Raw genomic sequence first — 72089 nt, forward strand, 5'->3', positions numbered from 1 at the left:
AAGATTTGCACTGGACGAAATCAGAGATGCGCGTAAGCATCTGCGATTTGCTCTTGACATCCTTCACCTGAAACACACATTCTTAAATTGGAGCAAATCTGGAGATGCCAGGAGCATCTAATCTCTGAGATACCTCTGAGCACATCCTTGTAAATTGCATTTGCACATGAGCATCTCAGCGATGCTTCAGGAATCTGCAGATTTGCTCCAGATTTAGTCTTTGTGATACGTGGTATACGGTAGCCAGGACCCCTCGCAAATGCTCATGTGATTCTCTGAAACTCTGCAGTTCAGTTCTTTGAGAATCAGTGTCATCTTTAGGTAAGCTGCAGTGGATGGATCCTCAGATAGTTGGATGCTTTTCATATGCCTATTAGTTTGGAGGACATGGGTAGAATCATTGGTGTGGTTGAGATCAGCATGACCGTGAAGATGGAGTGGTGGGTGTTTCTAAGTTGGGAGCAAGTGGTACTCTTCAGGATTTTCATTTTCTGGCATCATGATTTGAACATTTTCTTTTGAAAATTACAAGAGGATTTTCCTATGTTGGGGTGGCGCATGGCAGATTCTTATGGATTCAGATGTTCTGTCCTCTACATTGATTTTTAAATAATTCACTCAACTCAACGGGTTCCTTGCTTTATCACTTTTTAAATCATGACATCAGAGCAGGCACATTAAGCAATGTGCTATTATTAAACAAGGTGATGCCCATATTGTCTACAAGATCGAGGTTGAACTTTTTTTGACATCATTGGGAACAGTTTCTTCTACAGGGAGATACAACCACATCAGGCTCATGGCGGCTGGTGTAATGCATTCTCTCATTTCACTACTCATGTCATTGCTTTGAAGGTGTCCCAGAAGATTGACTGAATGGCTATCTTGCGAGGTAGGGAAGGGACAGCAGCAGTTGGGTCAGTTAGGAGTGGTTGCGGATTGGAAAGCACAATTTTATTGATTGGAGCAATTTGCAAATGGTCTGTCCACATTTGGATCTTGGATTCTAGATCAATTGTTTTCATGCCAAAGATGAAGATTGAGTACCTAGATTTTTGGTTAAGGTATTTTTTTTCATTTATTATTTATTTATTTATATTTATAAAGCGCACTGCAGCCCTCAGGCATTGAGGCGCTGTGAAGGACATGTATGAAGGCATGATTCAGGATTACAGTAATGCGGCCCCACAAACATACTTAGTGCAGAATGATAAAATACATAGTGAACAGTTAGATTGGGCATTACAAGGAGGCATACAGTGATGGTATCCGCTTATGGCTTTGCCAGGCAGATCTGTTAGACAAAGAGCCTAGTCTTGATGGCTTTCCTGAAGGCTGCATGAGAGTCAATCTGACGCAATTCTGGAGGGAGAGCGTTCCAGTGGGTGGCAGCCATGTTAGGGAAGCTCGAGCCACCAGCGCGCACTTTGTGTGTGATGGGCGCCATTATTCTGTTGGTGTAGGCTGTTGTTGATGGTCTGAAAGTGGTGTGGGGGATAATTCTGTGGGCTAGGTAGGGTGGTGCCAGCCCATGGAAGCATTTGTGTGTCAAGGCCAGTGTTTTGAACACAATCCTTTCCTTGACGGGGAGCGAGTGAGCCTTCCTCCTAATTTCCGAAATGTGGTCGTGTCTGGAATTGCCCGTGGCCGCTCTCAAGGTGTTGTTTTGAGCTATTTGGAGTTTGGCCAGGTGCCTACAAAGAGTGCATTGCAGTAATCAATCCTGGAGCCAAAAATCGCCCTGGCAATAGTGAGACAGTTTTCTTGGGAGAGGAAGGGTCTAGCTGCGTTAAGCAGTTTGGAGTGGTAAACTGACGCAGAGGCGACAGCACTGACCTGCCTGTTCATGGTTAGGTCAGGTTCAATGTACACACCCAGAGTCTTGATGACTTTGGAGACTGCAATAGGGATGTTGTCGATAGTAAAGGAGGAGTATTGCTTGCCCAGTTTAACTTATGTCTTCTTTATTTACCAAAATTGGCCTAGAAGAATCTTCTTTTGATGAGGATTGGACAGTCAAGGTGAAGTTGGGGATCTCCTCGAGCAAGAGCTTTGTAACATGCCAAATGGAGCAAGTTTTAAATAATCAATGAGCGTGTTTTTGAATTGTGGATGTGGATCAGTGATTTCTGTGCAGGTCGGGCACTCTGCATAGGTTTGGCTTTGGACCATATTACATATCAATTATCACATTTCTCAACAGCTCTTTTTTCTCTCAAAACCCCATCAATTGTCCGTCCTAATTCCTAGGATTGCCATACAATGGTGTTCACTGTCACCTCTGTTGTTCTCACTCATTCTAGAGACATTATTCATGAATTCTCGTACTAAACGTGTGCCTTTTGGCATCAGAGCAGGGCCAATAATCATGATGATGTTACAATGCCTAAATTATGTCCTTCTTCATATGATAGACCTAATGATTTGTTTACCACTGATTATTGGGAATATTGAAAACTAATGGAATACATCTGAGCTTAAAATCAACTGGTTGATAGACCTTTTCAAGATGATTATGTTGCCACAAGATGCACACCTTTGACCAAGAAAGACCTGAAAAATATAAGATGCCGCCAACAGTGATGAGCACAGTCCTACATAAGACAAGGAAATGTCATAAGGTTCAGGATCGGTAGGCTGCAACAATAAGAATGTTAAAGGTGTTGTAAAGGTTCAGAAGCAGGACTTTGACACAAAGGTGGCATGTTTGGGGCTAAAGACTTTTATTATGTAGTAAGGCAAGAAAAAAACCTATCTTTCCGTATTCATAAGAGGGGTTTCCTTGCCTCAGATAAAGATCTAAATTGACTGTCAGGATGTCTATTAATGTAAACGTGTCCACAGTCCTGTGTCAAGAAAACCCTACATCTGTCCCGTACAGTATAATCTAAATAATAAAGCAGAACTGTTCTGGTCCCATGAGAATGCCTGCCTTCTACTGGGTTGTGGTCCTGGTCTACACACAATGTTTCCTTGGTGGGCCAGGAGAATTCCCCCATTCTCCTTGCGTTCAGCCTGAAACAGCCAGGGGGAATGACTCCCATCCCCAGGTACCAAAGTTCCAAAACAATATTTATTTTGTACACCAGGAGAATTCCTCCCTTCTCCTGGCATTCAGTCTCACACAGCCTGGGGAAATTACTTCCTTCACCAGGTCACAAAGTTGCGATCAATATTAACTTTCTCAGCGGGCCATGAGAATGCCTCTCTTCGACTGGTGATTGGTCTCAGTCTCAAAAAGACCTGGGGGAAAGACTCCCTTTCCCAGGCCGGTTGGACCTTCCTCTTGGTCCAAGTTACCAGGAGAATGACTTCCTTCTCTTGGTATTTGCAAACCAATCTCTTATAACCAGGGGGAATGACTCCCTTTCCCTGGTCTTCTCCTCATTAAATTTCACACTTACAACACCCAACTCTGTTTGTTATGATGGTCTGCGACCCTGGCTTCTCTCTCCTTCTTTGGTTTCACCAACTTGGTCCACTTCCCTACTAAGTACTCCCATGAGGAAGATGACTCATATCGTTCTCCGAGTTTGGGTCCTCGACCCTTGTTTCTCTTTGTCTTTGGTTTGGCACACTTGTTTTCACTTCTCTGTCAAGTATTGCCACGAGGAAGACTTGTATCACTCTCTTTGTTTGGGTCATCGACCCTTGTTTCTCTTCTTCTTTGGTTTTCCCCACTTGGGTCACTTCCCTGCCAAGAACTGCCATGAGGAAGATGACTCATATGACTCTCTTAATTTGGGTCCCCAACCTTAGTTTCTCTCCCCCTCTCTTTATGTCGCCTCATACAATGGTGCGCTACTGGTACCTTAAGATACACTCACTTATCACAGACATCTATTTGGAAAGGAGTCTTCACTGTTGACAGGAAGTGGTTAATATGAGCACTGATTAGCCACTGTGATGAACGCCCGTTTGGGACCTCCAGGCAGTTTGATAGATCACTGTGTGGATACGCTACTGATTTGAGCAGGCATTTCACACTAGCAGGAACTGTAGTAGCACTTGGAGGTAAGGAGAGAGTTGTCAGGTTGTAACAAATCATTTAAGTTAGTGGCTGACTGGGAGGATAGCTCAGCAGTAACATGCTACATGCTCGCCTTGGAAGCAAAACGACGCAGTGCCGCACAGGTTCGATCACTGAGTCCCCGCTTAGAAACTTCTGGGTATTATGCGCGTTAATTTATAGAAGTTTGTCTATATTATTATTTTCCAGTGTTGTAACAGCGGTTTTGACACGCTGATCACTGGGTAACAGAGAAATCCATTTGAAGGGCGCTCCCTTCGCGAGAGAGCGATTTATTGAAGTCAGACTTTACATTCTGCACTTGGAGGCTTATTAAACACCACTTGCACCATCCTCACCAGGTGAGATAATATGGCATCTATGTAGTCGATTGCATGCACAGCTGTATCAGATCCGTAAGGTTAATGGGTGACAAAATGGTCTAACTCGTTATTTTCCTTTTTCTTTTCTTTTCTCCTTATGCGCATCCAATTATCTGCAACAATGCATCACTATATGCTGTACAAATGTTTTGTTGGTCGCTTTTTATAATGACTTTTCATCATGGGGTCAACTTCATTTAAATATGACTTTTGACGTGGTAATGTATTCTTGCACACACTGTATTCCTGTCACTGCCAGACAAATGATGATTGTTTGATATTTGTTGGATTTCCATCCTGTTGCTTGACATATATTTAACTTGTTCTGTGGTCTCCTATATGACATACACAGCTATTTGCCCTGACAATGGACAATATGTCTGAAATGCATTGGCATTCTAGCACATTGCCATAGGCCGCTGGAAACCGGTCATCCTGGTTTTATGATAATACAGAGTGGTTTTGCCTCAAACATTGTTTCGTGTTTTTCTCATGCAATTAAATAATCTAAGTAAAGTCACAATTACATTTTAACTGAATGTTGTTCTAGCCAATAGTCTAGACAAAGGGTGTGCAGCCCTCACCGCTGGCTTTTCTAGCCAAGGTCCACAGTTTTTTCACCATCCAGTGATTTGTCACAGTGTTCATAGACACGGTTGTACAACTTGAACTGAAATTGTTCTTGCTGGGGATTTTGTGCAAGCATCTAGAAGGTAACAGCAGTTAGAAGCCTGAGCGAATGTTCTGCCATGTAAATGGTGATCATTATGGTACTGATATATGCTCAGAAGATCAGCTGCAAAACCATTGTATGACTGGGGAAGCAAATGATCAGGGTATGTATGCCTCAGCAATATGTTTCACTAGGCAACAATTACTTATACTCTTTACATGGATGTTTACATTGTGTGTGGATGAGCGAATATCCTTATGCTATCCTGATACTAATGTAATATTGACAATTTAAACATGTTTAGGAGAACCAAAATAGAATTCTGCTTGTGATATGTGGTATGCATGTTCACTTCAGTACCCATGTTTTCCACTGAGACTTTGTTAATCATGGTGATGACCTCTTACATCAAATAACCCTGGACAAATTATTTAAACACTCTAGTTTCAAGGTATTACAATAGTAGAATATCTCCAAAGAGAGCAAGACTGATGATTTAGAAGGAACACGTTTGATATATATCATACTCCAGAAAATAGGGGGAAAACAGATACATTATGCCACAGCTGTAAACAAAGCTCTCCAGATATAGTGTATTTAATAATTATGTGCAAATAGGTATGCCCCTTCGGGATGTCGAACTGGCTGATCATTGAAGAAATGGCAGGGAACAATTGAACAAATTGCTTCCCGGACATATTTCTAAGTACCCTAATTCTAGAAAAAAGAAGCTTAGAAATGTTACATTTGCTGATGCTTACAATTGCAGGACTGATTGCATCCAGAAAATGGATCTAAAATCTAACCAATGGGTAAAAGAAGTGTGAAAAATATATTCTACAGTGAAGCGAGTGTTTACAGGCACAGTGCATGTGACATAAATTTACTGAGATATGTGAGGCATGTCAATGATATTGAAAAGATCAGGGAACCAAGGACATTTTAATAGTCCTTCCTTTTGTGCAGGATATTACTAGAGCTAAATGGTATTTCAGGATGTGACACAATGCCAAAAGTTGAAGTTACCACTCATATTTTAATGATGGTCCATTTCTGAACTTTTGATCTATACATGTACACATGTATTCATCTTATAATTATCTTCTGGTGAGTACCCTGGCAACCCTGAGAGGTGTCCTGCATACTGCAGCACGACTCGTCAAAGGATTCCGCAAGACCACTTCACCTCATCAAACTGTACTGGCACCTGCTGCAAGCCTGTATCAGCTTCAAATCCTACAAGGCTTTCACCCTGAAGTCCCCAAACTACCTCTCTGAGAAACTCAGCATATCCGGAGGCCTAGGGTCCAACAGAAGTATTGACATGTGTAGACTTGAATTCTGCTGGTGCAGAAAGCAAAGAACCAAAAGATAGGCAATTTCTGTCTACACCCCAATACTCCTTCCTAACACGTAGGTCCACACACCCTTTGCTCTCCAACCTACCTGACCCTAGGTGATTTTCTCCCCACTGTTATCTCTCTGGATGCTTGTAGATTGCTAGCTGCCAAAATCCCACCATCCTCCTCCAGTGTTGTTATTTCCCCGCTCCCTTGTTTCTCTCCTTCCCTCATTCTGTTTGTCACCCATGATTTTAAAGTGCTCCATCGCTTCCCACAGCTACATCTGGGCAAAGAAATACTGGAATAATATTAATAAATGTTTTTTTCTTCTAATTTGTTCTGTCTTTTACAACTTCTGTCATGATTTGTGTATTATCATGAGTGTTTTGTTATGAATAAATAATCAAATGAAAAAGAGACTTTCTTTTGGGAAGACAGCGTGGCCCGTTAATGTACCAACATGCCTGTTTCAACGATCTGCGTAACACATGCAGACTCCAGGTTAACCTTTAATCCTTCTAAAGATAGTAAAACGAAGATCATTGATAAGATTAATGTAAACAATGATCGATAAAAGCACCAATGGATAGTATTATAGGCCTACCAGGAATTGAACCTGAAAATGGCAAGTCCCACATTCATACTGAACAAAGAAAAACCTATATTTTGATCAGGGCAGCTCGATTAATTTGTGATGGATTTTGAGAGCTTTCTATTCTGACCTGTCTGAGGTCCATTCTTATACCCAACACTCAGAAGCCTTAACCTTAGAATCCGAATCCAAAATTAGCTTTGCAATGCTTGTTTCTATTGGCAACATCTTGTATTGAATACATTGTTCCAATAGAATGTATGCTCATATTGTTCTTTGCAGAAAGGCTAATGATTGCATCTATTTATTTGTTAAAGTATTGATATAAGGGGGACCTACCCCAGAACCTATCCCGGTGGTGAACAAATTACTTTACACATAACACAGTTTCCAGTGGATGTTTAGTAGAAACAATGAGGACGGGTGGTAGAATGGGACCTAAGTGTGATGTATAGGGTAGAGGAGAGGGTCTAATGGGAATGCATGGAGCTCCCTATCAGCAGCACCTTTGGTAAATAAGTTGGTACCAGTTCGTAAAGACATGGAACTGACATAGGTGAGCGAAGGCATTGGGTGCACTCATGCCACTATATAGTGTTGATTTTATATTGTTTACTTGTGTGCTAGTTTTGTATATAGCGCAAGTGTGCAGCAAAACAATGTTATAGCCACTGGTGGGGGTAGTGGGGATACATTAGTGCAGGTCAATTGTTGGCAGTGGTGTAGTCGACAGGGTGTGGCATTGCCTCAGGAGCTCAACTGTGTTCAGAGCTGTTCTGTCAGCTGGTGAAGGTGAATATTTGCTTGTTTGGGGTGCAAAAACTGTGCGAAACACTTTAGTGGAATTGCAAATCCTTTACATGTTATGCATCACCACAAGCTGCATGTGTGTCTCAAAACATGGCTGCTAAGATGTGTAGCTTTATTACACAAGCTCTTCTGATGTATGCCTGAGTCTTGTAAGTATTGAAAACCCATTGCTCAGGATCGCAGTTGCATTTCATGTCTGGCATAATCAACAAGGCATCGTTTTTAGACACCCATCCAATTGCATTCTAGTACTTATAAGCCTGTATTTATAAATAGTATTGGAATGTAAAATGACTTGGGTTAACAATACCAGGATTTACAAAATATAACTTTAAAGTTCTCTTTCAGCTTATTTTTATGAAACAAGAGTGTGACTGAAGTAGTTGGTTGAGAAAACTGGACACAAAACTGGGCAATGGTTCCTCTCCCTTACTATCTTTGGAATGTTCACACTCAGCAGTTTGTTTGAATGACGATTCCTGATGTGTGACAGAAGAAAAACATTGATCTTTATGTGTATATATGTAATTTCTGCCTTTCTTCCTTGCAGTCACTAGAAATAAGTGCTACTCAGTTGGGTAATAACACAAAATCTATTCTGTACAATTCATTCAAGATAGCATTTAACGGATCAAACTTTGGTGTGGCCTGGGGGAGCAAACAAAAAGAAAATAAACTTCATAAAATGAATATGTCTCCCTTATTTTATGGGGAGCTATGTCCTACCATACCCGTGTGTATGGATGCAGGCCCAACCCATGGTGAAAGTCTGACTACACCACTATTAGTTGGAGATATTAGGAACATACCCTAAAGTCGAGGTGTGCAGGAGTGGATGGAGGTTGAGGGTAGAGTGAGCCAGCAACATTCAACACTAGCCCAAGGGCTGCAGCCATGAACCTCTTCTAGCCACTAAGGCAGAAGTGCTGAGAGAAAATCCAAAGGAGCGCCACTGAACCCAGCAGATGTCCATTAGGTGGATGAGTAACATCCTTTCTGAGGTGGTCCTAAGAGATTCATGGGTCTGGCCTAGGGGGCAAAGGGCACCAAGGGCTGTCAGCTCAAGAAGACACTGGGAGATTTAGAATCCCCAGGACTCCAGCATTGGGTGGCACGGGAGATCGGCATGAGAGGCCTGTTCAGCAGTACCCACATTCATGTAGGGTCAGAGAAATAAAGAAAGGTAAGGCTCATTTGAGTAAGCATTCTGTAAGAATAGGGTCTCAGATGTTTAAAGATTTACTGTGGATGGAAAAATGTTTCAAAGTGAAGAGACACACATTATAAAGAGTGTTCTTCCCCTAGATTCCTTGGGGGTACATAGGAGGATTTTGTTAGATGATCTCAGGCTCCTTGGGGGGTTTCACTGGGCAGTTCTTTAGAGAGACATCTTTGGCTTTAGTGCCAGATGACTACATGAATGGTGCAGAGAAGCTTGAATATGATTCTCCATTCAAGAGGGAGCCAGTGGATGCTTTTCAGGCCAGGTGAGATGTAAGCATTACTCTTGATGTGCAAGTTCATCCGGCCCTTCCTTTTCAGTGGACACTGAAGATGTTGTATTGAATGATTGCTTCCTTGCACTGAGAGTTTGTAACCTTCTGCAACACTGTCATAACATAAACAAATATGCTCATTGAGGTGGTTTCAGGGTTGCAATCTAGGCCATCCCAAGTGAACTAACCCACATCAACAGGTCATAAGATGGAAGGTGGAGCACACACGATTGGTACGGGAACCCCTCATGCTGCATCACACTGTGGTGCAGAGGATGTGGTAGTTGTTACCAAACCGGACAGCCCTGATGGAAATGTATGTTGCACTAACAGTCACTTGTCAGACCACTGAAAAGTGCAATATACATTCAAATGTACATTGCACTAACATTCACGGGACAGTCAGTAAAGCCTGACCGTCCTAATAGGATCCAAGTACCTGGGAAATTACCTCACTGTTCCTCAGCTTGTCGCAGTCCATTTGCACCAGGTTGTTAGACTCCCGAAGGATTGCAAAATCTGACCACCCTGACACGACAAACCATACTTAGTAATACCAGTAAGGTGTTGTGGTACTGACGCACCTCAGGAAGTGCTCTCTGAGGGAAACGCACCAGGAACAAAATCACTATCTCATCCACACAGACATCCGTAAGCACCATAAGGACGGGCAAACGCCACATGCTGCGCTTTACAAATGCCACCCTGCATAATAACGAAGCATATTGAGCCCCATCTGTAATAGAACGCAAATGGAAATTAAGCTTGCCAATTATTTATCGAAAGCCATTTATTGCTATGACCTGATAATCAACATACACACAGTGTAAAACATGTGAATAATTAACCAGTGAAAAGAGTGGACCTCTTGTAAGGCCTTGATGCCATTCTGTTAAAATAGTTCTAAAAACCGAAATACGTTTCTCAGAGGCAGCAAATATCACAAATCAACTTACTTCATCTGTAAGGGCAGAGAACGGGTTAATAACACATTTCTGTCTTTGGGGAAACACTGGTTTAAAAATATCTTTAGCATCTGTGTTCTGCAAATACTCATCAAAATGCATGCAAGAGCTGCCATCCCTGGGCCTGTTTCTTTGTTCCATGATAAAATATAGCCTACTTTTTCAAACACATTTACACGCGCGCATTTCCTTTCCTCGATACGAAGGGGGTAATTCACAGAATTCAGCGCACAAGTGGCGCACGCGGCTGGCGCACAGTGTGCGCGTGCGAATCCCTGCGCCAGCCCCGTGCGCTAAAATCCATTTCCGCGCACAGCGTATTCATGGATTCCAGCCACCAAAAGCAGCCGTGGCGCACAGTGGCGCAGCGACCCTGCAGCAGCGCCAGTTACGCCCCCAAGAACGCCTCTCGCGCAGGGAAAAGCCATCAATATACCCAATCCAGCGCAAAGGGCTGCGCTAACCCTGTACCAGCACGGCAAGCGGGCTACGTGTATCACTGGGGTGCGCGGGAAGTACCTCACGCGATTGGCCCCGTGCGAGCAGGGTACGCGTATTTCAGGGGTGCGCGGGAAGTTCCACACGCGATTTCCGCAGGGTACGCGTATCTCAGGGGTGCGCGGGAAGTGCCACACGCGATATCAGCAGGGTACGTGTATTTCAGGGGTGCGCGGGAAGTTCCACACGCGATTGGGCCCGTGCGAGCAGGGTACACGTATCTCAGGGGTGCGCGGGAAGTGCCACACGCAATTTCAGCAGGGTACGTGTATTTCAGGGGTGCGCGGGAATTTCCACACGCGATTCCATCAGGGTACGTGTATTCCAGGGGTGCGCGGGAAGTTCCACACGCGATTGGGCCCGTGCAAGCAGGGTACGTGCATTTCAGGGGTGCGTGGGAAGTTTCACATGCGATTTCCGCAGGGTACGCGTATCTCAGGGGTGCGCGGGAAGTGTCACATGCGATTTCAGCAGGGTACGCGTATTTCAGGGGTGCGCGGGAAGTTCCACACGCGATTTCCGCAGGGTACGCGTATCTCAGGGGTGCGCGGGAAGTGCCACACGCGATTTCAGCAGGGTACGTGTATTTCAGGGGTGCACGGGAAGTTCCACACGCGATTGGGCCCGTGCGAGCAGGGTACGCGTATCTCAGGGGTGCGCGGGAAGTGCGACACGCGATTTCAGCAGGGTACGTGTATTTCAGGGGTGCGCGGGAATTTCCACACGCGTTTCCATCAGGGTAATTGTATTCCAGGCGTGCGCGGGAAGTTCCACACGCGATTGGGCCCGTGCGAGCAGGGTACGCGTATTTCAGGGGTGCGCGGGAAGTTCCACACGCGATTCCATCAGGGTACGTGTATTACAGGGGTGCGCGGGGAGCACCACACGTGAATTGCATGTGTGGGTCCTCCCAGGTGTTCCCTCTACACCCTCCACGGCCCAAGCAGGTGGCTCACACCACAGGGGCCTACCCTGCACATGTCCTGCAGGCACACCATCCACCATGGCCATGACCCCCAGCCAAACCACATGTCAACTTGCACTACTGCGCACCAACGCCTGTCCCCCTGCACCCGCAGTCACCAGGGGCACCCTCCACCAGGCCCCCACCCATGTCTCCCAGCACCCCCACCCCCCAGCAGTGCAGGGGCACCCACCACCAGGCCCCCACCCATGTCTCCCACCACCCCCACTCCCCAGCCACCAGGAGCACCCACCACCAGGCCCCCACCCATGTCACCCAGCACCCCCACCCCCCAGCCACCAGGGGCAGCCTCCACCAGGCCCCCACCCATGTCCAACTCATGTCTCCCAACACCCCCACCCACCAGCACTGTGGGGCACCTGCCAGCAGGCCCCCACCCATGTCCAACTCATGTTCCCCACCACCCGCATCCCCCCAGCAGTGCAGGGGCACCTGACAGCAGGCCCTCACCCATGTCCAACTCATGTTCACCACCACCCCCACCACCCAGCACTGTGGGGCAGCCTCCACCAGGCCCCCACCCATGTCTCCCACCACCCCCACCCCCCAGCAGTGCAGGGGCAGCCTCCACCAGGCCCCCACCCATGTCTCCCAGCACCCCCACCCCCCCAGTCACCAGGGGCAGCCTCAACCAGGCCCCCACCAATGTCTCCCACCACCCCCACCCCCAGTCACCAGGGGCAGCCTCCACCAGGCCCCCACCCATGTCTCCCACCACCCCCACCCCCCAGCCACCAGGGGCAGCCTCCACCAGGCCCCCACCCATGTCTCCCAGCACCCCCACCCCCCAGCCACCAGGGGCACCCACCACCAGGCCCCCACCCATATCTCCCACCACCCCAACCCCCCCAGCAGTGCAGGGGCACCTGACAGCAGGCCCCCACCCCTGTCCAACTCATGTTCACCCCCACCCCCACCCCCCAGCACAGTGGGGCAGCCTCCACCAGGCCCCCGCCCATGTCTCCCACCACCCCACCCCCCCAGTCACCAGGGGCAGCCTCCACCAGGCCCCCACCCATGTCTCCCACCACCCCCACCCCCCCAGTCACCAGGGGCAACCTCCACCAGCCCCCACCCATGTCTCCCACCACCCCCACCCCCCCAGTCACCAGGGGCAGCCTCCACCAGGCCCCCACCCATGTCTCACAGCACTCCCACCCCCCAGCCACCAGGGGCAGCATCGACCAGGCCCCCACCCATGTCTCCCAGCACCCCCACCCCCCAGCAGTGCAGGGGCAGCTTCCACCAGGCCCCCACGCATGTCCAACTCATGTCTCCCAGCACCCCCACCCCCCAGCACTGTGGGGCACCTGCCAGCAGGCCCCCACCCATGTCCAACTCATGTTCCCCACTACCCCCACCCCTCAGCACTGTGGGGCACCTGCCAGCAGGCCCCCACCCATGTCCAACTCATGTTCCCCACCACCCCCACCCCCCAGCACTGTGGGGCACCTGCCAGCAGGCCCCCACCCATGTCCAACTCATGTTCCCCACCACCCCCACCCCTCAGCACTGTGGGGCACCTGCCAGCAGGCCCCCACCCATGTCCAACTCATGTTCCCCACCACCCCCACCCCCCAGCACTGTGGGGCACCTGCCAGCAGGCCCCCACCCATGTCCAACTCATGTTCCCCACCACCCCCACCCCCCAGCACTGTGGGGCACCTGCCAGCAGGCCCCCGCCCATGTCCAACTCATGTTCCACACCACCCCCACCCCCAGCACTGTGGGGGACCCACCACCAGGCCCCCACCCATGTCTCCCACCACCCCCACCCCCCAGCAGTGCAGGGGCAGCCTCCACCATGCCCCCACCCATGTCTCCCACCACCCCCACCCCCCCCAGCAGTGCAGGGGCACCTGACAGCAGGCCCCCACCCATGTCCAACTCATGTTCACCACCACCCCACCCCCCAGCACTGTGGGGCACCCTCCTCCAGGCCCCCACCCATGTCTCCCACCACCCCCACCCCCCCCAGTCACCAGGGGCAGCCTCCACCAGTCCCCCACCCATGTCTCCCAGCACCCCCACCCCCGAGCCACCAGGGGCAGCCTCCACCAGGCCCCCACCCATGTCTCCCAGCACCCCCACCCCCCAGCAGTGCAGGGGCAGCCTCCACCAGGCCCCCACCCATGTCTCCCAGCACCCCCACCCCCCCATTCACCAGGGGCAGCCTCCACCAGGCCCCCACCCATGTCTACCACCACCCCCACCCCCCCAGCCACCAGGGGCAGCCTCCACCAAGCCGCCACCCATGTCTCCCACCACCCCCACCCCCCAGCCACCAGGGGCAGCCTCCATCAGGCCCCCACCCATGTCTCCCAGCACCCCCACCCCCGTGCCACCAGGGGCACCCATCACCAGGCCCCCACCCATGTCTCCCACCACCCCCACCCCCCCAGCAATGCAGGGGCACCTGACAGCAGGCCCCCACCCATATCCAACTCATGTTCACCACCACCCCCACCCCCCAGCACTGTGGGGCAGCCTCCACCAGGCCCCCACCCATGTCTCCCACCGCCCCCACCCCCCCAGTCACCGGGGCAGCCTCCACCAGGCCCCCACCCATGTCTCCCACCAACCCCACCCCCCCAGTCACCAGGGCCAGCCTCCACCAGGCCCCCACCCATGTCTCCCACCACCCCCACCCCCCAGTCACCAGGGGCAGCCTCCACCAGGCCCCCACCCATGTCTCCCAGCACCCCCACCCCCCAGCCACCAGGGGCAGCCTCCACCTGGCCCCCACCCATGTCTCCCAGCACCCCCACACCCCAGCAGTGCAGGGGCAGCCTCCACCAGTCCCCCACCCATGTCCAACTCATGTCTCCCAGCACCCCCACCCCCCAGCACTGTGGGGCACCTGCCAGCAGGCCCCCACCCATGTCCAACTCATATTCCCCACCACCCCCACCCCCCAGCACTGTGGGGCACCTGCCAGCAGGCCCCCACCCATGTCCAACTCATGTTCCCCACCACCCCCACCCCCCAGCACTGTGGGGCACCTGCCAGCAGGCCCCCACCCATGTCCAACTCATGTTCCCCACCACCCCCACCCCCCAGCACTGTGGGGCACCTGCCAGCAGGCCCCCACCCATGTCCAACTCATGTTCCACACCACCCCACCCCCCAGCAGTGTGGGGCACCTGCCAGCAGGCCCCTACCCATGTCCAACTCATGTTCCCGACCACCCCCACCCCCCAGCACTGTGGGGCACCCGCCAACAGGCCCCCACCCATGTCTCCCATCACCCCCTCCCCCCAGCAGTGCAGGGGCAGCCTCCACCAGGCCCCCACCCATGTCTTCCACCACCCCCACCCCCCCAGTCACCAGGGGCAGCCTCCACCAGGCCCCCTCCCATGTCTCCCAGCACCCCCACCCCCCAGCCACCAGGGGCAGCCTCCACCAGGCCCCCACCCATGTCTCCCAGCATCCCCATCCCCCAGCAGTGCAGGGGCAGCCTCCACCAGGCCCCCACCCATGTCTCCCACCACCCCACCCCCCCAGTCACCAGGGGCAGCCTCCACCAGGCGCCCACCCATGTCTCCCAGCACCCCCACCCCCCAGCCACCAGGGGCAGCCTCCACCAGGCCCCCACCCATGTCTCCCAGCACCCCCACCCCCCAGCAGTGCAGGGGCAGCCTCCACCAGGCCCCCACCCATGTCCAACTCATGTCTCCCAGCACCCCCACCCCCTAGCACTGTGGGGCACCTGCCAGCAGGCCCCCACCCATGTCCAACTCATGTTCCCCAGCACCCCCACCCCCCAGCACTGTGGGGCACCCACCACCAGGCCCCCACCCATGTTCCCCACCACCCCCACCCCCCAGCACTGTGGGGCACCCGCCAACAGGCCCCCACCCATGTCTCCCATCACCCCCTCCCCCCAGCAGTGCAGGGGCAGCCTCCACCAGGCCCCCACCCATGTCTTCCACCACCCCCACCCCCCCAGTCACCAGGGGCAGCCTCCACCAGGCCCCCTCCCATGTCTCCCAGCACCCCCACCCCCCAGCCACCAGGGGCAGCCTCCACCAGGCCCCCACCCATGTCTCCCAGCATCCCCATCCCCCAGCAGTGCAGGGGCAGCCTCCACCAGGCCCCCACCCATGTCTCCCAGCACCCCCACTACCCCGGTCACCAGGGGCAGCCTCCACCAGGCCCCCACCCATGTCTCCCAGCACCCCCACCCCCCAGTCACCAGGGGCAGCCTCCACCAGGCGCCCACCCATGTCTCCCAGCACCCCCACCCACCAGCCACCAGGGGCAGCCTCCACCAGGCCCCCACCCATGTCTCCCAGCACCCCCACCCCCCAGCAGTGCAGGGGCAGCCTCCACCAGGCCCCCACCCATGTCCAACTCATGTCTCCCAGCACCCCCACCCCCTAGCACTGTGGGGCACCTGCCAGCAGGCCCCCACCCATGTCCAACTCATGTTCCCCAGCACCCCCACCCCCCAGCACTGTGGGGCACCCACCACCAGGCCCCCACCCATGTCTCCCACCACCCCCACCCCCCAGCAGTGCAGGGGCAGCCTCCACCAGGCCCCCACCCATGTCTCCCAGCACCCCCACCCCCCAGCCACCAGGGGCAGCCTCCACCAGGCCCCCACCCATGTCTCCCACCACCTCCACCCCCCAGCCACCAGGGGCAGCCTCCACCAGGCCCCCACCCATGTCTCCCTCCACCCCCACCCCCCCAGTCACCAGGGGCAGCCTCCACCAGGCCCCCACCCATGTCTCCCACCACCTCCACCCCCCAGCCACCAGGGGCAGCCTCCACCAGGCCCCCACCCATGTCTCCCACCACCCCACCCCCCAGCAGTGCAGGGGCAGCCTCCACCAGGCCCCCACCCATGTCTCCCAGCACCCCCACCCCCCAGCCACCAGGGGCAGCCTCCACCAGGCCCCCACCCATGTCTCCCACCACCCCCACCCCCCAGCCACCAGGGGCAGCCTCCACCAGGCCCCCACCCATGTCTCCCAGCACCCCCACCCCCCAGCCACCAGGAGCAGCCTCCACCAGGCCCCCGCCCATGTCTCCCAGCACCCCCACCCCCCAGCAGTGCAGGGGCAGCCTCCACCAGGCCCCCGCCCATGTCCAACTCATGTCTCCCAGCACCCCCACCCCCCAGCACTGTGGGGCACCTGCCAGCAGGCCCCCACCCATGTCCAACTCATGTTCCCCACCACCTCCACCCCCCAGCACTGTGGGGCACCTGCCAGCAGGCCCCCACCCATGTCCAACTCATGTTCCCCAGCACCCCCACCCCCCAGCACTGTGGGGCACCCACCACCAGGCCCCCACCCATGTCTCCCACCACCCCCACCCCCCCAGCAGTGCAGGGGCACCTGACAGCAGGCCCCCACCCATGTGCAGCTCATGTTCCCCAGCCAACATGTCATCACAATCTAGATCCCTGGTCCCTATGGTCAGCCTCCAAATGCAAAACACCCACCCGAGTATTGCATCCACCCACTCATAATTTGCAATTACATCACAGAACACCAATTGCAAGTTCCGATACAAACACATTTCCCTCACATACACCCAATGGGTGTCAGTGAATCTCAAAACACATATCATGAAATGCATGAAACCAATGAGATACCACATATTGAAGTTCACAAAAAAAAATATGTATTAAAGGAAACATAAATAGAATAAAAAATGAAGAAACAGAAATGTGAATGTACAAAAATTAAAAGAAGCATGTCCGTGAAAAAAAGCAAAACCAAAAATAAAATTCCAAAGTAATGTTGTCCAAAGTCAATGTCCACAAAACAAAATCCAATGGGGAATAAAAAAGAAAGCCATTGCTCCATGGTTAAAAAGTTAAAAAAAATACAATCCAACAGTGAACTATGTACATATGAACAAGCCAGGGACCATCATCCCAACAAAAGAAAGGAAACCTATCTAACTACACTAACTAACAAAATAAAATATATACAAAAATGTGGCCAATGTCCGAAAGGTCCAAATAAAAACAAAACAAAAATGAAACCTAACACTACCTACATAACTATGTACAAGGGCAGCGGGCTAGTTTCACGGCTCACTTGTGGATGTCCCGGGCCAGGGCATCATCGAACTCCTGCTCAATGTCCCGGAGGCGGTCCTCCTCCATGGCCCCTAGGGTCCGCAGGGCCGTCGCCGTGTCCACCTCAAAACCCCTGCGGATTGCCTCGAGGCACTCGGCCCGCCTCACGGCCCTCCGCATGGAGTTCTCCGCCCTGACCATTGTGAGCCGTGCCTCTTCCGCCCGCTGCCGCTCTGCATCTATGGCGTGGCCCAACCGCTGCCACACGGAAGACACTCTCTGTCCTCGGTCCTCCTGCCCTCTGGCCGATGCCTGCCCCTCCGATGTTGAAGGCCCCGAGCCTTCATGGCTCCCACCACGTTGCTGCTGCTGCTGTGCCTCTGCCCGTGCACTGCCTCCTGCTGCCTGCACATCCTCCGCCGGCTGGGGTGCAGTCGTAGATGTGGCCACCCCTGCTGGACGTCCGACTCCCGACTGTGGCAGGGATGCCTCCTCCACCAGCCTGGCCGCACCGTCAGAGGCAGCTCCACAGGGCACCCAGGTGACTGATGGGTGGGAAGATGGCACAGAGGACGACTGGCGCGTAGGGGGTCCAGTTGAGGAGGGGGTCGTAGCAAGCCCCATCAGACGGAGGAATCCCGCCTGGGTGACCTGTCCCAGCAGGCTGACGTGGTCAACGAGCCATTCGAGATGACGTGCAGTCTCTTCATGAAAAGACTGCAGGTCACCTCGCATGGCCCGTTCACGCAACGCCACACCAGCCAGGACAGGCTCAACCCGGACCTGGATAGCCACGTCTGCAGGCAGAGGAAGGCCAGTTGACGTGAGCTCATCCCCTGCCTGAAAACGGGTCTGGACGTAGGCATCCCTGCTGTGCAAGATGATGCAGGGACAGGATCAGGGACAGGATTGCACACAGGCACCTCCGCGGCGGCCTGTGCTGCCTCCTGTCCCTGGTCCTGCACTGCACCACTAGCACCAGTGGGATCCCCACCTCCAGACCCCGTCTCTGGTGCTTGCACGGCCTCCTCCTCCACCAAACCCCCCACCAACCTGGATGACTCCGTGCCATCTTCCCCTGTTGGGCCCTGTGGGGTCCCAGCTGCCCCTTCTGCTGCCGAGGAGTCCAACTCCAACCTCTGCCTCTTGGACCTCCCCCCGGCAGCTGCAGCCTGGGACGCGGCACCGGACTCCTCACTCCCCGACGAGATCACAACATGGGAGGGGAGCCGGGCCTTGCGTCTCCGGCTGGCGGTGGAATCCCCGCCGCTGTGCTCCACAGCACCTTCTCCGCCCTCTTCATCAGTTGACGCTGCAGACAGGGAGAAACAAAACACAGGCATCTGGGCACTGTACAATGGCCACATACACACATGACAGTTGTACATGAGTGGCATTGGCAAACCTCAGACATGTCATCACAATCCCCAACACACATGTCATTACGACTCGCACACATGAGCCATACCACAGCCATATCGCAACTGCCACCACCATCCATACACATACAACAGCATGAGCAGCCAAAGGTGAGCCAGACATCACATGCAACACAGGAAGTGCACCACACATGTACACACACCACCACACTTGCATGCATGTGTACACCTCTGCCAAGTGTCGCAGTGTTCAGACGGGCATCCATGTCACATCTGCCAATCAGGCTTCCACATACCGCTGTCACATGCATCCATGTTGCATCACTGTTGCACCCTTGTCAAATACAAACACATGCACATGTACACAGTGCTGATACATGCAGCCAAAAACAACATACATGCGTGACATCACGGACATGTCTACTTACATACACATTCATCCAAACATGTGTGCCCACACAACTGCATTTGGCATGCACGCCTACACACACAAGCACCATCCATGTCTCACACATTCCAGCCCTCGCATGTGTCAGCCCCACGGCCCTGTACACCCCCACCCATACTCGACCCCATACAAACAGATGTGCAACCTGCACACTACTGAATAATCACCACACGCACTGCTCACAATCAGGATGCATGTACACTCACCGCTCGACTCCAGACGGGTCTGCCTCTCAAGGACCTAGACGTGGAGCGCTGGGGATATGCGTTCCAGGACCCTTATCTGTTCTTCCGACAAGTGGCCCCGGCGCCCCTTGGCATCTGCTGCCTTCAAGAGGCGCCGGGCCTTGTTCAGGGTCCTGGACCTGAAGTCCTCCCAGCGCTTCTTGACATGTTGTAAGTCGCGGACTGCCACCCCCTCCGCGTTGATGGCAGTCACGATGTCAGTCCAGATCCGAGTCCGTCCTTCCTTGTCGGCGCGGGAACTTCCGAAGAGGGCATCATACTGCCCCAGGACTTGCTCCACCAGGACACCAACTTCGGTGGCACTGAAGCTGGTGCCCCTCTGCCTCTCTGGCCGGGGGTTGTCAGTGGTCACAGATGGTGTTTGCCCCGACATGACAACCTCAGAGGCAGGAGTGGGTGGGCAACTGGGTCCTGGGGCTGGGCTGTGGAGCGATGGAATCCCAGTCGGGAGTCTTCGGTTCCATCAGGGGTGGTCACAGCAACAGCACCCCTGGCTGATGTGCAGGCAGCAAATGGCAGGGCACGTGGGCAGCAGGCAGTCAGGCAGCAGCAGATGGCAGGTGGGAGCGTGCTCGGGGCTCTGGGGGGCAGTAGTTCGGCCTTCTGGGCAGGAGCGTGGTCTTCCGTGTGCTTACGCGTGGCCAGCTTGATACGAAGTGATTTGGCACGTGAAAAATCTGCACGTCAGCGTGTAATTCGAGGAAAGGCCCTTAGCACGTAAGCGCATCTGCACGCATACGCATTTTCATTGGACAGAAGGCCCCTCAAGCGCAAGCGCTCCTGTGACGTGACGCGTACAGACGTGCATGGGCATTTCAGCGCGCGTGAAAAAATGCACGTCCGCGTGTAATACGAGGAAAGGGCCCATGCGCGTAAGCGCGCGTGGAAAACTGCACGTCCGCGTGCAATATGAGGAAAGGGCCCATGCGCGTAAGCGCGCGTGAAAAACTGCACGTCCGCGTGTAATACGAGGAAAGGGCCCATATGCGTAAGTGACGTGACACGTGCGTACGTTTCCCTCAGCACGGGTTAAAGGTGAGCGGGCCCAGCAGTTCGCTGTACATGCCTTTCGTGGAGACCGACGTGTTTTGCTGCTTCCTGTTGTTTCGCGCGCCATCATAACTTCACAGCTCTCAAGGACGTATCTCTTCTTTTGGCGTGGGTATTGGCTACGTGTGTTTTTTCTGCATCGCGCTAGTCAAACGGTGAGTCGCACACGCTCTTTTTCCCACTGCGGGTGCCCCTGTGTATTGCACCCATTTTCGATGTCATAGTAGCCTGCGTGTCCCACACGTACGCGTTATTCCTGTTACTGGGTGCCACCGCGTACTGCGGGAGGTTGAATCCACGCACGTAGGCTGCAGGGTTGCGTGCACGGTTTTACTGCAGTTTTGGGGTGCCTGAGCGTTGCGTGACCCGTCACCACATCACCGGGGTCACATACAGCCTTGCAGGTGCAGGGGGGCTGTTAACATCTTGCTTCCCACCCCCTTCACCCCAATTGCCCAGGTCAATTGTGGTGTACACCTCCCATTGGCACCACTCCATCTGTGCCAGCACTACTACATCTGTGCCATGGTTGGGAGGCCACCAAAGGTGAGGGGCGCCTCAGCTGGGCGTACTCCTCGTGGCGGGTGTGGTCGGGGACGTGGCCGTGGTGACCAGGGGGTAGGGGGACTCCAGGGTGTCCAGGGCAGCCACAGAGGGGGAAGAGGCAGGGGTGCGCCACTTGTGCACAATGTTGTGCCATGTGTCGGTGCAGCCATGCCACCACCCCCTGTGGTTCTGGGGGATGCAGCTCCTGCATCCGGCACTGGCACCCATATGACCCGGCAGTCCGTTCCATCGACTGCCAGGGGCCCAAGGGTAGTGGTAGCTGCAGGTGCAGCTGTGGACACCGCCACCCAGGCTCAGGGTCTGCCAGCGCAGGCTGCGTTGGCACTTGAAGAGCCCTTGGTAGATCTCCAACAGGCCAGGGGGGAAACCATAGGGGCAGGCCGGGCTGCTCAGACCAAGACACGTGTCCCTGGGGCAGTCATGTCATCTGCTGCCCCGAACAGCCGGGTGTTGGCAAGTGCAGGGGCAGATGCACCCAACAGCACCCCGGTTGTGAGTCTGCCAACCAGAACCGTTGCGGTCAATGACCCTGCCACAGCTGATGTTGCTGCGCAGGGTCCGTTAGTGGGCACCCAGCTGCCACTGACACAAGTCAGGCCTTTGGTCATCCCTCCACCTGCCACTCCCTTGGCTCAATCCACCAAACCCACTGGCCATACTGGTCAGGGCGGCATTAGCCAGCCAGGGTCTGCGCCACAGTCCAAGAGGAGGAAGGTTGCACCTGCAGCACAGGCTGGGACCCCACACACAGCCACGACCTCCTGCACGTCGAGGAAGAAGCCTTTCTGTAAGCAGGAACTGGACTTCCTCGTGGACTACGTGCGGGGCCACAGCCGTGACATGCTAGTGGATGCCAATAGTCAGACTACGGCTGCCCAATGTGACACCCACTGGAAGCATGTTGCGGAACATGTCAGTTCATTCGGCCATGAGGTGCGCACGGCGCAGGAGTGCAAAAAGCATTGAAATGACATCAAGCGCAGCACTAAGGCCAAGCGTGCCTCAAATTACAACTTGACTCTGGTGACTGGTGGTGGGCCTGCACCAGAGGAGGAAGAACTCACTCCGCATGAGGCTCTCGTTGCGGAGTTCATACCACCTGAATTGGTCGAAGGAGTGGGAGAGATGCTGGACTTTGATGCCCAGTCCAGTGAGTGTTGATGCGTGTTTGTTGAGGACGTGTGTGTTTCACTTGTGGGATGTGTTGTGCATGATTGCTGCTACATGTGACGTGCACATGGTTCTGATGTGTAAGTAATGCAATGCTACCGTCATGCGTGTCTCCTCTGCCTGCATGCGGGACTCCATGTGGGCATGCTCCCTTGCCCCTCCTCCGCCACTCTGCACTCCAGTTCCACCTTTGCACTGGTCTGCTCCAATCTTGCCAATGTGTAGTTTCTTGTTCATGTGTCCTGTGTAGATGCTAACTTCCAGCGTAGAAACTGCCAGACATATGCCGTGTGGTACAGCCTTAGTACTCGATGCAGGGTATCTTACTTGTACTGTGCATGGGTCAGATGTCCCGCAGGGACATGAGTGCCCATTCATGCTCCATGTGCATTGCACGCATGCCCCTATGTATCCTTGACTGGATGATCACTGTAATATGAGTCCTTGGTTACATACATTGCCTGCCATCTCATTGGCCTCCCCATGTCAACTGTGGCTCAGTCCTGCATTGCACACATGTTTAGGCCCTGACAATCTGTGTGGCTCACAGGCCTCAGCCTGTTCAATGGCCAATGACTCTGTCCAACTCTTGTGTCTTCTTCACACGTGGGCGGCCTCCGGAGTTTTCATCATGTGTCCTGCCCACTGTCCCAGCATCATTTGCAGTGTTGTAATTTGAATCACATTAAGCTGTTGATGCCAGTCAACACTGCCTGTCAATACACAGGTGTATGGTCAGCCTTTTGATACCATGCTAGGCATCCCTGCTTTGGTACTCGGGTGGAGGGGTGCTTGGCTTCTAGACATGGTACACATTGAATGCACAATGCACGTGATGTCTGAATTTGACATTGCACTGCCTTCACATTTCCTGGCACACACTATGTAGTGCTTGTACATATAGGAAGTGAGTGGCGTACACATTTTCTGCACTGCATAGACCCACTTCCATGGAAACTGCCACCTTTCAACAGGTCTGATCACAGAAGCTATTCAAAGTAGACCCAGCATGCATGCCAGGTCATATGTTGTGTGTCACATGTCTGCCGGATGCCTTTGCTGTCGGTGTGTGTGTGTCGTGTGCTTCTGACATGTGTATTGACCTTTTTCTCTCTATTTTTCAGGTGATGACGCAATGGAGGCGGAGGATGGTGTTGTCATGCCAGACACAGGGTTGGTAACACCACATTAACCCTGCACTAGTGGGGGTTGTGGGGTGGTAGGCCACGAAAACCCCCAAGTGCTGCAGTCCATCTTGTCTCTGGCTGCCTATGAGTCCAGCCTTGATGACGACTCTGACGTCCATTTTGAGTTGGATGAGCATCAAGTCCATGTCCATGTCCATTATTATTATTATTATTATTATTATTATTATTATTATGTGTCAGGGGTGAGTGATTCTGATGTGGACACTCCTCTGTCTGCGACACCTGCACTGAGGGATCAGACAGTCTTGGTTCCTCCGCCCGTGGTGGATCGGGACGCAGGGTCACCCTCCACACCAGTCACTGATGTGCCTGGGACATCACGTCGACGGGGGCATGTAGTCGTGCAGCCGCAGGCGATGCCAACACAGCGAGGACCCCCGGGGCTTGGGTCCCGCAGGGGTCAAGCCCGGCAACGCGGTCGCCGCGCGAAACCGCTGTATACTGAGTGGGAGCAAGACATGACTGCCAATTCCGAACGGCAGGGGGCAGCAATGGAGAACATCGCTGAGAGCATGGAGAATGTGGCCCGATCTGTGCTCCACCCTGCTAGGCAGGTGCTTCTCCAGCAGCAGGCAGCACGGTCCACAGCCCGCTCGCTCAGGCTAGGCATGGCAGCCTCAGACAGGGCACGCCAGGCTGAAATGTCATCTCTGCGTCAAGCAATTGCTGCTCACGCAGAGGCACACATGGATGCCCTGAGGGAGGAGTATGCTTCCCTCAGATCCACTCTGGGTGTCCTTATGATGTCCCAGAGGCAGCAGGCAGAGGAGAGGTTTTCACAGCTTGAGCGTACGATCTCGGCTGAGCTACAGGCTTGCCGGGAGGTGCAACGGTTGTTCAGCCAGGCTTTGCAGGAGGAACTCCGTGTTACACGTGCTACCTTGCAAGAGGAAGCACGTGTATCACGTGAGGTTCTGCATGCAGACCTACGTCAAATCGCCACACAGAACCAGGCTCACCCGTCCGGCAGACTTGCTGCCGACGAGGGGCAAGCTGCGGCTAGGCGTGACCAGGCTACTGTGCCACGTCCTCCTTTACAGGATGAGCCAGACTCGGACGACCATCTATCTCCCACATAGGTCGTGCTGTGCAGGCGTTGAGCCCATGGAGGATTTTTTTTTGGCTCAGCATCATCGCATGTGGATGTTGAGCAGCACCCTGTACCTCCCCCCTCCTGGGTGCCTCCCCTCCCCCCCGGGTCGTATGTGGCCATTTTTGATTTTTCTTTTAGTTTAGTTAGTTAAGTTTCTGTTTGATAGTTAGTTTAAATAGGTAATGTAGGTTTTCCATAGTTAGTGTAATTAGTTAATAGTTGATTTAGTTTAAAATTGCTAGTCTATTGTGCTTTCATGTGACGGTGCGGTGCTTTGTGGCTTTTGAAGGCATCCACTGTCTGTTCCAGCTGGGCCCTTCATGGTTGTCTTGTGTATGTGTTTGCTGCTTGGGGTCCTTGACTCACATGTGCCACTCCTGCCTCCCTTATCCATGGGCTCGCAAGGATGGTTCGGTGTTACAGCATTTTACACAAGGGCTTTGGACTGTCATATCTGTGACATGTCTGGTGCTGTGTGACTTGTGTTGACACCCCTAGTGGGGATGATTTAGGCGTCATTGTCCACTGTTCAGCTTTTGCTAGATGGGGTGTGTCATGATTAATGTGGACATTGATTGCTATGCATTGTGTAGTATGTTTCATATCTTTCCTGTACATGTGCTTGTTGCAATTCATGCTGTAGATAGTGTTCCACACTTTGGAGGTGAAAGACGGACTGATGGTGTTATTCGTGATGTGATGACTCTCTGACATGGTCAAGTAATGAGATGCCTGATGAGACACACACAGATGACTTTGAAGCATTAATCATGTGTTTCATGCCCTTTCTGCAGGGGGATGAGCCTCCAGAGCACCTTTGCCAGCAGACATGGCCCATTGGACGATGGAATTCTGGACCCGTTTGTTGGTGCCCACATGCACATGTGTGCACAAGCAGAGGCACAGTGATTGCAGACCCACATCCTAGAACTGCTGACATGTTCCAAGGAACTCCAGGCAAGGTGAGCATCACAGGGGGGCCACAACACAGCAAAGATTGCACCAGGCGAGTTGCACATGCAGGCTTAGTCACAGCACTGAGGGTGAGCTTAGACGAATATTGGTGTTGAAGCACACAATGCAGCTCAGATGTGTTTGTGGACTGATGGCTGTTGATAGTAGGGTTGTCTGGGACACATGCAGGGGCAGTGGCACATACCCTCCGGTACACCAAGGTCCATTGAGGCACTTGTATCAACCATGTAGCCTTCCGAGATATGGAAAGGGGCAGCTCACAGGGACATACAGCAAGGGACATACTCGGGTGCAGTGCATGTCTTATCCACGTACTTCATGATAAATGCACTGCCAACTTTGTTTCGGTCATGGTGGTACGCAACTTGCTCTGTAGTCATGGCTTGCTATATGGGTCTGTCTGCTTACCCAGGGAACATTGCATGTTGTGTGAATTGTGACACATTGGTGTTCCATTTGCCACGCACCCACCAGCGGCTGACTTACTGCATTGACTGTGTATGACCCGTCACAGGGGTGATGTTATATATGGGTACGAAGCATCGAGCACAGAGTGTCTGTTTGTAGAGTAGTGTGTTGCTATGGGGCATGTTTGGTGTTGTGTTTTTGTGTAATTGGCACGTACAGGTTGTTGACTGTGGCTCTCTTTGCAGCATTGCAGTGCTCCTGTAACCAGACCTGAGAGTGCGCAGGCAGGAGGCCAGCACTCAAAACCAGAGCTAAGTGTCTTGTTGTTTTTCTTACGAACTGCTCTGCATAGGCTTGCTGGGGAGTGTACTGATGCATGGATGTATGTGTGGTTCAATTTGGTATGTTTTTTTCTCCCTAATCACCCGTGATCCTATGCAATTTTGAAACCTGTACCCTCTACCCGGTGTTCCTGCTTCCCGTGCCTATCCAAGCAACGTTCCCTGACCCTCGTTCCCCACTAGGGTTGCGGATGCCTGTGTAAGCCCCGAACTTGCAGGCGCCAAACCCTAGAGGGGTGGTTGGTTCTTACCACTCCTGAGCCTGGACTACAGCTGGCCATGACAATGATGTCCAAGTTTGTTTGGATTGTGTATGTGTTCATGCAGGTTGTACATTTTCGTGCATTCCCTAGTTTCATGTGTCATTCATCCTCCCCTCTCCTGCCACTCATTCCAGTCATCCAGTGTGTCAACACCTGTCCCGACTGCATATCCCTGAACCTCATTCCACACCAGGGTCTCAGGGGCCTGTGTGAGTTTGACCTTGCAGGCACCCGGGACATGGTGGGGGTGGTTGTTTTGTGACACTCCTGCACCTGTACAGGGGACCTGTGACAGTACACATCCATTCATGGTGCATCATCCTATGTCATGTACCACACATGTCTCACATCCTGTCGTGACATTGTTTTGCTGTGCTACCTTGGTTGTTGCATCATTGTGGTAGTACCTGGCCTTTGTGAGGTACTGCTACGTCAAGTCATCTACTGGAGGGTGTTCGGGGTTCGTTTTTATGCCCTTGTGATTTTGGAAATGAGTGTGGATTCTGAGGGTGCAGGCATCTTTTTACACACAAGGTGGGAGATGGTGACGAAGGGTAAAGGTGATCCTGTGGCCAGGTGGAATTGAGGGTTGAAGGCTCCATGACCCAGGTGCAGTTGTTCAGTGGGTCATGGTCATTTGTGAGGGAGGGGGGGGGGTTGTTGTTGATAGTTGCCTTGCCCTGCAGTGTGATGGGAACTCTGACATAGTAATGGTGGTATCCTATGTACATGTTGTGTTCTGCTGATCAATGCCTGTTCATGTGTTGTGTTTTCCTTTGAGGTGCGAGGGGATATTTGTGGTTTGACATGCTGGGGTGTACACATGGTGGATGTTCACATGTGATGTGTAGGTAACACTGATGGTCACTTGAGTGCACATGCATATGTGGAGTGCATGCCCTTGCAGGACCACACACTTGCACTCTGATGCACTACATGTACTCCCACCCTTGCATATCCACGTGTACATTGTTTGCCTTCTGGTGCCCACTGTGTCCCGGCAGCACATGTTCTGTGACCGATTATGGATCCAGTACATGCCTAATTTGATGTTTGACGTGGTCTGTCACTTAGATGTGATGCTCAGGGTGTGCATCACACACAATGGCTGTTCACTGTGCTGTGCTCTGAGCAGTGTGATGCAGGAGTAGGACACTGCACACATGAGCTGCAGTGTTGATTTTGCAATGCATAATGTGCATGTAGACAGGCATTCATTGTGATGTTACGTCTACGACTGATGTAATGCATTTGGAAATGACTTATTTTGGGTGAGAGATTTTGTTGGTCTGTCATTTCATCTGATTCCGGGTCAGGCAGCAGTGTCCGATGCCACTGTACATTTAGGACATGGCAATGTGTACATTATCATTACTGCGTTGGTGTATGGGTATTGCTTGCCATGTCATGTTGATGTTTGGGAGGGTTTGAGTGACATGACAGTGATGGCCATGGCCTGTTTTGCAGGTGTGTGTGATGCACACCTTGCATGTCCGGGTCATCCGCTTCTCAGAGCAACTAGCTGGGGGTAGATTTCTCTCCGCAGCAGGGCCCTCCCCCTGGAACAGACTTCCGGCCTGACTTGAACTTGAGGGGAACCATCTCCAGTTCTGGAAGCACCTCAAGACCTTCCTCTTTGCTTCTGCTTACTCTCTGCCTCTCCCTTGCAGAATTCTTCACTGGAACTGCACAGGAGCTGCAACTGGGCCACTCTCACCGACCTCGGTCCCTGGCCCAGCCAATCTCCACTTGCACTGCCTCCCTGGCAACCCCTGCACTGCAGTACTGTCTCTCTATCCCTACAGCCCTCCCTTCCCAGCACTTGTCTGCACTTACCTTAGTAGTTGCCACCAGGCGACCTATGTATTGTTTTTTTGGGCTACTTCCCCTGTACTGGACTCCCCCCCACCCTTCCCCTTGCACTTTTCCCATTCCCTCTACCCCTGCACTTGCACGATCTCAATGACACCTGGCCTAGTAGTACCGTTCTCTGTGTTCCCTTGTTCCCCCCTCCCTGCCTCATTGCGACTTGGAATACTTCTGTATGGCCCATATCATGTCATATGTCATATGTGTGCCTTTTGGTCACACAGGATAGCTTGTGTTTAGTAGCTAGGGATGCAGATGATGTGGCACTTCCATGGCAACTATCTCAGGGTGGTAGGGTTGTGACAGTTGACTGTCTCTTTGTCATCATCGATTGTCACCTGGTATGTGCCAGGCCTGTGTGCACTCCGCAGGGGTGGGAGTTTAGGTGAAAAATGTGGCCACAAGCTGGGTCCGGGCTTCCTCGCCACGTGCCCTGTCCCCTCCCATGGGCAGTGCCTGTGCCTGTGGTTGGGGATGTGGGGGCACCACCATGTCCACCGGGACACCCTGCCATGTTGCAACATTCTGCAGGACACATGCTGCCACAATGATCCTGCACACTACTGGTGGTGCATAGAGTAGTTGGCCACCAGAGCGGTCAAGGGAGCGGAAACGTGACTTGAGCACTCCAAATGTGCGCTCCACTATGCCCCTGGTTGCAATATGGGCGGCGTTGTATCTTACCTGGGGTGGTGTGGTGGGGTTCCGGATTGGCGTCATCATGTGGTTGCTCAGAGGGTAGGCACTGTCCCCTGGGGAGGTGATAATAGTTGAGATTATTAGGGTTTGGATGTTTGTCTGTGTGTGACTTGCATGCATGTGCAAGGGCATTTGTACTGACCTAGGAGCCATGTGTCGCCATGCTGCCCAGCTTCCAGGGCCCGGCTCAGGGCGGACATTCTGTATATGAAACTGTCATGGGTGGAGCCAGGGTAGTTTGCATAGACAGAGGTGATGATTCCCTTTGCATCACATACCACCTGTACATTGATGGAATGCCAGTGCTTGCGGTTTCGGTAGATGTGCTCAATGGCCCTAGGTGGACGTAGGGCCACATGGGTGCAATCTATGGCACCGAGCACTTTGGTGAAGTGTGCCACCCTGAAAAAATCCAGGACAACGGCCTGCCTTTCTGCGGGTGTTCTGGGCATGAATATGTGCCTGCGGACTGAGGGGCGCGCTGTCATGATTGCCAGTACCTGGTGTAGGCAGCGTGACTGCGTGGCCTGTGAGACCCCTCCCCACTATGGCAGTGGTCCGCTGAAATGACCCAGTGGCCAAAAAATGCAGGACATTTAGCAGCTTCTCCAAGGGGCTCAATGCTTCGGAGCAAAGGGTGGGGGATGTGAGGTCATCTTCGCACTCCCTGACCAGGTCTAGGATGATATGGGGTGGAAACCTATACCTGCCGTAGACCTAGTCGTCAGGCAACCCAAAAAGGCTTGTCCGTGGTGCGAAAATGCGTGCCGTGGCTATTCTCCTCCTCCTGCGGTGTCCCACGATCAGTGCAGCGACAAATGGGGCATTCATCGTAGCTGTATATACGCGTTTGTTGTTTGCGCGCACTTTTATGCTGTGCTCGGGGACGCCTCCGCCTGCCTTCGTGTGGGAGGACGCGTTGACGCCTGTGCACGTCTTTTGCCGTGCGCGGGTTTCCCGTATTCGGATACGTGGTAAGACTGTAGGTCCGAGTGTCATCGCGTGTGATCGGAGGGGAGTGAGCGTACACGCGATTGGCCTGGGTACGTGTGTTTCGGGGTGCGCGGGAAGTTCCACACGCGATTAGCCTGGGTATGTGTGTTCCGGGGTGCCGGGAACTTTCAGACGCGATTGGTGGAAATCCACGTGTGTTCTGTCATCACGTGCAATGAGGGAAACACCCGCGCGTGTCACGTCACAGACGCGCTCACGCGCTGAGGACCTTTGGTCCAATGATATTGCATATGCGTGCTGCCGTGCATACGCGCTAAGGGCCTTTCCTCGTATTACACGCGGACATGCATTTTTTCACGCGCGCTGAAATGCCCATGCACGTCTGTACGCGTCACGTCACAGGGGCGCTTGCGCTTGAGGGGCCTTCTGTCCAAGGAAAATGCGCATGCGTGCAGACGCGCTTACGCGCTAAGGGCCTTTCCTCGAATTACACGCTGACGTGCAGATTTTTCACGTGCCAAATCACTTCATATCAAGCTGGCCACGCGTAAGCACACGGAAGACCACGCTCCTGCCCAGAAGGCCGAACTACTGCCCCCCAGATCCCCGAGCACGCTCCCACCTGCCATCTGCTGCTGCCTGACTGCCTGCTGCCCACGTGCCCTGCCATTTGCTGCCTGCACATCAGCCAGGGGTGCTGTTGCTGTGACCACCCCTGCTGGAACCGAAGACTCCCGACTGGGATTCCATCGCTCCACAGCCCAGCCCCAGGACCCAGTTGCCCACCCACTCCTGCCTCTGGGGTTGTCATGTCGGGGCAAACACCATCTGTGACCACTGACAACCCCCGGCCAGAGAGGCAGAGGGGCACCAGCTTCAGTGCCACCGAAGTTGGTGTCCTGGTGGAGCAAGTCCTGGGGCAGTATGATGCCCTCTTCGGAAGTTCCCGCGCCGACAAGGAAGGACGGACTCGGATCTGGACTGACATCGTGACTGCCATCAACGCGGAGGGGGTGGCAGTCCGCGACTTACAACATGTCAAGAAGCGCTGGAAGGACTTCAGGTCCAGGACCCTGAACAAGGCCCGGCGCCTCTTGAAGGCAGCGGATGCCAAGGGGCGCTGGGGCCACTTGTCGGAAGAACAGATGAGGGTCCTGGAACGCATATCCCCAGCGCTCCACGTCCAGGTCCTTGAGAGGCAGACCCGTCTGGAGTCGAGCGGTGAGTGTACCTGCATCCTGATTGTGAGCAGTGCGTGTGGTGATTATTCAGTAGTGTGCAGGTTGCACATCTGTTTGTATGGGGTCGAGTATAGGTAGGGGTGTACAGGGACGTGGGGCTGACACATGCAAGGGCTGGAATGTGTGAGACATGGATGGTGCTTGTGTGTGTAGGCTTGCATGTCAAATGCAGTTGTGTGGGCACACATGTTTGGATGAATGTGTATGTAAGTAGACATGTCCGTGATGTCACGCATGTATGTTGTTTTTGGCTGCATGTATCAGCACTGTGTACATGTGCATGTGTGTGTATTTGACAAGGGTGCAACAGTGATGCAACATGGATGCATGTGACAGCGGTATGTGGAAGCCTGATTGGCAGATGTGACATGGATGCCCGTCTGAACACTGCAACACTTGGCAGAGGTGTACACATGCATGCAAGTGTGGTGGTGTGTGTACATGTGTGGTGCACTTCCTGTGTTGCATGTGATGTCTGGCTCACCTTTGGCTGCTCATGCTGTTGTATGTGTATGGATGGTGGTGGCAATTGCGATATGGCTGTGGTATGGCTCATGTGTGCGAGTCGTAATGACATGTGTGTTGGGGATTGTGATGACATGTCTGAGGTTTGCCAATGCCATTCATGTACAACTGTCATGTGTGTATGTGTCCATTGTACAGTGCCCTGATGCCTGTGTTTTGTTTCTCCCTGTCTGCAGCGTCAACTGATGAAAAGGGCGGAGAAGGTGCTGTGGAGCACAGCGGCGGGGATCCCACCGCCAGCCGGAGACGCAAGGCCCGGCTCCCCTCTCATGTTGTGATCTCATCGGGGAGTGAGGAGTCCGGTGCCGCGTCCCAGGCCGCAGCTGCCGGGGGGAGGTCCAAGAGGCGGAGTTTGGAGTTGGACTCCTCGGCAGCAGAAGGGGCAGCTGGGACCCCACAGGGCCCAACAAGGGAAGATGGCACGGAGTCATCCAGGTTGGCGGGGGGTTTGGTGGAGGAGGAGGCCGTGCAAGCACCAGAGACGGGGTCTGGAGTTGGGGATCCCACTGGTGCTAGTGGTGCAGTGCAGGACCAGGGAAAGGAGGCAGCACAGGCCGCCGCGGAGGTGCCTGTGTGCAATCCTGTCCCTGATCCTGTCCCTGCATCATCTTGCACCAGCAGGGATGCCTACGTCCAGACCCGTTTTCAGGCAGGGGATGAGCTCACGTCAACTGGCCTTCCTCTGCCTGCGGACGTGGCTATCCAGGTCCGGGTTGAGCCTGTCCTGGCTGGTGTGGCGTTGCGTGAACGGGCCATGCGAGGTGACCTGCAGTCTTTTCATGAAGAGACTGCACGGCATCTCGAATGCCTCGTTGAACACGTCAGCCTTCTGGGACAGGTCACCCAGGCCGGATTCCTCCGTCTGATGGGGCTTGCTACGACCCCCTCCTCAACTGGACCCCCTACGCGCCAGTCGTCCTCTGTGCCATCTTCCCACCCCTCAGTCACCTGGGTGCCCTGTGGAGCTACCTCTGACGGTGCGACCAGGCTGGTGGAGGAGGCATCCCTGCCACAGTCGGGAGTCGGACGTCCATCAGGGGTGGCCACATCTACGACTGCACCCCAGCCGGCGGAGGATGTGCAGGCAGCAGGAGGCAGTGCACGGGCAGAGGCACAGCAGCAGCAGCAACGTGGTGGGAGCCATGAAGGCTCAGGGCCTTCAACATCGGAGGGGCAGGCATCGGCCGGAGGGCAGGAGGACCCAGGACAGAGAGTGTCTTCCGTGTGGCAGCGGTTGGGCCACGCCATAGATGCGGTGCGGCAGCGGGCGGAAGAGGCACGGCTCACAATGGTCAGGGCGGAGAACTCCATGCGGAGGGCCCCGAGACGGGCCGAGTGCCTCGAGGCAATCCGCAGGGGTTTGGAGGTGGACACGGCGACGGCCCTGCGGACCCTCGGGCCATGGTGGAGGACCACCTCCGGGACATTGAGCAGGAGTTCGATGATGCCCTGGCCCGGGACATCCACAAGTGAGCCATGAAACTAGCCCGCTGCCCTTGTACATAGTTATGTAGGTAGTGTTAGGTTTCATTTTTGTTTTGTTTTTATTTGGACCTTTCGGACATTGGCCACATTTTTGTATATAGTTTATTTTGTTAGTTAGTGTAGTTAGATAGGTTTCCTTTCTTTTGTTGGGATGATGGACCCTGGCTTGTTCACATGTACATAGTTCACTGTTGGATTGTATTTTTTTTTAACTTTTTAACCATGGAGCAATGGCTTTCTTTTTTATTTCCCATTTCATTTTGTTTTGTGGACATTGACTTTGGACAACATTACTTTGGAATTTTATTTTTGGTTTTGCTTTTTTTCACGGACATGCTTCTTTTAATTTTTGTACATTCACATTTCTGTTTCTGCATTTTTTATTCTATTTATGTTTCCTTTAATACATATTTTTTTTGGTGAACTTCAATGTGTGGTATCTCATTGGTTTCATGCATTTCATGATATGTGTTTTGAGATTCATTGACACCCATTGGGTGTATGTGAGGGAAATGTGTTTATTTCGGAACTTGCAATTGGTGTTCTGTGATGTAATTGCAAATTATGAGTGGGTGGATGCAATACTCGGGTGGGTGTTTTGCATTTGGAGGTTGACCATAGGGACCAGGGATCTAGATTGTGATGACATGTTGGCTGGGGAACATGAGCTGCACATGGGTGGGGGCCTGCTGTCAGGTGCCCCTGCACTGCTAGGGGGGTGGGGGTGGTGGGAGACATGGGTGGGGGCCTGGTGGTGGGTGCCCCACAGTGCTGGGGGGTGGGGGTGCTGGGGAACATGAGTTGGACATGGGTGGGAGCCTGCTGGCAGGTGCCCCACAGTGCTGGGGGGTGGGGGTGCTGGGGAACATGAGTTGGACATAGGTGGGGGCCTGCTGGCAGGTGCCCCACAGTGCTGGGGGGTGGGGGTGCTGGGAGACATGAGTTGGACATAGGTGGGGGCCTGGTGGAGGCTGCCCCTGCACTGCTGGGGGGAGGGGATGCTGGGAGACATGGGTGGGGGCCTGGTGGAGGCTGCCCCTGGTGGCTGGGGGTGGGGGTGCTGGGAGACATGGGTGGGGGCCTGGTGGACGCTGCCCCTGGTGGCTGGGGGGTGGGGGTGGTGGGAGACATGGGCGGGGGCCTGGTGGAGGCTGCCCCTGGTGGCTGGGGGGTGGGGGTGCTGGGAGACATGGGTGGGGGCCTGGTGGAGGCTGCTCCTGCACTGCTGGGGGGTGGGGGTGGTGGGAGACATGGGTGGGGGCCTGGTGGAGGCTGCCCCTGGTGGCTGGGGGGTGGGGGTGGTGGGAGACATGGTGGGGGCCTGGTGGAGGCTGCCCCTGGTGACTGGGGGGTGGGGGTGGTGGGAGACATGGGTGGGGGCCTGGTGGAGGCTGCCCCTGGTGGCTGGTGGGTGGGGGTGGTGGGAGACATGGGTGGGGGCCTGGTGGAGGCTGCCCCTGGTGGCTGGGGGGTGGGGGTGCAGGGAGACATGGGTGGGGGCCTGGTGGAGGCTGCCCCTGCACTGCTGGGGGGTGGGGGTGGTGGGAGACATGGGTGGGGGCCTGGTGGTGGGTGCCCCACAGTGCTGGGGGGTGGGGGTGGTGGGGAACATGAGTTGTACATGGGTGGGGGCCTGCTGGCAGGTGCCCCACAGAGCTGGGGGTGGGGCTGGTGGGGAACATGAGTTGGACATGGGTGGGGGCCTGCTGGCAGGTGCCCCACAGTGCTGGGGGGTGGGGGTGCTGGGGAACATGAGTTGGACATGGGTGGGGGCCTGCTGGCAGGTGCCCCATAGTGCTGGGGGGTGGGGGTGGTGGGGAACATGAGTTGGACATGGGTGGGGGCTGCTGGCAGGTGCCCCACAGTGCTGGGGGGTGGGGGTGGTGGGGAACATGAGTTGGACATGGGTGGGGGCCTGCTGGCAGGTGCCCCACAGTGCTGGGGGGTGGGGGTGTTGGGAGACATGATTTGGACATGGGTGGGGGCCTGGTGGAGGCTGCCCCTGGTGGCTGGGGGGTGGGGTTGGTGGGAGACATGGGTGGGGGCCTGGTGGAGGCTGCCCCTGGTGGCTGGGGGGTGGGGGTGCTGGGAGACATGGGTGGGGGCCTGGTGGAGGCTTCCCCTGCACTGCTGGGGGGTGGGGGTGGTGGGAGACATGGGTGGTTGCCTGGTGGAGGCTGCCCCACAGTGCTGGGGGGTGGGAGTGGTGGGAGACATGGGTGGGGGCCTGGTGGAGGCTGCCCCTGGTGGCTGGGGGGTGGGGGTGGTGGGAGACATGGGTGGGGGCCTGGTGGAGGCTGCCCCTGGTGACTGGGGGGGTGGGGGTGGTGGGAGACATGGGTGGGGGCCTGGTGGAGGCTGCCCCTGGTGGCTGGGGGGTGGGGGTGGTGGGAGACATGGGTGGGGGCCTGGTGGAGGCTGCCCCTGGTGACTGGGGGTGGGGGTGGTGGGAGACATGGGTGGGGGCCTGGTGGAGGCTGCCCCTGGTGGCTGGGGGGTGGGGGTGCTGGGAGACATTGGTGGGGGCCTGGTGGAGGCTGCCCCTGGTGACTGGGGGGGGGTGGGGGTGGTGGGAGACATGGGTGGGGGCCTGGTGGAGGATGCCCCTGGTGGCTGGGGGGTGGGGGTGGTGGGAGACATGGGTGGGGGCCTGGTGGAGGCTGCCCTGGTGGCTGGGGGGTGGGGGTGGTGGGAGACATGGGTGGGGGCGTGGTGGAGGCTGCCCCTGCACTGCTGGGGGGTGGGGGTGGTGGGAGACATGGGTGGGGGCCTGGTGGTGGGTGCCCCACAGTGCTGGGGGGTGGGGTGGTGGGGAACATGAGTTGGACATGGGTGGGGGCCTGCTGGCAGGTGCCCCACTGTGCTGGGGTGGGGGTGCTGGGGAACATGAGTTGGACATGGGTGGGGGCCTGCTGGCAGGTGCCCCACAGTGCTAGGGGGTGGGGGTGGTGGGGAACATGAGTTGGACATGGGTGGGGGCCTGCTGGCAGGTGCCCCACAGTGCTGGGGGGTGGGGGTGGTGGGGAACATGAGTTGGACATGGGTGGAGGGCTGCTGGCAGGTGCCCCACAGTGCTGGGGGGTGGGGGTGGTGAGGAACATGAGTTGGACATGGGTGGGGGCCTGCTGGCAGGTGCCCCACAGTGCTGGGGGGTGGGGGTGGTGGGGAACATGAGTTGGACATGGGTGGGGGCCTGCTGGCAGGTGCCCCACAGTGCTGGGGGGTGGGGGTGCTGGGAGACATGAGTTGGACATGGGTGGGGGCCTTGTGGAGGCTGCCCCTGGTGGCTGGGGGGTGGGGGTGGTGGGAGACATGGGTGGGGGCCTGGTGGAGGCTGCCCCTGGTGGCTGGGGGGGGTGGGGGTGCTGGGAGACATGGGTGGGGGCCTGGTGGAGGCTGCCCCTGGTGGCTGGGGGGGGTGGGGGTGCTGGGAGACATGGGTGGGGGCCTGGTGAAGGCTGCCCCTGCACTGCTGGGGGGTGGGGGTGGTGGGAGACATGGGTGGGGGCCTGGTGGAGGCTGCCCCTGGTGGCTGGGGGGTGGGGGTGGTGGGAGACATGGGTGGGGGCCTGGTGGAGGCTGCCCCTGGTGACTGGGGGGGTGGGGGTGGTGGGAGACATGGGTGGGGGCCTGGTGGAGGCTGCCCCTGGTGACTGGGGGTGGGGGTGGTGGGAGACATGGGTGGGGGCCTGGTGGAGGCTGCCCCTGGTGGCTGGGGGTGGGGGTGCTGGGAGACATTGGTGGGGGCCTGGTGGAGGCTGCCCCTGGTGACTGGGGGGGGTGGGGGTGGTGGGAGACATGGGTGGGGGCCTGGTGGAGGCTGCCCCTGGTGGCTGGGGGGTGGGGGTGGTGGGAGACATGGGTGGGGGCCTGGTGGAGGCTGCCCTGGTGGCTGGGGGGTGGGGGTGGTGGGAGACATGGGTGGGGGCGTGGTGGAGGCTGCCCCTGCACTGCTTGGGGGTGGGGGTGGTGGGAGACATGGGTGGGGGCCTGGTGGTGGGTGCCCCACAGTGCTGGGGGGTGGGGTGGTGGGGAACATGAGTTGGACATGGGTGGGGGCCTGCTGGCAGGTGCCCCACTGTGCTGGGGTGGGGGTGCTGGGGAACATGAGTTGGACATGGGTGGGGGCCTGCTGGCAGGTGCCCCACAGTGCTAGGGGGTGGGGGTGGTGGGGAACATGAGTTGGACATGGGTGGGGGCCTGCTGGCAGGTGCCCCACAGTGCTGGGGGGTGGGGGTGGTGGGGAACATGAGTTGGACATGGGTGGAGGGCTGCTGGCAGGTGCCCCACAGTGCTGGGGGGTGGGGGTGGTGAGGAACATGAGTTGGACATGGGTGGGGGCCTGCTGGCAGGTGCCCCACAGTGCTGGGGGGTGGGGGTGGTGGGGAACATGAGTTGGACATGGGTGGGGGCCTGCTGGCAGGTGCCCCACAGTGCTGGGGGGTGGGGGTGCTGGGAGACATGAGTTGGACATGGGTGGGGGCCTTGTGGAGGCTGCCCCTGGTGGCTGGGGGGTGGGGGTGGTGGGAGACATGGGTGGGGGCCTGGTGGAGGCTGCCCCTGGTGGCTGGGGGGGTGGGGGTGCTGGGAGACATGGGTGGGGGCCTGGTGGAGGCTGCCCCTGGTGGCTGGGGGGGTGGGGGTGCTGGGAGACATGGGTGGGGGCCTGGTGGAGGCTGCCCCTGCACTGCTGGGGGGTGGGGGTGGTGGGAGACATGGGTGGGGGCCTGGTGGAGGCTGCCCCTGGTGGCTGGGGGGTGGGGGTGGTGGGAGACATGGGTGGGGGCCTGGTGGAGGCTGCCCCTGGTGACTGGGGGGGTGGGGGTGGTGGGAGACATGGGTGGGGGCCTGGTGGAGGCTGCCCCTGGTGGCTGGGGGGTGGGGGTGGTGGGAGACATGGGTGGGGGCCTGGTGATGGGTGCCCCACAGTGCTGGGGGGTGGGGGTGCTGGGGAACATGAGTTGGACATGGGTGGGGGCCTGCTGGCAGGTGCCCCACAGTGCTGGGGTGTGGGGGTGGTGGGGAAAATGAGTTGGACATGGGTGGGGGCCTGCTGCCAGGTGCCCCACAGTGCTGGGGGGGTGGGGTGGTGGGGAACATGAGTTGGACATGGGTGGGGGCCTGCTGGCAGGTGCCCCACAGTGCTGGGGGGTGGGGTGGTGGGGAACATGAGTTGGACATGGGTGGGGGCCTGGTGGAGGCTGCCCCTGGTGGCTGGGGGTGGGGGTGCTGGGAGACATGGGTGGGGGCCTGGTGGAGGCTGCCCCTTCACTGCTGGGGGGTGGGGGTGGTGGGAGACATGGGTGGGGGCCTGGTGGAGGCTGCCCCTGCACTGCTGGGGGGTGGGGGTGGTGGGAGACATGGGTGGGGGCCTGGTGGAGGCTGCCCCTGGTGACTGGGGGGGTGGGGGTGGTGGGAGACATGGGTGGGGGCCTGGTGGAGGCTGCCCCTGGTGGCTGGGGGGTGGGGGTGGTGGGAGACATGGGTGGGGGCCTGGTGGAGGCTGCCCCTGGTGACTGGGGGGGTGGGGGTCGTGGGAGACATGGGTGGGGGCCTGGTGGAGGCTGCCCCTGCACTGCTGAGGGGTGGGGGTGGTGGGAGACATGGGTGGGGGCCTGGTGGAGGCTGCCCCTGGTGGCTGGGGGGTGGGGGTGGTGGGAGACACGGGTGGGGGCCTGGTGGATGCTGCCCCTGGTGACTGGGGGGTGGGGGTGGTGGGAGACATGGGTGTGGGCCTGGTGGAGGCTGCCCCTGGTGGCTGGTGGGTGGGGGTGGTGGGAGACATGGGTGGGGGCCTGGTGGAGGCTGCCCTTGGTGGCTGGGGGGTGGGGGTGCTGGGAGACATGGGTGGGGGCCTGGTGGAGGCTGCCCCTGCACTGCTGGGGGGTGGGGGTGGTGGGAGACATGGGTGGGTGCCTGGTGGTGGGTGCCCCACAGTGCTGGGGGGTGGGGGTGGTGGGGAACATGAGTTGTACATGGGTGAGGGCCTGCTGGCAGGTGCCCCACAGTGCTGGGGGGTGGGGCTGGTGGGGAACATGAGTTGGACATGGGTGGGGGCCTGCTGGCAGGTGCCCCACAGTGCTGGGGGGTGGGGGTGCTGGGGAACATGAGTTGGACATGGGTGGGGGCCTGCTGGCAGGTGCCCCATAGTGCTGGGGGGTGGGGGTGGTGGGGAACATGAGTTGGACATGGGTGGGGGCCTGCTGGCAGGTGCCCCACAGTGCTGGGGGGTGGGGGTGGTGGGGAACATGAGTTAGACATGGGTGGGGGCCTGCTGGCAGGTGCCCCACAGTGCTGGGGGGTGGGGGCGCTGGGAGACATGAGTTGGACATGGGTGGGGGCCTGATGGAGGCTGCCCCTGGTGGCTGGGGGTGGGGGTGGTGGGAGACATGGGTGGGGGCCTGGTGGAGGCTTCCCCTGCACTGCTGGGGGGTGGGGGTGGTGGGAGACATGGGTGGTTGCCTGGTGGAGGCTGCCCCACAGTGCTGGGGGGTGGGAGTGGTGGGAGACATGGGTGGGGGCCTGGTGGAGGCTGCTCCTGGTGGCTGGGGGGTGGGGGTGGTGGGAGACATGGGTGGGGGCCTGGTGGAGGCTGCCCCTGGTGACTGGGGGATGGGGGTGCTGGGAGACATGGGTGGGGGCCTGGTGGAGGCTTCCCCTGCACTGCTGGGGGGTGGGGGTGGTGGGAGACATGGGTGGTTGCCTGGTGGAGGCTGCCCCACAGTGCTGGGGGGTGGGAGTGGTGGGAGACATGGGTGGGGGCCTGGTGGAGGCTGCTCCTGGTGGCTGGGGGGTGGGGGTGGTGGGAGACATGGGTGGGGGCCTGGTGGAGGCTGCCCCTGGTGACTGGTTGGGTGGGGGTGGTGGGAGACATGGGTGGGGGCCGGGTGGAGGCTGCCCCTGGTGGCTGGGGGGTGGGGGTGGTGGGAGACATGGGTGGGGGCCTGGTGGAGGCTGCCCCTGGTGACTGGGGGGGTGGGGGTGGTGGGAGACATGGGTGGGGGCCTGGTGGAGGCTGCCCCTGGTGGCTGGGGGTGGGGGTGCTGGGAGACATTGGTGGGGGACTGGTGGAGGCTGCCCCTGGTGACTGGGGGGGTGGGGTGGTGGGAGACATGGGTGGGGGCCTGGTGGAGGCTGCCCCTGGTGGCTGGGGGGTGGGGGTGCTGGGAGACATGGGTGGGGGCCTGGTGGAGGCTTACCCTGCACTGCTGGGGGGTGGGGGTGGTGGGAGACATGGGTGGTTGCCTGGTGGAGGCTGCCCCACAGTGCTGGGGGGTGGGAGTGGTGGGAGACATGGGTGGGGGCCTGGTGGAGGCTGCTCCTGGTGGCTGGGGGGTGGGGGTGGTGGGAGACATGGGTGGGGGCCTGGTGGAGGCTGCCCCTGGTGACTGGTTGGGTGGGGGTGGTGGGAGACATGGGTGGGGGCCGGGTGGAGGCTGCCCCTGGTGGCTGGGGGGTGGGGGTGGTGGGAGACATGGGTGGGGGCCTGGTGGAGGCTGCCCCTGGTGACTGGGGGGGTGGGGGTGGTGGGAGACATGGGTGGGGGCCTGGTGGAGGCTGCCCCTGGTGGCTGGGGGTGGGGGTGCTGGGAGACATTGGTGGGGGCCTGGTGGAGGCTGCCCCTGGTGACTGGGGGGGTGGGGTGGTGGGAGACATGGGTGGGGGCCTGTTGGAGGATGCCCCTGGTGGCTGGGGGGTGGGGGTGCTGGGAGACATGGGTGGGGGCCTGTTGGAGGCTTCCCCTGCACTGCTGGGGGGTGGGGGTGGTGGGAGACATGGGTGGTTGCCTGGTGGAGGCTGCCCCACAGTGCTGGGGGGTGGGAGAGGTGGGAGACATGGGTGGGGGCCTGGTGGAGGCTGCCCCTGGTGGCTGGGGGGTGGGGGTGGTGGGAGACATGGGTGGGGGCCTGGTGGAGGCTGCCCCTGGTGACTGGGGGGGTGGGGGTGGTGGGAGACATGGGTGGGGGCCTGGTGGAGGCTGCCCCTGGTGGCTGGGGGGTGGGGGTGGTGGGAGACATGGGTGGGGCCTGGTGGAGGCTGCCCCTGGTGACTGGGGGTGGGGGTGGTGGGAGACATGGGTGGGGGCCTGGTGGAGGCTGCCCCTGGTGGCTGGGGGGTGGGGGTGCTGGGAGACATTGGTGGGGGCCTGGTGGAGGCTGCCCTGGTGGCTGGGGGGTGGGGGTGGTGGGAGACATGGGTGGGGGCGTGGTGGAGGCTGCCCCTGCACTGCTGGGGGGTGGGGGTGGTGGGAGACATGGGTGGGGGCCTTGTGGTGGGTGCCCCACAGTGCTGGGGGGTGGGGTGGTGGGGAACATGAGTTGGACATGGGTGGGGGCCTGCTGGCAGGTGCCCCACTGTGCTGGGGTGGGGGTGCTGGGGAACATGAGTTGGACATGGGTGGGGGCCTGCTGGCAGGTGCCCCACAGTGCTGGGGGGTGGGGGTGGTGGGGAACATGAGTTGGACATGGGTGGGGGCCTGCTGGCAGGTGCCCCACAGTGCTGGGGGGTGGGGGTGGTGGGGAACATGAGTTGGACATGGGTGGAGGGCTGCTGGCAGGTGCCCCACAGTGCTGGGGGGTGGGGGTGGTGAGGAACATGAGTTGGACATGGGTGGGGGCCTGCTGGCAGGTGCCCCACAGTGCTGGGGGGTGGGGGTGGTGGGGAACATGAGTTGGACATGGGTGGGGGCCTGCTGGCAGGTGCCCCACAGTGCTGGGGGGTGGGGGTGGTGGGGAACATGAGTTGGACATGGGTGGGGGCCTGCTGGCAGGTGCCCCACAGTGCTGGGGGGTGGGGGTGGTGGGGAACATGAGTTGGACAAGGGTGGAGGGCTGCTGGCAGGTGCCCCACAGTGCTGGGGGGTGGGGGTGGTGAGGAACATGAGTTGGACATGGGTGGGGGCCTGCTGGCAGGTGCCCCACAGTGCTGGGGGGTGGGGGTGGTGGGGAACATGAGTTGGACATGGGTGGGGGCCTGCTGGCAGGTGCCCCACAGTGCTGGGGGTTGGGGGTGCTGGGAGACATGAGTTGGACATGGGTGGGGGCCTTGTGGAGGCTGCCCCTGGTGGCTGGGGGGTGGGGGTGGTGGGAGACATGGGTGGGGGCCTGGTGGAGGCTGCCCCTGGTGGCTGGGGGGGTGGGGGTGCTGGGAGACATGGGTGGGGGCCTGGTGGAGGCTGCCCCTGGTGGCTGGGGGGGTGGGGGTGCTGGGAGACATGGGTGGGGGCCTGGTGGAGGCTGCCCCTGGTGGCTGGGGGGTGGGGTGGTGGGAGACATGGGTGGGGGCCTGGTGGAGGCTGCCCCTGGTGGCTGGGGGGTGGGGGTGGTGGGAGACATGGGTGGGGGCCTGGTGGAGGCTGCCCCTGGTGACTGGGGGGGTGGGGGTGGTGGGAGACATGGGTGGGGGCCTGGTGGAGGCTGCCCCTGGTGGCTGGGGGGTGGGGGTGGTGGGAGACATGGGTGGGGGCCTGGTGATGGGTGCCCCACAGTGCTGGGGGGTGGGGGTGCTGGGGAACATGAGTTGGACATGGGTGGGGGCCTGCTGGCAGGTGCCCCACAGTGCTGGGGTGTGGGGGTGGTGGGGAAAATGAGTTGGACATGGGTGGGGGCCTGCTGCCAGGTGCCCCACAGTGCTGGGGGGTGGGGTGGTGGGGAACATGAGTTGGACATGGGTGGGGGCCTGCTGGCAGGTGCCCCACAGTGCTGGGGGGTGGGGTCGTGGGGAACATGAGTTGGACATGGGTGGGGGCCTGGTGGAGGCTGCCCCTGGTGGCTGGGGGTGGGGGTCCTGGGAGACATGGGTGGGGGCCTGGTAGAGGCTGCCCCTGGTGGCTGGGGGGTGGGGGTGCTGGGAGACATGGGTGGGGGCCTGGTGGAGGCTGCCCCTGCACTGCTGGGGGGTGGGGGTGGTGGGAGACATGGGTGGGGGCCTGGTGGAGGCTGCCCCTGGTGGCTGGGGGGTGGGGGTGGTGGGAGACATGGGTGGGGGCTTGGTGGAGGCTGCCCCTGGTGGCTGGGGGGTGGGGGTGCTGGGAGACATGGGTGGGGGCCTGGTGGAGGCTGCCCCTGCACTGCTGGGGGGGTGGTGGGAGACATGGGTGGGGGCCTGGTGGAGGCTGCCCCTGGTGGCTGGGGGGTGGGGGTGGTGGGAGACATGGGTGGGGGCCTGGTGGAGGCTGCCCCTGGTGACTGGGGGGGTGGGGGTGGTGGTAGACATGGGTGGGGGCCTGGTGGAGGCTGCCCCTGGTGGCTGGGGGGTGGGGGTGCTGGGAGACATGGGTGGGGGCCTGGTGGAGGCTGCCCCTGGTGACTGGGGGGTGGGGGTGGTGGGAGACATGGGTGGGGGCCTGGTGGAGGCTGCCCCTGGTGGCTGGGGGGTGGGGGTGGTGGGAGACATGGGTGGGGGCCTGGTGGAGGCTGCCCCTGGTGACTGGGGGGTGGGGGTGGTGGGAGACATGGGTGGGGGCCTGGTGGAGGCTGCCCCTGGTGACTGGGGGGGTGGGGGTCGTGGGAGACATGGGTGGGGGCCTGGTGGAGGCTTCCCCTGCACTGCTGAGGGGTGGGGGTGGTAGGAGACATGGGTGGGGGCCTGGTGGAGGCTGCCCCTGGTGGCTGGGGGGTGGGGGTGGTGGGAGACATGGGTGGGGGCCTGGTGGATGCTGCCCCTGGTGACTGGGGGGGTGGGGGTGGTGGGAGACATGGGTGTGGGCCTGGTGGAGGCTGCCCCTGGTGGCTGGTGGGTGGGGGTGGTGGGAGACATGGGTGGGGGCCTGGTGGAGGCTGCCCCTGGTGGCTGGGGGGTGGGGGTGCTGGGAGACATGGGTGGGGGCCTGGTGGAGGCTGCCCCTGCACTGCTGGGGGGTGGGGGTGGTGGGAGACATGGGTGGGTGCATGGTGGTGGGTGCCCCACAGTGCTGGGGGGTGGGGGTGGTGGGGAACATGAGTTGTACATGGGTGGGGGCCTGCTGGCAGGTGCCCCACAGTGCTGGGGGGTGGGGCTGGTGGGGAACATGAGTTGGACATGGGTGGGGGCCTGCTGGCAGGTGCCCCACAGTGCTGGGGGGTGGGGGTGCTGGGGAACATGAGTTGGACATGGGTGGGGGCCTGCTGGCAGGTGCCCCATAGTGCTGGGGGGTGGGGGTGGTGGGGAACATGAGTTGGACATGGGTGGGGGCCTGCTGGCAGGTGCCCCACAGTGCTGGGGGGTGGGGGTGGTGGGGAACATGAGTTGGACATGGTTGGGGGCCTGCTGGCAGGTGCCCCACAGTGCTGGGGGGTGGGGGCGCTGGGAGACATGAGTTGGACATGGGTGGGGGCCTGGTGGAGGCTGCCCCTGGTGGCTGGGGTTGGGGGTGGTGGGAGACATGGGTGGGGGCCTGGTGGAGGCTGCCCCTGGTGGCTGGGGGATGGGGGTGCTGGGAGACATGGGTGGGGGCCTGGTGGAGGCTTCCCCTGCACTGCTGGGGGTGGGGGTGGTGGGAGACATGGGTGGTTGCCTGGTGGAGGCTGCCCCACAGTGCTGGGGGGTGGGAGTGGTGGGAGACATGGGTGGGGGCCTGGTGGAGGCTGCTCCTGGTGGCTGGGGGGTGGGGTTGGTGGGAGACATGGGTGGGGGCCTGGTGGAGGCTGCCCCTGGTGACTGGGGGGGTGGGGGTGGTGGGAGACATGGGTGGGGGCCTGGTGGAGGCTGCCCCTGGTGACTGGGGGGGTGGGGGTGGTGGGAGTCATGGGTGGGGGCCTGGTGGAGGCTGCCCCTGGTGGCTGGGGGGTGGGGGTGCTGGGAGACATTGGTGGGGGCATGGTGGAGGCTGCCCCTGCACTGCTGGGGGGTGGGGGTGGTGGGAGACATGGGTGGGGGCCTTGTGGTGGGTGCCCCACAGTGCTGGGGGGTGGGGTGGTGGGGAACATGAGTTGGACATGGGTGGGGGCCTGCTGGCAGGTGCCCCACTGTGCTGGGGTGGGGGTGCTGGGGAACATGAGTTGGACATGGGTGGGGGCCTGCTGGCAGGTGCCCCACAGTGCTGGGGGGTGGGGGTGGTGGGGAACATGAGTTGGACATGGGTGGGGGCCTGCTGGCAGGTGCCCCACAGTGCTGGGGGGTGGGGGTGGTGGGGAACATGAGTTGGACATGGGTGGAGGGCTGCTGGCAGGTGCCCCACAGTGCTGGGGGGTGGGGGTGGTGAGGAACATGAGTTGGACATGGGTGGGGGCCTGCTGGCAGGTGCCCCACAGTGCTGGGGGGTGGGGGTGGTGGGGAACATGAGTTGGACATGGGTGGGGGCCTGCTGGCAGGTGCCCCACAGTGCTGGGGGGTGGGGGTGGTGGGGAACATGAGTTGGACATGGGTGGGGGCCTGCTGGCAGGTGCCCCACAGTGCTGGGGGGTGGGGGTGGTGGGGAACATGAGTTGGACAAGGGTGGAGGGCTGCTGGCAGGTGCCCCACAGTGCTGGGGGGTGGGGGTGGTGAGGAACATGAGTTGGACATGGGTGGGGGCCTGCTGGCAGGTGCCCCACAGTGCTGGGGGGTGGGGGTGGTGGGGAACATGAGTTGGACATGGGTGGGGGCCTGCTGGCAGGTGCCCCACAGTGCTGGGGGTTGGGGGTGCTGGGAGACATGAGTTGGACATGGGTGGGGGCCTTGTGGAGGCTGCCCCTGGTGGCTGGGGGGTGGGGGTGGTGGGAGACATGGGTGGGGGCCTGGTGGAGGCTGCCCCTGGTGGCTGGGGGGGTGGGGGTGCTGGGAGACATGGGTGGGGGCCTGGTGGAGGCTGCCCCTGGTGGCTGGGGGGGGTGGGGGTGCTGGGAGACATGGGTGGGGGCCTGGTGGAGGCTGCCCCTGGTGGCTGGGGGGTGGGGTGGTGGGAGACATGGGTGGGGGCCTGGTGGAGGCTGCCCCTGGTGGCTGGGGGGTGGGGGTGGTGGGAGACATGGGTGGGGGCCTGGTGGAGGCTGCCCCTGGTGACTGGGGGGGTGGGGGTGGTGGGAGACATGGGTGGGGGCCTGGTGGAGGCTGCCCCTGGTGGCTGGGGGGTGGGGGTGGTGGGAGACATGGGTGGGGGCCTGGTGATGGGTGCCCCACAGTGCTGGGGGGTGGGGGTGCTGGGGAACATGAGTTGGACATGGGTGGGGGCCTGCTGGCAGGTGCCCCACAGTGCTGGGGTGTGGGGGTGGTGGGGAAAATGAGTTGGACATGGGTGGGGGCCTGCTGCCAGGTGCCCCACAGTGCTGGGGGGTGGGGTGGTGGGGAACATGAGTTGGACATGGGTGGGGGCCTGCTGGCAGGTGCCCCACAGTGCTGGGGGGTGGGGTCGTGGGGAACATGAGTTGGACATGGGTGGGGGCCTGGTGGAGGCTGCCCCTGGTGGCTGGGGGTGGGGGTCCTGGGAGACATGGGTGGGGGCCTGGTAGAGGCTGCCCCTGGTGGCTGGGGGGTGGGGGTGCTGGGAGACATGGGTGGGGGCCTGGTGGAGGCTGCCCCTGCACTGCTGGGGGGTGGGGGTGGTGGGAGACATGGGTGGGGGCCTGGTGGAGGCTGCCCCTGGTGGCTGGGGGGTGGGGGTGGTGGGAGACATGGGTGGGGGCTTGGTGGAGGCTGCCCCTGGTGGCTGGGGGGTGGGGGTGCTGGGAGACATGGGTGGGGGCCTGGTGGAGGCTGCCCCTGCACTGCTGGGGGGGTGGTGGGAGACATGGGTGGGGGCCTGGTGGAGGCTGCCCCTGGTGGCTGGGGGGTGGGGGTGGTGGGAGACATGGGTGGGAGCCTGGTGGAGGCTGCCCCTGGTGACTGGGGGGGTGGGGGTGGTGGTAGACATGGGTGGGGGCCTGGTGGAGGCTGCCCCTGGTGGCTGGGGGGTGGGGGTGCTGGGAGACATGGGTGGGGGCCTGGTGGAGGCTGCCCCTGGTGACTGGGGGGTGGGGGTGGTGGGAGACATGGGTGGGGGCCTGGTGGAGGCTGCCCCTGGTGGCTGGGGGGTGGGGGTGGTGGGAGACATGGGTGGGGGCCTGGTGGAGGCTGCCCCTGGTGACTGGGGGGTGGGGGTGGTGGGAGACATGGGTGGGGGCCTGGTGGAGGCTGCCCCTGGTGACTGGGGGGGTGGGGGTCGTGGGAGACATGGGTGGGGGCCTGGTGGAGGCTTCCCCTGCACTGCTGAGGGGTGGGGGTGGTAGGAGACATGGGTGGGGGCCTGGTGGAGGCTGCCCCTGGTGGCTGGGGGGTGGGGGTGGTGGGAGACATGGGTGGGGGCCTGGTGGATGCTGCCCCTGGTGACTGGGGGGGTGGGGGTGGTGGGAGACATGGGTGTGGGCCTGGTGGAGGCTGCCCCTGGTGGCTGGTGGGTGGGGGTGGTGGGAGACATGGGTGGGGGCCTGGTGGAGGCTGCCCCTGGTGGCTGGGGGGTGGGGGTGCTGGGAGACATGGGTGGGGGCCTGGTGGAGGCTGCCCCTGCACTGCTGGGGGGTGGGGGTGGTGGGAGACATGGGTGGGTGCCTGGTGGTGGGTGCCCCACAGTGCTGGGGGGTGGGGGTGGTGGGGAACATGAGTTGTACATGGGTGGGGGCCTGCTGGCAGGTGCCCCACAGTGCTGGGGGGTGGGGCTGGTGGGGAACATGAGTTGGACATGGGTGGGGGCCTGCTGGCAGGTGCCCCACAGTGCTGGGGGGTGGGGGTGCTGGGGAACATGAGTTGGACATGGGTGGGGGCCTGCTGGCAGGTGCCCCATAGTGCTGGGGGGTGGGGGTGGTGGGGAACATGAGTTGGACATGGGTGGGGGCCTGCTGGCAGGTGCCCCACAGTGCTGGGGGGTGGGGGTGGTGGGGAACATGAGTTGGACATGGTTGGGGGCCTGCTGGCAGGTGCCCCACAGTGCTGGGGGGTGGGGGCGCTGGGAGACATGAGTTGGACATGGGTGGGGGCCTGGTGGAGGCTGCCCCTGGTGGCTGGGGTTGGGGGTGGTGGGAGACATGGGTGGGGGCCTGGTGGAGGCTGCCCCTGGTGGCTGGGGGATGGGGGTGCTGGGAGACATGGGTGGGGGCCTGGTGGAGGCTTCCCCTGCACTGCTGGGGGTGGGGGTGGTGGGAGACATGGGTGGTTGCCTGGTGGAGGCTGCCCCACAGTGCTGGGGGGTGGGAGTGGTGGGAGACATGGGTGGGGGCCTGGTGGAGGCTGCTCCTGGTGGCTGGGGGGTGGGGTTGGTGGGAGACATGGGTGGGGGCCTGGTGGAGGCTGCCCCTGGTGACTGGGGGGGTGGGGGTGGTGGGAGACATGGGTGGGGGCCTGGTGGAGGCTGCCCCTGGTGACTGGGGGGGTGGGGGTGGTGGGAGTCATGGGTGGGGGCCTGGTGGAGGCTGCCCCTGGTGGCTGGGGGGTGGGGGTGCTGGGAGACATTGGTGGGGGCCTGGTGGAGGCTGCCCCTGGTGACTGGGGGGATGGGGTGGTGGGAGACATGGGTGGGGGCCTGGTGGAGGCTGCCCCTGGTGGCTGGGGGGTGGGGGTGGTGGGAGACATGGGTGGGGGCCTGGTGGAGGCTGCCCCTGGTGGCTGGGGGGTGGGGGTGGTGGGAGACATGGGTGGGGGCCTGGTGGAGGCTGCCCCTGCACTGCTGGGGTGTGGGGGTGGTGGGAGACATGGGTGGGGGCCTGGTGGTGGGTGCCCCACAGTGCTGGGAGGTGGGGGTGCTGGGGAACATGAGTTGGACATGGGTGGGGGCCTGCTGGCAGGTGCCCCATAGTGCTGGGGGGTGGGGGTGGTGGGGAACATGAGTTGGACATGGGTGGGGGCCTGCTGGCAGGTGCCCCACAGTGCTGGGGGGTGGGGGTGGTGGGGAACATGAGTTGGACATGGTTGGGGGCCTGCTGGCAGGTGCCCCACAGTGCTGGGGGGTGGGGGCGCTGGGAGACATGAGTTGGACATGGGTGGGGGCCTGGTGGAGGCTGCCCCTGGTGGCTGGGGTTGGGGGTGGTGGGAGACATGGGTGGGGGCCTGGTGGAGGCTGCCCCTGGTGGCTGGGGGATGGGGGTGCTGGGAGACATGGGTGGGGGCCTGGTGGAGGCTGCCCCTGGTGGCTGGTGGGTGGGGGTGGTGGGAGACATGGGTGGGGGCCTGGTGGAGGATGCCCCTGGTGGCTGGGGGGTGGGGGTGCTGGGAGACATGGGTGGGGGCCTGGTGGAGGCTGCCCCTGCACTGCTGGGGGGTGGGGGTGGTGGGAGACATGGGTGGGTGCCTGGTGGTGGGTGCCCCACAGTGCTGGGGGGTGGGGGTGCTGGGGAACATGAGTTGGACATGGGTGGGGGCCTGCTGGCAGGTGCCCCATAGTGCTGGGGGGTGGGGGTGGTGGGGAACATGAGTTGGACATGGGTGGGGGCCTGCTGGCAGGTGCCCCACAGTGCTGGGGGGTGGGGGTGGTGGGGAACATGAGTTGGACATGGTTGGGGGCCTGCTGGCAGGTGCCCCACAGTGCTGGGGGGTGGGGGTGCTGGGAGACATGAGTTGGACATGGGTGGGGGCCTGGTGGAGGCTGCCCCTGGTGGCTGGGGTTGGGGGTGGTGGGAGACATGGGTGGGGGCCTGGTGGAGGCTGCCCCTGGTGGCTGGGGGATGGGGGTGCTGGGAGACATGGGTGGGGGCCTGGTGGAGGCTTCCCCTGCACTGCTGGGGGTGGGGGTGGTGGGAGACATGGGTGGTTGCCTGGTGGAGGCTGCCCCACAGTGCTGGGGGGTGGGAGTGGTGGGAGACATGGGTGGGGGCCTGGTGGAGGCTGCTCCTGGTGGCTGGGGGGTGGGGTTGGTGGGAGACATGGGTGGGGGCCTGGTGGAGGCTGCCCCTGGTGACTGGGGGGGTGGGGGTGGTGGGAGACATGGGTGGGGGCCTGGTGGAGGCTGCCCCTGGTGACTGGGGGGGTGGGGGTGGTGGTAGACATGGGTGGGGGCCTGGTGGAGGCTGCCCCTGGTGGCTGGGGGGTGGGGGTGCTGGGAGACATTGGTGGGGGCCTGGTGGAGGCTGCCCCTGGTGACTGGGGGGATGGGGTGGTGGGAGACATGGGTGGGGGCCTGGTGGAGGCTGCCCCTGGTGGCTGGGGGGTGGGGGTGGTGGGAGACATGGGTGGGGGCCTGGTGGAGGCTGCCCCTGGTGGCTGGGGGTGGGGGTGGTGGGAGACATGGGTGGGGGCCTGGTGGAGGCTGCCCCTGCACTGCTGGGGTGTGGGGGTGGTGGGAGACATGGGTGGGGGCCTGGTGGTGGGTGCCCCACAGTGCTGGGAGGTGGGGTGGTGGGGAACATGAGTTGGACATGGGTGGGGGCCTGCTGGCAGGTGCCCCACAGTGCTGGGGGGTGGGGGTGCTGGGGAACATGAGTTGGACATGGGTGGGGGCCTGCTGGCAGGTGCCCCACAGTGCTGGGGGGTGGGGGTGGTGGGGAACATGAGTTGGACATGGGTGGAGGGCTGCTGGCAGGTGCCCCACAGTGCTGGGGGGTGGGGGTGGTGAGGAACATGAGTTGGACATGGGTGGGGGCCTGCTGGCAGGTGCCCCACAGTGCTGGGGGGTGGGGGTGGTGGGGAACATGAGTTGGACATGGGTGGGGGCCTGCTGGCAGGTGCCCCACAGTGCTGGGGGGTGGGGGTGCTGGGAGACATGAGTTGGACATGGGTGGGGGCCTTGTGGAGGCTGCCCCTGGTGGCTGGGGGGTGGGGGTGGTGGGAGACATGGGTGGGGGCCTGGTGGAGGCTGCCCCTGGTGGCTGGGGGGGTGGGGGTGCTGGGAGACATGGGTGGGGGCCTGGTGGAGGCTGCCCCTGGTGGCTGGGGGGGTGGGGGTGCTGGGAGACATGGGTGGGGGCCTGGTGGAGGCTGCCCCTGCACTGCTGGGGGGTGGGGGTGGTGGGAGACATGGGTGGGGGCCTGGTGGAGGCTGCCCCTGGTGGCTGGGGGGTGGGGGTGGTGGGAGACATGGGTGGGGGCCTGGTGGAGGCTGCCCCTGGTGACTGGGGGGGGGGGGTGGTGGGAGACATGGGTGGGGGCCTGGTGGAGGCTGCCCCTGGTGGCTGGGGGGTGGGGGTGGTGGGAGACATGGGTGGGGGCCTGGTGATGGGTGCCCCACAGTGCTGGGGGGTGGGGGTGCTGGGGAACATGAGTTGGACATGGGTGGGGGCCTGCTGGCAGGTGCCCCACAGTGCTGGGGTGTGGGGGTGGTGGGGAAAATGAGTTGGACATGGGTGGGGGCCTGCTGCCAGGTGCCCCACAGTGCTGGGGGGGTGGGGTGGTGGGGAACATGAGTTGGACATGGGTGGGGGCCTGCTGGCAGGTGTCCCACAGTGCTGGGGGGTGGGGTGGTGGGGAACATGAGTTGGACATGGGTGGGGGCCTGGTGGAGGCTGCCCCTGGTGGCTGGGGGTGGGGGTGCTGGGAGACATGGGTGGGGGCCTGGTGGAGGCTGCCCCTGGTGGCTGGGGGGTGGGGGTGCTGGGAGACATGGGTGGGGGCCTGGTGGAGGCTGCCCCTGCACTACTGGGGGGTGGGGGTGGTGGGAGACATGGGTGGGGGCCTGGTGGAGGCTGCCCCTGGTGGCTGGGGGGTGGGGGTGGTGGGAGACATGGGTGGGGGCTTGGTGGAGGCTGCCCCTGGTGGCTGGGGGGTGGGGGTGCTGGGAGACATGGGTGGGGGCCTGGTGGAGGCTGCCCCTGCACTGCTGGGGGGTGGTGGGAGACATGGGTGGGGGCCTGGGGGAGGCTGCCCCTGGTGGCTGGGGGGTGGGGGTGGTGGGAGACATGGGTGGGGGCCTGGTGGAGGCTGCCCCTGGTGACTGGGGGGGTGGGGTGGTGGGAGACATGGGTGGGGGCCTGGTGGAGGCTGCCCCTGGTGGCTGGGGGGTGGGGGTGGTGGGAGACATGGGTGGGGGCCTGGTGGAGGCTGCCCCTGGTGACTGGGGGGGTGGGGGTGGTGGGAGACATGGGTGGGGGCCTGGTGGAGGCTGCCCCTGGTGGCTGGGGGGTGGGGGTGCTGGGAGACATGGGTGGGGGCCTGGTGGAGGCTGCCCCTGGTGACTGGGGGGTGGGGGTGGTGGGAGACATGGGTGGGGGCCTGGTGGAGGCTGCCCCTGGTGGCTGGGGGGTGGGGGGTGGTGGGAGACATGGGTGGGGGCCTGGTGGAGGCTGCCCCTGGTGACTGGGGGGTGGGGGTGGTGGGAGACATTGGTGGGGGCCTGGTGGAGGCTGCCCCTGGTGACTGGGGGGTTGGGGTCGTGGGAGACATGGGTGGGGGCCTGGTGGAGGCTTCCCCTGCACTGCTGAGGGGTGGGGGTGGTGGGAGACATGGGTGGGGGCCTGGTGGAGGCTGCCCTGGTGGCTGGGGGGTGGGGGTGGTGGGAGACATGGGTGGGGGCCTGGTGGATGCTGCCCCTGGTGACTGGGGGGGTGGGGGTGGTGGGAGACATGGGTGTGGGCCTGGTGGAGGCTGCCCTGGTGGCTGGTGGGTGGGGGTGGTGGAAGACATGAGTGGGGGCCTGGTGGAGGCTGCCCTGGTGGCTGGGGGGTGGGGGTGCTGGGAGACATGGGTGGGGGCCTGGTGGAGGCTGCCCCTGCACTGCTGGGGGGTGGGGGGGTGGGGGGAGACATGGGTGGGTGCCTGGTGGTGGGTGCCCCACAGTGCTGGGGGGTGGGGTGGTGGGGAACATGAGTTGTACATGGGTGGGGGCCTGCTGGCAGGTGCCCCACAGTGCTGGGGGTGGGCTGGTGGGGAACATGAGTTGTACATGGGTGGGGGCCTGCTGGCAGGTGCCCCACAGTGCTGGGGGGTGGGGGTGCTGGGGAACATGAGTTGAACATGGGTGGGGGCCTGCTGGCAGGTGCCCCATAGTGCTGGGGGGTGGGGGTGGTGGGGAACATGAGTTGGACATGGGTGGGGGCCTGCTGGCAGGTGCCCCACAGTGCTGGGGGGTGGGGGTGGTGGGGAACATGAGTTGGACATGGTTGGGGGCCTGCTGGCAGGTGCCCCACAGTGCTGGGGGGTGGGGGCGCTGGGAGACATGAGTTGGACATGGGTGGGGGCCTGGTGGAGGCTGCCCCTGGTGGCTGGGGTTGGGGGTGGTGGGAGACGTGGGTGGGGGCCTGGTGGAGGCTGCCCCTGGTGGCTGGGGGATGGGGGTGCTGGGAGACATGGGTGGGGGCCTGGTGGAGGCTTCCCCTGCACTGCTGGGGGTGGGGGTGGTGGGAGACATGGGTGGTTGCCTGGTGGAGGCTGCCCCACAGTGCTGGGGGGTGGGAGTGGTGGGAGACATGGGTGGGGGCCTGGTGGAGGCTGCTCCTGGTGGCTGGGGGGTGGGGTTGGTGGGAGACATGGGTGGGGGCCTGGTGGAGGCTGCCCCTGGTGACTGGTTGGGTGGGGGTGGTGGGAGACATGGGTGGGGGCCTGGTGGAGGCTGCCCCTGGTGGCTGGGGGGTGGGGGTGGTGGGAGACATGGGTGGGGGCCTGGTGGAGGCTGCCCCTGGTGACTGGGCGGGTGGGGGTGGTGGGAGACATGGGTGGGGGCCTGGTGGAGGCTGCCCCTGGTGGCTGGGGGGTGGGGGTGCTGGGAGACATTGGTGGGGGCCTGGTGGAGGCTGCCCCTGGTGACTGGGGGGATGGGGTGGTGGGAGACATGGGTGGGGGCCTGGTGGAGGCTGCCCCTGGGGGGTGGGGGTGGTGGGAGACATGGGTGGGGGCCTGGTGGAGGCTGCCCCTGGTGGCTGGGGGGTGGGGGTGGTGGGAGACATGGGTGGGGGCCTGGTGGAGGCTGCCCCTGCACTGCTGGGGTGTGGGGGTGGTGGGAGACATGGGTGGGGGCCTGGTGGTGGGTGCCCCACAGTGCTGGGAGGTGGGGTGGTGGGGAACATGAGTTGGACATGGGTGGGGGCCTGCTGGCAGGTGCCCCACAGTGCTGGGGGGTGGGGGTGCTGGGGAACATGAGTTGGACATGGGTGGGGGCCTGCTGGCAGGTGCCCCAAAGTGCTGGGGGGTGGGGGTGGTGGGGAACATGAGTTGGACATGGGTGGGGGCCTGCTGGCAGGTGCCCCACAGTGCTGGGGGGTGGGGGTGGTGGGGAACATGAGTTGGACATGGGTGGGGGCCTGCTGGCAGGTGCCCCACAGTGCTGGGGGGTGGGGGTGGTGGGGAACATGAGTTGGACATGGGTGGGGGCCTGCTGGCACGTGCCCCACAGTGCTGGGGGGTGGGGGTGGTGGGGAACATGAGTTGGACATGGGTGGGGGCCTGCTGGCAGGTGCCCCGCAGTGCTGGGGGGTGGGGGCGCTGGGAGACATGAGTTGGACATGGGTGGGGCCCTTGTGGAGGCTGCCCCTGGTGGCTGGGGGGTGGGGGTGGTGGGAGACATGGGTGGGGGCCTGGTGGAGGCTGCCCCTGGTGGCTGGGGGGGTGGGGGTGCTGGGAGACATGGGTGGGGGCCTGGTGGAGGCTGCCCCTGCACTGCTGGGGGGTGGGGGTGGTGGGAGACATGGGTGGGGACCTGGTGGAGGCTGCCCCTGGTGGCTGGGGGGTGGGGGTGGTGGGAGACATGGGTGGGGGCCTGGTGGAGGCTGCCCCTGGTGACTGGGGGGGTGGGGGTGGTGGGAGACATGGGTCGGGGCCTGGTGGAGGCTGCCCCTGGTGGCTGGGGGGTGGGGGTGGTGGGAGACATGGGTGGGGGCCTGGTGGTGGGTGCCCCACAGTGCTGGGGGGTGGGGTGCTGGGGAACATGAGTTGGACATGGGTGGGGGCCTGCTGGCAGGTGCCCCACAGTGCTGGGGGTGGGGGTGGTGGGGAAAATGAGTTGGACATGGGTGGGGGCCTGCTGGCAGGTGCCCCACAGTGCTGGGGGGTGGGGTGGTGGGGAACATGAGTTGGACATGGGTGGGGGCCCACTGGCAGGTGCCCCACAGTGCTGGGGGGTGGGGGGTGGGGAACATGAGTTGGACATGGGTGGGGGCCTGGTGGAGGCTGCCCCTGGTGGCTGGGGGGTGGGGGTGCTGGGAGACATGGGTGGGGGCCTGGTGGAGGCTGCCCCTGCACTGCTGGGGGGTGGGGGTGCTGGGAGACATGGGTGGGGGCCTGGTGGAGGCTGCCCCTGCACTGCTGGGGGGTGGGGGTGGTGGGAGACATGGGTGGGGGCCTGGTGGAGGCTGCCCCTGGTGACTGGGGGGGTGGGGGTGGTGGGAGACATGGGTGGGGGCCTGGTGGAGGCTGCCACTGGTGGCTGGGGGATGGGGGTGGTGGGAGACATGGGTGGGGGCCTGGTGGAGGCTGCCCCTGGTGACTGGGGGGTGGGGGTGGTGGGAGACATGGGTGGGGGCCTGGTGGAGGCTGCCCCTGGTGGCTAAGGGGTGGGGGTGCTGGGAGACATGGGTGGGGGCCTGGTGGAGGCTGCCCCTGGTGACTGCGGGGGTGGGGGTGGTGGGAGACATGGGTGGGGGCCTGATGGAGGCTGCCCCTGGTGGCTGGGGGTGGGGGTGGTGGGAGACATGGGTGGGGGCCTGGTGGAGGCTGCCCCTGGTGGCTGGGGGGTGGGGGTGCTGGGAGACATGGGTGGGGGCCTGGTGGAGGCTGCCCCTGCACTGCTGGGGGATGGGGGAGGTGGGAGACATGGGTGGGGGCCTGGTGGTTGTTGCCCCACAGAGCTGCGGGGTGGGGGTGGTGGGGAACATGAGTTGGACATGGGTGGGGGCCTGCTGGCAGGTGCCCCACAGTGCTGGGGGGTGGGGGTGGTGGGGAACATGAGTTGGACATGGGTGGGGGCCTGCTGGCAGGTGCCCCACAGTGCTGGGGGGTGGGGATGGTGGGGAACATGAGTTGGACATGGGTGGGGGCCTGGTGGAGGCTGCCCCTGATGTCTGGGGGGTGGGGGTGCTGGGAGACATGGGTGGGGGCCTGGTGGAGGCTGCCCCTGGTGACTGGGGGGTGTGGGTGGTGGGAGACATGGGTGGGGACCTGGTGGTGGGTGCCCCACAGTGCTGGGGGGTGGGGGTGGTGGGGAACATGAGTTGGACATGGGTGGGGTCCTGCTGGCAGGTGCCCCACAGTGCTGGGGGGTGGGGGTGCTGGGAGACATGAGTTGGACATGGGTGGGGGCCTGGTGGAGGCTGCCCCTGGTGGCTGGGGGTGGGGGTGCTGGGAGACATGGGTGGGGGCCTGGTGGAGGCTGCCCCTGGTGGCTGGGGGGTGGGGGTGCTGGGAGACATGGGTGGGGGCCTGGTGGAGGCTGCCCCTGCACTGCTGGGGGGTGGGGGTGGTGGGAGACATGGGTGGGGGCCTGGTGGAGGCTGCCCCTGGTGGCTGGGGGGTGGGGGTGGTGGGAGACATGGGTGGGGGCTTGGTGGAGGCTGCCCCTGGTGGCTGGGGGGTGGGGGTGCTGGGAGACATGGGTGGGGGCCTGGTGGAGGCTGCCCCTGCACTGCTGGGGGGGTGGTGGGAGACATGGGTGGGGGCCTGGTGGAGGCTGCCCCTGGTGGCTGGGGGGTGGGGGTGGTGGGAGACATGGGTGGGGGCCTGGTGGAGGCTGCCCCTGGTGACTGGGGGGGTGGGGTGGTGGGAGACATGGGTGGGGGCCTGGTGGAGGCTGCCCCTGGTGGCTGGGGGGTGGGGGTGGTGGGAGACATGGGTGGGGGCCTGGTGGAGGCTGCCCCTGGTGACTGGGGGGGTGGGGGTGGTGGGAGACATGGGTGGGGGCCTGGTGGAGGCTGCCCCTGGTGGCTGGGGGGTGGGGGTGCTGGGAGACATGGGTGGGGGCCTGGTGGAGGCTGCCCCTGGTGACTGGGGGGTGGGGGTGGTGGGAGACATGGGTGGGGGCCTGGTGGAGGCTGCCCCTGGTGGCTGGGGGGTGGGGGTGGTGGGAGACATGGGTGGGGGCCTGGTGGAGGCTGCCCCTGCACTGCTGGGGGGTGGGGTGGTGGGAGACATGGGTGGGGGCCTGGTGGTGGGTGCCCCTGGTGGCTGGGGGTGCAGGGGGACATGCGTTGGTGGGCAGTAGTGCAAGTTGACATGTGGGTTGGCTGGTGGGCATGGCCATGGTGGATGGGGTGCCTGCAGGACATGTGCTGGGTAGGCCCCTGTGGTGTGAGCCACCTGCAGGGGCCGTGGAGGCTGTAGAGGGAACACCTGGGAGGACCCACACGTGCGATTCACGTGTGCTGCTCCCGGCGCACCCCTGTAATACACGTACCCTGATGAGATCGCGTGTGGAACTTCCCGCGCACCCCTGGAATACACGTACCCTGCTGATGTTGCGTGGGATACTTCCCCCGCACCCCGAAATACACGTACCCTGATGAGATCGCGTGTGTGACTTCCCGCAAACCCCCGAAATACACGTACCCCGCTCAATCGCATGTGTAACTTCCCGTGCGCCCCCGAAATACACGTACCCCGCTCAATTGCGTGTGTAACTTCCCGCGCACCCCCGAAATACACGTACCTCGCTCAATCGCGTGTGTAACTTCCCGCGCGCCCCCGAAATACACGTACCCCGCTCGCACAGGCCCAATTGCTGTATGTTGCCACTTTTGTGATGCGCTGGGACTCTACCGCCTGCCTTCGTGTGGCGGACGTGTTTCAGCTTGTGCGTGTCTTTGGCTGTGCGTGCCTTTGCCCTATTCGATTCCATGAATACGTGTGGTTCGATTGCGTGTTGGCGTTCCGTCTGCTTCCCTGCAGTACATCCCCAGTTACGCCCTTATTTTCCCGCGTTGTTCCCCATTCCGCGCGTTACGCCCCATGTCCCGCCCACTTTCTGGTCTATGCGCCGAGGTTGTGCGCTTTCACTGTGCGCGTCGCGCACGCCTTTCGGGATGTTGCAGTGACTTGTGCGCCATGCACGGGTTTGGCGCACATCCCGAGGTGTACATGTGCAGGGACTTCCATGAATCGCACGCGTGCGCCTGTTTTTTTCCGCTTGCGCCTGCTTGCGCCTGCTTGCGCGAAGATTTTCGGCGCACGTTTGTTCCATGAATCGCCCCGAAATTGCAGATCTGTGTGAACGGGAGCCGTATTTCTTCTTGTATTCATGCACATACGGTTAATATCCTGTTTTCTCCAGGGGGTTAGACATTTTAGTGGAAACAGTCAGGCCAGCTGCCTACCAGTTGCAGCAGGAGGGCAGGCGGACAAAGCAGATGGGACCAGCGGGGGCGAGGGGGGTGGGGGGAGGTGAAAGAGCGCCTCCGTCACTGGCCAGGGGCATCAATAAGAGTAAACACTTCTGAAATTGAACTTAAAGCTGGCGTCTGCGAGCCCCCACAACAAAGCACTCTGTCATGGCACGCGCAGCTGCAGCTGAAGGGGCAATGTAAACAATCTGAACCCTGCTGGTCGGAGAGTGAGGAGAAAGACACCCCCTCCAGCTAGTGTTTACTGCGAGGAGCGGGGTCCGCTTGCCTTTCCCTCCAGTCGCGGCTCACTCCATAGCCTCTGCTGTCTGCATACACATCACCCGCAGCCTGCAAAAGGTCCCACTTCTTGCAAGGGTGCCAGGCCACTGAAAAGGCGATCGGAAATAAAGATACAGTTGCTCTGAAATGAACCCCTGCAGGTTGTGCAGGGCCTCTGCAGACCTTTATGAAAGGGGTTCACTTTGGAATGATGGCTTGGTAGAGGCTTCTTATTCAGTGTGCTGCATGCTACTCAATAGTATTTGAATTGATATTTCACATCATACCTTGCCAATGCATTGGGATAGAATTATAGCATGTTGTCCTGGGGATTATACAATGATTAACTTCATTTTCTCAGAAAAAATGTGCATCTAAATAATTGTTGTTTCATATCTACCGAATTTAGCTTCTTGGATTCTTTGCTTGAACATTAAATCTGTGAGTTGATCTGAACGCTAAAATGTGGAAAACTTATAGTTCTTCAGTGGCAACCAAAACGATTTACTGTAGGCATTTTTGTGTGGTGTATTCGTTTTACATTATCAATAGTTTGTACACATTTCTGCTTTCCCGCATTGTTATATACCTATTGTGTACATCATTTGTTAAACACTTTTCTCCACTCACTTTCCAGGCAACCGGATTTTAAGGGCTTCATTACGAATTCAGCGATTCGGTAAAAAAAAGTGGTGGTAATTTCCGCTACAGATACTTTTTTAGCAGTAGCAAAATTACTGTCACTTTTACCACACTGCTGAATTCCACGCTTAAAGGTAAACTGGAGGATTAACCTGCAGCAAAAAAACGAAAAAGCTGTAGATACATGCTTCAGTTGGTTCACTGTAATATTAACAAATAAATGAATAAGGAAAACATTTTCAATGAAAACTTTTTACCGAAAAACTACGGATTCATTTTTTTTTTAATTTGGGGGGTTCCCCATTTCCCTTTATTTACATTGCCACTCATACCCCTCCCCACCCGGTTTAACCCCTTACCCCACCTATATATATATATATATATATATATATATTTTTTTTTTTTTTTAAATCCCCATAAAGTCCTATGGCCTCTGAAATTGGGAATTTATACAAGCACACCACCACTCATAATCCTGTGCTAATGTTAGGAGACCTAGTGTGTTAACAGTAAAACTCATAATGAAGCCTATACCTAAACTGAAGTAATTGAGCAGAAAACCAGAAAGCATTAGAATTGCTCTTTGCAATTTGTAGGCAGGCATTTGTGTTGGCCCCACAAAGAAAAGGCACAGATCGAAAAACATGTACGCTGAAATGCCGCACCTCTTGTGATTATTTTCTATGGGTGCTATTAGCATGTGCTGGCTGATTGAATACTTCTAAAATTTAAATCACCAGTGGAAGCTTAGATAGCCTGTTATAGAGGGCCTTGCAATGCTTTCACTCTCTTTCATCGACCATGGCATCATCACTGAACTAATGTTAAACACACCTTCAAACCTAGATTCACCAGAGCCATAAACAATGTCCAATAGGACAATGCAAGCCAATAGGACAATGCAAGCCCTAATAATATGTTTCCAATAGGCCATGTAAATCTCCACTTCTCCGAAAAGGATACAGACATCCATTATGAATGAGACTATGTTTAGGAGGGCATTTACTGCCTGATAACGTTTGTTTGCACCACAATGAGAATATTGTGCTGTACCAACCTTCAACAGCCGTTTACTCACGTTGCCATGCAAAGAGGGCATCAACATTCATGTAAATATTTAAGTTATAACTGATGTAAGGGTTAAGGACGCTTGCATAGTGTTACGGTCATATGCCCATTTCTGGCTGAGAAACATTTCAAGGATTCATGCCTTGCCATTTTCCTCTGGGACACAAAGAGGGACGTGAAGAAAAGTTTGATAAAGCAAAAAAGAAGTGGACAGCGAGAGAGGAAGATTGTGACTGACCCAAGAGTCTTTTCCGGAAAAAGAAGAAGTACTGGGATGAAGAAATACGATGACAGACTGGGGATAAAGGAAAAACTAGGATGAAGGGGAAGGACTAGGATAAAGAATAAGGATGAAGAACAAAGGAGGAAAAGGATTAAGATGACCAGCGTTATAGAGAATTTTGAAGATGAAGGACTAGGACTATAGAGGACTAAGGGGAAAAGGCAAGGATGAAAGTGTCATGCCAGGAGAAATGATAAAGAATAACTACAAGATGAAGGAGGATGACTAGGATGAAGGGGAATGACTAGGGCACAGGAGAAATGCTACAATGAAGGTCTGTCTTTGATGAAGGAGAAGGACTATGACGAAAGACAATGATGAATGAAAGGGACTAGGATAATGCTGACTAAAACTAAGGAGAGAGACTTGAATGAAAGACTACAATGCAAGAAAAGGACCATGATGAAGGAGAAGGACTATTATGAAAGGGAAGGACTGATGAAGGAGGGCTAGGGTGAATGGCTATGATGAACGAGAAGGACTAGGACAAAGGAGAATTAGGATTATGATGAAGGCAAAAGACTAAGATGAAGGATTATGACAAGGGAGAATGACTATGACCAGGGAGAAGGACTAGAAGAAAGCATTAGGACAAAATAGGAGCAAAATGGCAAATAATTATGACGACAAAGTATAATGAAGGGGAAGGAACTTGATGAAGGCCATGGACCATGACACAGTAGAAATACTTTGATGAAGGAATATGGTGAAAGAGAACCACAAAAATGAAGGAGAAGGATTATGGTGGAGGATTATGATGACGATGATTAAGGACTTTAATAACAGAGACTCTGACGAAGAACTGTGGTGAAGAAGCAGGAGAAGGAGAAAGTAGAAGGACAAGTATGAAGGAGATGGGCTATGAAGAAGGTCTATGAGGAATTAGAAGGCATATGATGAAGGAGAAGGATTATGACAATGGTGAAAGTCAATGAGGAAGGGCTAGGAGAAGGAATGATTTGGTGAAGAACATATTCTCTATCCTCTTTGTAGTAATGTTTTGACCACAAGGCAGCACTAAAACACCACCATATGTGCCAAATCCGAGAAGGCGTTTCCAAAGCGGACACTTTTGTGTAATGAAATTATGTTCTATGTTGCCAAATATTTTGATAAAGTCACATTTGAATAACCATCATGGTGTATTGTGGGACTCTGGAATCCGGGGTCCCCCATGCTCATTGTGAGGAGCAAATTGGAGGGTATATGGAGAGGATACCAATGATCTTCCTCCTTGCCCAAATCTCTTATTGCAGATAGTCATTCAAACACAGCATGTAGGGTGTCTAGGGTGTCTAGACAAGTTGCCCTCATATGCCAGTAAACCTTGTACAGGGGAGACACCCTCTGTAATACCCTCTTTCCTACATAAATTTGACTCCCCATTAGGTAAAACGATTGAGGGAGCCCTGTACATCATTGCACCCTCATAACATAATGATCAGAAGGGGGTCCCTAGCACACAGTTAGTCAAGTACTGCAGATCATATAAATAGTTTCCACCACATCAGAGAGCGCCTGGGGCTTGCATGCAGTCTGTCCTTATTAATCCAATGTGTGGGAGATCACCAGTAAACACAGGACATGTCCATGAAGGTGTAGGTGGAGTGTGAATCAGCAGACATCAATGATAGCTCAGGCTAGACCTCAAGTTGTTAGACTGAGGCCACAAGCATTCGGTCTGCACTCGAGATAAAAATCAGTTCATTAGTGGCGTCGTGGAAGGAGAAAAAGCATAACACCCAGTGATCCAAAAATAGAGAAACAAAACACTTGGAGGAGGGGGAAGGCTTGACAAATCCCATGACTCAAGAGTAATAAGAATAGTGGTAGGGTGCCTGGGAAAAAAACACAACCCTGGCACTAAGGTTGAAACTTAACAATGAGCACATGTGAAGTCTCCTGAATATGGACACTACAGTCCCACGCACACCAATATCCTGTCAAATACAGCCAACAATTCACAATATATGTAAAGGCAAGTTCAACATAAAGTAAAAGAACAACTTTTGGTAATCAAAAAATAAAATGAACTTGACATGTTTCGGGATGAACCCTTTCACAAGAGCAATAATTCCACAAGAGATCTGCAGAACAATGTAAAATAACGATATTCAGACAGAGTTACATTCAAATATAATTCTGCATACATTTTCAACATAAATGTCAAAATAAGTTTAATTGGAAATATACATGAATTGTACCAATTTCAAATGAAGCATTACCAAACTATAAGCCTAAAGGAGAAAGCTGAAGCCAAAAGAACATTCAAAGCCATTCTTAAAATCATTCAAAGATAATTGCCCGTGATACTAACAAAGAACAGAGAATGCTGCATTAGTAGAGCCAAACAATAAGTGAGTAGAAAACTATAAAAGTGATAGCAGTCACCTCACTTCACCCAAGCCACCGCTGTGTACAAAAAGGTGCCTAAACACCTCCAATCACATAGGTCAAACAATATGTTCAGATACATACCCACAAGGTAAGGTAAATCTCTCAAAGTAAAACACATTAGGGAAAAAAGAGCATTAAACTGCTTCCAAAAAATGTTCCTAACAATAAACCGACATAAACACAGTTACAACGTAAAAAGTTCTAATACAAAACATTAGAAATAAAACCTTTCATGGACAATATCTGAGCAGTATGAACAGTAAAGGATCGCCAATGTCACCAACATTGGATGGCAGAATGCAACCAAACAGCTATATTAAAACACATGGAATAGTTAATGATGGTGCCTTGATGCGACTCCATTCCAAACATAACAAAGTGCGCACTGCAACTACCTACATCATAAGAATGAGTAGCGTGAATGCAAGCTTCCGGATGTCCATCCATGTATGTTAGTGCACAATGGCCCACATTCATAAAGTTTCACATATACCTCCTGTGTCAGGCTGAGGACGTTCAAAGGTCATAGACATGGAAGAAATGAAGTTATTCAGGTTACTATCTATGACCCGGTGCCTTGTAGTGTAATTATTCACCACCTGTACTTAATGTGAAAATAAAAATGGTTGCAGGAAAACAAAACACATAATATATGATGATTTTGAAAATATCTTTTCAGTGCATGGAAATAATACGATAAAAACGAAAAAAAGCAACTGACAATATTCATTAGAAAAACACAACTGAATAGAATGAGACTAATGGCATAGAAGAGGATTGTAATAAAGATTATAAAAAATTAAATACAAAGAAAAGAAGGAGACCCATCCATCCTGTCAACAAAAGAATATGGTTAGAGAGTTATAAAGCTAAAACTCATCGATATTACCCATGTGCATATGTTAATGCATATGGGACCACACTTAAACCACTGCATACAAAATTTGCAAAAGAGATCACATTCATCAACCCTAATGTACAAGCAGAGATTAAAATATACATATAAATCCACCTAACCCAGAACTACAGTACCTTAATGTGTAGACTGCAAGTATCAAACGTGTAAAAAGACAGTCATACCAGAAATAAATGTAAAAAAATAACGATAATGATCAGATATCTCTACAGGGGTAGAGTTTGTACAAATATCAGAACACCAAGAAAGTGGTATCAAAATGGAAGTAGTAAATCAAAGCATAAACTGTACACTTTCCATAGGCTCTTACAAGAACGCCCCAAGATAAAAAACATTTGTTTAAGCCTCTTGGATACACCAAGTCCAGTTCGCAGTGTGACAATTTCTTGTTCAAATCGCCTCCTCTCGGTGGCCTGAGGACCACCTCAAAAATCACACAAGGTAGTTAAGACACTGAAGGTCTATTCTCCACAAAATATCTAGTGACAGGTGATTTCACATTTCTCAGACATATGTTGCCATCGTTTTCTCCCCCGCTCTCTTTAGCTTTCTTTGACGTCTGTCCACCATAATCTATGCTGCAAAAGCAGCACAAACCATAGAAGCAGATTTGGAATCACAAGTCACATAGTCTCTCAATTTGATCTTGGCACCTGTGTGTGGGTGTCTAACACACTCTCCTTTGGTTACATGATTACAGCAATTACAACTTAGTCAAGGAAATGTACCATTCTTCTTGTTTTGAAAAACCTGTTGTCTAGAAGGGACCGGTCTCTCTGCTTTCACTAATACACCACAAATGTTCCTCCTCTCTCATAAGATAACATAGGATGCCCAGGAAACATTTTAGCCAGCTCTGGGTCCAACTGGATCAAATGCCAATTTTTCTTCAAAAGACTGACAACCTGGTGACCATGGCTTGATACTTTAAGGTATGTAGAAATGGTAGATTATCTGATTTGTGTCTGGGTTTAAGTAGGTCCTCCCAGGTATGCTGTTGAGCTCTGAGATTGGAATTTCTACCAATGTGAACATGGTAACCCCTTTCTTGATATCTCTTAGTCAGTTCAGTGCAACCCCCAGTATATAACCTTTCAGAGGAAATAATCCTCCCAAGTCTTAAAAATTGACTTTATGGGAGGTTATTCTTGAAGTGCAGAGGATGAAAACTAGATTAGTGCAAACTATTATTCACATTGGACTGAATGGGTTCGAAATTAGACCGGTGCGCTTTTGACCATTGTTGTTGTTTAGAATGTTGCAGGCTGCGTCCACCCCTCCACAAAGCCCCACCCATAACTCAATCGAAACATTAAGACAAAAATTCATCAGGTTAGAATGCCTAACGAAAAAAGAAATAAACAAGTACTGGGAACGGGCATCACTTACCAATTACCTAGAAAATGATAAAATCCCTAGAGGACTACATATTTTGATTTTTCAAAATTTTGATAATCAAGAAGATAAAGATTTACCTGACAAATGGGAAGAGAATATTAATCAAAGCTTGAAAATATGCAGGAATTGATCATTGCACATGCAAATAGAGAACATACTAGAGTCACTACATTAATAGAACAGGTGAAGCGAGAAATCACAGAAATGACAAATGCAGAAACAACAAAACACAAAACCTATGACAAAATGTATGATATTTTTAGAGAATACCAAGATGAAATTAAGCTAAGAAAATGTAGAAAATATTTTTGGGATGATAAGGATTATAGACAAGACAGGGTCTACACCTTTCAGAGTAAATATGACAATACAGTAAATCGAGAAGTAGTGCATTTAATACTACTCCAGCCAGCTCTCATCCTGAATCGGAGGGCGAGAATACTGACATAACAGCAAACACCTCTAACAATACAGATACAGTCTCCACCAAAGCAAGTGTTTTTTAGAACAAATCCGTCGATACAATTAGGGCAATCAAGGAAATACAATACGATACAAGTCAGATTTCAAAGGCCATTAATATCCAATACTACAATACCAAATGCCACACCAGGGTTGGGGGGAGGGGAGTGGAAGCTCAGACGAAGACGCAAACCACATCAGGATTTTGACCAGACCCAACACGAGAAAGGGATGAGCTAAGTGACCAATAAGAACTTAGTTGTGAATCTCTCAAGCAGAATACTGAGTGAACCTGAAATTAAAGTTCTCAATAGAGGATTATCATTTGCACCAAGTTCCAACACTAACTTTTTAGATTTTCAAATTGATATGTTTAAGTTTGTAAGAAAACTGAAATTAAATCGAAATTTTTTGCAAATCAGGTACAGACATATGTTTCTAAACCGAAGCTGGACCCCTTGAGCACTCTCACCATGAAAGATATTGAAAGTACTGAACTTCTGATGTCTGTGTTAAATGATACTCATTCAGGTCAGGGAACGATATGCACAGAGCTAGGAATGAAAGCCAGACATTTGAAAATAGGTGAATTAAAACCCAGATCCAAATTTACTCCACAATTGGGGAATGATAACGTCATTGAGACATTTCACAGAGCATTAACACAAGATATACATGCACACTCAGATAAGAATACTATCAGGAATAAAAGGAGTAGAACCAATCATAGCACAGAAGAACACCAAAGCTTTGGAGAATCTATCAAGGGATTGTACCATTACAATCAAGGAGTCAGATAAGGGAGGCAATGTCGTTATACTCAATACACAGAATTATATTAACATGGGCAATAAACATTTAGCCACCCAGGTATGTTATAAGCAATTAGGATCCAATCCAACCAAGAGGGTTGTTCAGGAGTTACAGGCCCTTATTCACGGATGGCACTCTTTGGGCTACCTCACAGATGAGAACATCATATTTCTGCTTATCACAGAACCTACTATGCCTACCCTATACTTTCTTCACAAGACACATAAATCATTTCAAAGTTTACCCGATGTTAAAACCCATAATGAGCGGCATAGGTTGGGTAACAGAAGGTATTTTCCACTATTTGGATGATGCACTAAAACCTCATGTACGTATGATGTCTTCCATTAAGGATAATACACAATTGGTGCAGTTCTTAAAGGCCATTCATTGACAAGAAGATTTCCTCATAGCTACTCTTGATGTAATAGCTCTGTATACGAGCATAGACCATGAACTAGCCATCAAAACTGTTGAATACACCTATGGGAATTCCTCTGCATCTTATCACAGACATATTGAAATGCTCAAATGCATTTTAAGATTTACCCTGACCAATAATGCTTGCATGTTTAATGACACATACTATGTCCAGCGGGTGGCAATGGGAGCCAAGTATGCTCCATCATTGGCCAACCTATTTATGGCACAATTTGAAGAAATGCATGTACTCAACATGCTTTTTCCCATAATGTCATAGCATGGAAGCGTTATATCGATGATATTCAGATTATATGGCATGGGTCTGAAGAGACCTTTGAGAATGTTCTAACCTACACGAATAACAATGACTATAGTATTAAAGTAACAGGCCATTACAGTGCAACAGAGATTGGGCCTCATTATAAGTTTGCCGGTCTGGGAACTACGGTACTGGTAAGCTTGCTGGTACCGTAGTTCCCAGACCGGCAAACTACGAGTTGTGCTCGCAGTGCCAAACGGTGCTGGTGCATCCAACCTCCCCATTCCCATTCGGCCCTATGGGGCCAAATGGGAATGGGGAGCATCTTTTTTTCCGGCGCCCGCAAATGGGCAATTACCGGGTCCGGCAGTGCCGTAATGACCCGGTAATTGCCCATTCGTGGGTGCCGGAATAAAATGACACCGGAAGCAGCCGTGCCTGTATCACAGGCACGGCTACTGCCAATGTCATAATGAGGCTCATTGACTTTCTTGACTTACACATTTCTATCTGAAATGATAAGATTGAGACGAAGGCTTATAGTAAACCAACTGAGGTTAACTCCATATTGCACGCACATAGCTGCCATCAACAATCGACCATTCACAATATTCCTGTAGGCGAGTTTTACAGGGCAAGATGGAACTGTAGTAATCGCAAAGATTTTGAGCAAGAATGTAATGTTTTGACGTAGAGGTTTCTCGAGAGGTGGTATAAACGTGACATTATTAACAAAGCGTCACGCAAAATACAGATGTAGATCAATCAGCCCTGCTCAATCCAAGAGACAAAGGTATCAAATCAGCAAGAAAAATTGCCATAATCACTAAGTTTTTCAAAGATGACCCGTCTCTGTATCAACTCGTGTCCAGACATTGGCATATCTTACGTTTAGATAATGACCTGCTTCCTTTGCTATCAGGGAAACCCAAGTTTATATATACTAAAGCTCATACCATCAAGAACAAGCTAAGTCCATCATTTTTATATACGATCGAGCAACCCTAACCTAACAACAGGCAGCAATTGTTTAAAATTTGCACATGGCTTTCACAAATGCAGATGTTGTAGTGGGTGCAAATATGCACATGAAGACTGTGAGGAATTCACAGATCCCACTGGAATGACTGTCAAAATTAAAGACTACATCAATTGCAAAACTACCTTTTGTAGTTTACGCACTTATATGTGTATGTTGTAAACTCTACGTGGGCAGCACTATCAGGCAATTGCGTATTAGAATTAGAGAACATCTAGCCAGCCTGAATAGCCCAGACCTCAAAATTGCCTCTTGCTGTAAACTGGCAGCTGAACCATCAGTTTGCTGACAAGTCGGATTTAAGATTTGTAGGACAAATGAGAGCAAAGAGGGGGAAGAGGAGAGAAAATACGAAACTAAAGCTAAGGAACATTGAATATAAATTGATCTGTTTCCTGGAATGTACTGAATATGGTCTCAATACAGACCTTGAAATGAATGTTTTTTTGTAACTTAGTTAAAGGAGGCTAAGGTCTGGAGCATTACGATGGAATGTACTTTAATTTTTCATACAAGCACTCGAATGTTTGAATGTCTATCATATGATGAAATCAATGTATGATTAATCCACAACAGATGTACCTCACTTGATACCACCATTTCCTTACTGATGGGACGTTTGTCCAACAATTATTAGTTCACTATGTATGATTTGACATGAGAATAGTGTCCTTTAGAATCAAAAAATGCCAGTCACCAGTAATATTATCAAATACAAATTGCAACATTGGAGGTATACTTTGGACCCAGGCAGACAGTCTAAGTTTCACATAAGAATGCATTGTGACATAGGTGTTTGCTACATGCAATCGGCAAGACACAATTCCATGTGCACTTGACCTCTGGCAACTGGTGCAGCAGGTCAAGAACAGAGCGACTGCACACCCATACAGCACACAATCCACTGAATGTAGCTTCCTTTAAACAACAGAATTCAGAACAGAAATGTAGCCAATGCACATAGTTTAATACACAGGTAAATATCATATTGTGAATATAGCATTTATTGTTACTAAACATATTTTATTTCTAATGGAACACATAACAACCCTATTCAGGAGACTCAAATGTGCATGCAGACAGTTACATTTTTTAAAAAGAACAATACTATAATCGAGAGCCATCAGCTTTCTGGTTTTTGTTTATTGTTTATAAATGACATCATGCATTAATACGTGTGACACTCAGCGCAATTACGTCATTCGACGTGCGACGTTGTACGCAACATAGCCCCAGCCGTAACAATATATACTGCAATGGAGACACATACCATGGTCCAAAACAGAGGGATTTAACCCTGCAAAACTGCTGCTTACCATCACAGGAAGCAATTATTGCAATACCGCTGCATGGACTGAAATGATAAGAAACGGGACGTGAAATTGGCAATAATGTTTTCCATGCGTAATATACATAGTAAGATGTTACTGTTAAACTCAAGTATGCACAATCATGTTGGATTCTAACGGTATGTTACCATATTACGATTATTTGACATAACGCAAGTATTAAGTTCAGAGCACGGGCATTTTTATAAAACAACTTTATGCTCACTTGCACAAAATGAGTGAAAACTAGTTTTGGGATACGACTATTTTAAGATAAATAAGTGAAACTGGGGACAGGTTTAACATAACAATGGTCTTATTAAAAAAAATAAAAATAAAACAAACAATGGACTTATTTACACAAGCAAACCTTTTGCTTTAAACAGTTGGAGCGAATGACGATCTCTGATCCAGTAAATGTACTGCAAAGTTGTTTAACTTCTACTCAATGCCGACACACACGTATGCGTTCATTTTAGGTAAGGGGCATTCTATATAAGGGAAATTTTTTAAATTTAGCAAATTTGTAACCATGGCGAGCACAATGCTCATTGATATTTTATGACTTCTTTCAGATGCACCTATATCAGGGTTCATCCTAACTAATTACCTTGTTTACTGAACAAAACATAAAAATTCTGGATGAGCGACAACAGACACCTTACGGTATGGCATATCTTTGTAATGTTATCTGGCGTAATGATGATAATGCCAAATAAATCACTGCACATACATTGTTAGAACAAGATATGATAGCTTTACTACAATGGATGCTATCTCTTAATTTACCAACTGAAACAGTAGGAGCCAGGGTAAGCTATCACTTACCACTTATGTTGCACAAGATATGGGTGATGAAACACAATGGAGGTCCAGCTTCCCCACCCAAGCAGCCACGCACTGGAATGCACTGCCACCTCACCTAAGACTGATTGAATCACACCTAGCCTTTCGTAAGGCTATCAAAACTAGACTCTTTGTCCAATGTGGCACATCTACAGAGATGTGGATATTTGACGCGTACTTCCGTCCCGCACTGGCTCACGAAAGTGTGTTCCGTCCCTAAATACAACAACACAGAAACAAACTCTCTAAGTTTGAAGTTTTGAGGTTTGTAACTCAAATAAATTAGGGGTTCGAGTTATTTGACGAGAACAACCAAGATTCAACTGTGGCCCCACTCATAACGCGAAGCCTTGATATTTCACTTTACTTGGAGTAAGAGACCTATGCCCCAAGAAAAAGAATGCAAAATTCAAACTAGGCAGCAAAATTTACACGGGATAGTCCCCCCATCTAACTATTCGCGGCTTGTCGGCCGTGGCGTGGGTCAATGACCTAGAAATCTGGAACCTCGGTTCGCTTACCACCAACAAGTTTAAAGTTGTTCCCCGGCTAACAACTGCCGTCTTGCTTCCTTGAAACAAGTCTGAGCACCTGCAGACGCGGACACGGTTAGTGGGCTTCTCCCAAAGGATTCAAATAGTTCTGCCTGAACCACATGATCTAAGAATCTGTCACGTGATATCGCGTTTATGCGTGCTGTTATAACAACGTGGAAGCATTTCTTCCGGGCATTTAAAGGCTTCATGTGAAACTGACAAGCCTGCGCAACGTTACGCATACAATTCTTTACGCTAACATACAACGGATGTAAAAGATATATATATATATACCAATGTTAAAGATTATATATATATCAAGGGCATCCATTATTCTATCTAGGGAACAGTACCTAACACACGTTCATGCCCAAGACTGTGTCCAATGCTGGGAATCACAGCTGCTGGAAATAATGAGCTCAAAGACAATCGCCGTTGGCGGTAAATTGGCTGAAGAATTTCACCATACTCCTTTCGCCCGGCTTAACCTGCTCCCTTTGGTTCCAACCACCTCCAGGCGTTGTCTGGGGTGCAGGAAGGGTGGATGCATACCATATCCTGGGCATAAGGCTCCATCATCCTATCCGCATCA

The sequence above is a fragment of the Ambystoma mexicanum genome, chromosome 2q (assembly GCF_040938575.1).
Source record: "Ambystoma mexicanum isolate Mex_15411 chromosome 2q, UKY_AmexF1_1, whole genome shotgun sequence".
Taxonomy (NCBI): domain Eukaryota; kingdom Metazoa; phylum Chordata; class Amphibia; order Caudata; family Ambystomatidae; genus Ambystoma; species Ambystoma mexicanum.